The sequence below is a fragment of the Medicago sativa genome, chromosome 6 (assembly GCF_051527215.1).
Source record: "Medicago sativa cultivar Bolivia chromosome 6, Bolivia_mono, whole genome shotgun sequence".
In the NCBI taxonomy this organism is placed as follows: Eukaryota; Viridiplantae; Streptophyta; class Magnoliopsida; order Fabales; family Fabaceae; genus Medicago; species Medicago sativa.
The window spans coordinates 30,698,206-30,770,069 of record NC_140754.1 but is presented as its reverse complement, the minus strand read 5'-3'; the positions used below and the strand labels follow the sequence as shown (position 1 = coordinate 30,770,069).

Sequence of the window (71,864 nt, the reverse complement as noted above, 5' to 3'; positions counted from 1 at the left end):
ATAGAAACAAAAGGGTATTTTAGTAAAATATAAGTGGATGTAGCTTTCTAATTTACACCGTACTGTTTTTATATGGGTGTAAATTAGCAGCCCCCATATGTTGGTTCACCGTCAACCTGATTGACTTGTCCAGTCAACCTTTCTAGAGTGTTTTAGATTTCTAACCTAAGAAGGACTTCATTCACAATAAAATAATTTTTTAATATTTAAATTATTTTATTTTCTCTTTTTTTTATCAATTAATAACATCTTTTGACTTATAATAAAGTCAACATATATATCTATTTATTAATTAATATTATATCTTTAGTTTAATATGATGGTCAACATTGTCCACGTATGCTTATTTTTAGGATAAGGATCAACATTTGTGTATAAATAATATCCTGTGTTTCAACACATTATATGAATAGTTTTTTTTTAATTTGAAAAAAAAAATTTGTTTAGCTAAAATGGAAGGTTCTTTGAAAATGGCAATGAAGTTTGTTGTCTTTTTGCTTGCTCTTGTCATGAGTCTAATGGGAAGTGCATATGCCACAAGACCCGGAGTTAGTGTTGATGATTACGCACCTGTGCCTTCTTGCTACATACTATGCGCTTTTAACAAGCAATGTTGCCCCCCTTCTTTAGTACCCTAAATTTATTTCATCTTTATTTAGGTTACAATAATACTATAAAGCAGGAGAATAACATGTCTCACATGTAATAATTGAATTATATGAATAAATAAAAGATTGTTGTTCTTGTTATCTTCTGTTATTTGAATTTTTATACATGTGTACTTATTACTATGTATGACAGAAGATCTAACAATCCAAGTTTCTCTACCTTGATCAATGGAAAACATTGTGATCAAGTTTAAATATCCTAAGTTGATTGATTAGATACGTTTTAAAAAAATTGTCTTTTTACCAAGGGAGTGCCATGAAGAAGCGAGGAATGATGCTAGTGATGAGGTGAGTGGAATGTATATGTTGTTTTTGGATTTCCAAACTGTTGTATTTGGATTTCCAAATTCTATTATTTACCGAAGTTGTTACTAGGTTGAGTCACGACCAGGTCGCTCTCTTTAAGACGTTTCGTGACACTACCCAAAATTGTGCAAGGTGTCTTCATAGAGACATATGATCGTGCAAATATTATTTGTCACTTTCATTCACTTTGTACTCATTCGATAGCATTAGAATGCCAAATTTTTCATGTCATTCTCCTTAGGAGTTTATTATAGACCTCACAAAGAATTATCTAACTTACATACCTTGTTTTCTTGTCCATGAATCGCAAAACTCTCAGGTTGTTTCATATAGATTTCTTCTTCTAGTTCACCATAAAAAGAGGCAACTTTCACATCCATTTCGAGTACTATCGAGTTCTGAACGGCGGCTAAAGGGACTAGTACTCTTATGGATATGATTTTTGTGACTGGTGAATGAATGTCGAAGAAGTCTATATTTTTCTCTGTCTAAAACCTTTGACTACAAGGAGAGCCTTGTATTCAACCGTACCATCAGGTTTTAGTTCCTTTTTCCAAAATCCAAATACAACCGATTGATTTTGCAACTATGAGACAGGTCAACCAAGTGTCATGTTTTGTTAGACTCTAGAAAATCCATTTCATCGTATATTGCTTCTTGCCAAAATTCAACATCCAATGAAGATATATCTTATTTAAGGCTTAATGAATCTTCTTCCAATGTATAAACCAAGTTCATACTCTTTAGCATTTTTAGCTTTCTTACCTCCTTGAGGTTCTATAACACCTCGTATGATGTTTTCATAACTATTTCTAATTACATGAATGTGATTAGATATAGTGCCCCCACTAGTTCTTAATTTTTAGAAGGGAATTTATTTTGCCCCCACTAGTGCCCCCACTATTCTTTAGGTAAAGGGGTAAACATTTACATAGAAATCAACATCTTTTAAATTCTATTATCACTTTAACATTTAGGTCATAAAACCTATATGTTTCGTTATTTATCGCATACGCGATGAATACACATTCATAGGCTCTACTAGTGAGTTCAACTCTCGGGGTCCAGAATCCAAATATAGTTCAGACAATCCCAAGTTCAAAAAATAAGACAAGTTGGATTGTCTTTTCTTCAAAAATTTCTTAATTAGAATTTTTGTTCTTAGACTTGGGTACTCTATAAATTTCAATTTTCGTTATAAAAATTGAACATTCAAGCATATCAATTTTATTTTCCAAAATTCACAGTCATCAATAAATATGATAAAAACATCATTTTATCATTTCTAATTTATGTGTCATCTGTTGGAACAAAATGTGTTTAACAATGAACCTTAAAGAGTTTTGATGATAACAAGGTATTAAAAATTGTAAATTGGACTAGCTAATATTTGTTCAAGTGTACAGGACCACAGTTAAAAAGTTACATCATTGGTTGGTTCTGAATGAGCAAATAAAGAGCAAAAGGAAATGAAGCTTAGATGATTCTGAAGGCAAAGCGCTCCTGAAGTCAAGCTGCTCCTGAAGAAATACTGCTCCTGAAGAATAGTGTTTCTGAAGACAAGAGGTCCAGAAGCCACATCATCAGAAGCTGAAGAAGCTGCACCATCAGAAGCTGCAAAAGCTGCTTCATCAGAAGCTGCCTCATCAGAAGTCATTTCACCAGAAGCTGAAGATCAACTGGATTTGCAAAACATTCAAAGATTGAAGGATCTACATTGCAAAAGCTGTCTATTGGATTCGAAAACATAGCAGAAAATTAGTGGAACATTGCAACGGTCATTTCAAAGGTGTTTGAAGGCATGTGCTTGTAATTTGGACGAAAGCGTTGACATTGTACTATTGTACGAATTGTACAGCCACGTTCTCCACTACTCTGTTTTGTGTCCACGCTTCAAGACAAGAAAACAGCTCCAGAATACGATCTCGCCTACATATATGTTCCTTTGGATAAGGAATGGATTTCAAATTGGTTCTTCATAGGACAACAACCAAATCAGGCAAAAGATCATTGGTGAAAGATCAAGCTTCAACAACGAGTCTTTGGTGTGCTGGCAATTTCACAACGTCTTTTTCACACCTCTATATAAAGGAGTGAAGACCTAGAAATTTGATAATGCAAGAACGCTAAACGAAAGACTCATAACATTTTTACAAGTGCCAAATCTCTGCTGAAATTGTTCTGCATTCACTTAGAATTTCTGTGTCTAAAAGTCATATCTTAGAAATTCTTAAGTCCATTGAGTCTGTATCTGATTTGTATTGAGAGCACCTCTGATTGTATATCAAGTGTTCAACCTTAAACAATTTTCTGTGTAATTTTGTTTAGTTAGGAAGTCTCTTGCAGTTGTGCTTGAGCAGGAAGTCTCTTGATTGTGTTCTTGAGCAAAGGAAGTCTCTAGCTTGTGTGCTTGAGCAAAGGAAGTCTCTTGCTTGTGTGCTTGAGCATTTGTAATCAGATATTACTCATAATGAAATCTCCTTGGAAGTGCAAGGGGGACTGGACTACTTCCGGATTGTGGAAGGAACCAGTATAATTGCTTTGTGTCATTCTTCTTCTCTCTCTCTCTCTCTGTTTTATTCTACTGCATTTAGATTCTGATTGTCACTTCAGAAGCTGTCTCACTTAGCTTCTAATCAGTGTGTTCAGTTTTTAGGAGAAACGAAGAATTTTTCAAAACACAATTCAACCCCCCTTCTTGTGTTTTTCTCACCTTCAATTGGTATCTAGAGCCTTGGTCTGTTGTGTAACACTTTACCGTGCAACAGTCAAAGATCTGAGAAAAACATGTCTACTCCTCCTCATACTGGTCCTAGTGATACTAGCTATAAAAATGTCTCACATGATTATAGTGATAGTAAGAAAACCAGTGTTGGAAAAGTTCCAAAGTTCAATGGAGATGCTGAAGAGTTCTCTTGGTGGAAGACCAACTTTTACAGTTACATGATGAGCTTAGATGAAGAATTATGGGATATTCTGGAAGATGGTGTTGGTGATTTAGTCCTTGATGAAGAAGGAGCTGCTGTGGATAGAAAGAAACATACTCCAGAACTGAGGAAACTTTACAAGAAGCATCATATTATCAGAGGAGCCCTTGTCACTGCCATACCCAAAGCAGAATACATGAAGATGAGTGACAAATCCACTACTAAAGCTATGTTTGCTTCTCTCTGTTCAAATTATGAAGTGAGCAAGAAGGTCAAAGAAGAAAAGGCTCTCCTGCTCGTACATCAGTATGAGTTATTCAAGATGAAGGATGATGAAACTATTGAGGAGATTTACTCAAGGTTTCAAACCTTAGTTTCTGGGCTACAGATTCTAAAGAAGAGCTATGTTGCTTCTGATCATGTAAGCAAGATACTCAGAAGCTTACCTGCCAGATGGAGACCAAAGGTGACTGCCATTGAGGAAGCTAAAGATTTAAACACTTTAAGTGTCGAAGATCTTGTTAGTTCTCTCAAAGTTCATGAGTTAAGTCTTAATGAACATGAGTCTACTAAGAAGAGTAAATCAATAGCTCTTCCATCCAAAGGCAAGTCATCAAAAGCTCTCAAAGTAGTTGAATCTGAAGAGGAAGAACAGTCAAGTTCAGATTCTGAACCAGATGCTGCTGAAATGGCCATGCTCTCAAACAGACTTCAATATCTGGCCAAGAAGAACAGAAAGTTTCTCTCTAGAAGGGGTAACTCCAGAAGCTCAAAGAAAGAAGATCAGAAGGGATGCTTCAACTGTAAGAAGCCTGGACACTTCATTGTTGAATGCCCTGATCTTCAAAGAGAAAAGTCAAAGGACAAGTCAAAGAGGTCTACATTCAAACCAAGCAAATTCAAGAAGCAGATTAAGCAGAGTTTAATGGCAACCTGGGATGATTTGGGTAGTGAATCTGGATCTGATAAAGAGGAAGCTGATGAAGATGCAAAGGTAGCTGTTGGGTTGGTAGCAACAGCAACTTCAGAAGCTGGATCAGATTCAGACTCAGAAGATGAAAACGAAGTATATTCCAAAATTCCCAGAAATGAACTTGTTGAGTCACTTAAAGAACTTCTTACACATTTTGAAGTAAGAACCAATGAGTTGAAGGATTTAAAAGAAAAATATGCTGATTTGGTACAACAGCAAAAATCAACTCTATTGGATCTGAAAGCTTCTGAACAAGGACTTAGGGGCTTTTACTTCATGTGTAAAACATAGGAAGATCAGCTCAGGTTCTTATGTCAGAAGCTACAAGAAAAGTGTAATGAAAAACCTTTAAGTAACCATGAAATTGCTCTTGAAGATTTCATTATATCTGGCATTGACAGAAGCAGAGTAGCTTCTATGATTTATAGCATTTACAAGAACAATGGCAGAGGAATTGGTTTTCCAGAAGTGAAACTTGAGAAAACCAATCTAGAATCTTGTTGTGAATGCATCAAGGAAGGTCTGAAAACATTCTTTGTACCAGAAGGGGCTGAGTTGGGAACTGCTGTTCAATCAGAAACTGAAGCTTCTAGTTCTAAGGCTAAGATTACTTCAAAGCCAAAGAACTCTAAGTCAAAGGCTATGATCAAATCTGATTCCAAGACTTCAAAGGTCAGGATCCTGAAAAGATCAGAACCTATTCCTCAGAGTCTGGTGAAACCAAAATCTGGGGTTCTGAAGTCTAAGTTTCAGAAGAAGACAGTTACTGCTTCTGAAGTACCAAAACCTAAGGTGATGATTAATCAGAAGCAACCCAACTCACAGCACAAGGTACAAGAAATGAAGAGTAAAGCCTTAAGTACTAACCTTCCAGGACCCATAGAACAATGGGTACCTAAATCTAAAAATGTCAATGATGCAGGTATGTCTAAGAGTTGTGCCAAAGCAAAGATCATGGTACCTAGACAGCGGTTGCTCAAGACACATGACAGGAGACAAGTCCATGTTCCTCAGCCTAACAATGAAAGAGGGAGGAAATGTGAAATTTGGAGGCAACCAGTCAGGCAAGATCATAGGTACAGGAACTATTGGTAATTCCTCTACCTCAATTAATAATGTATGGTTGGTAGATGGTCTTGAACATAACCTTTTGAGCATTAGTCAATTTTGTGATAATGGTTATGATGTGCTTTTTGAAAAACCCAACTGTACAGTAATCAACAAGGAAGACAAATCCATTGTGTTCAAAGGAAAGAGAGTTGACAATGTCTATAAAATCAATTTTTCTGAACTGGCTGATCAGAAGGTGATGTGCCTACTATCAGTGAATGATAAGAAATGGATGTGGCACAGAAGGTTGGGACATGCTAACTGGAGGTTAATCTCTAAGCTTAGTAAGTTACAACTTGTGAAAGGGCTACCAGACATTGACTATCATTCAGATGCACTCTGTGGTGCATGTCAGAGAGGGAAAATTGTGAAATCATCTTTTAAAACCAAAGACATTGTTTCAACCTCAAGACCTTTAGAATTACTCCATATTGATTTATTTGGACCAGTGAGTACTGCATCCTTATATGGAAGTAAATATGGATTAGTCATTGTTGATGATTACAGCAGATGGACTTGGGTGAAATTCATAAAGAGTAAAGATGTTGCGTGTGATGTATTCAGTAGCTTCTGCACTCAAATTCAATCTGAAAAAGAATCAAAAATTTTGAAAGTCAGAAGTGATCATGGTGGAGAATTTGAAAATGAGCCATTTGAAGCTTTTTGTGAAAAACATGGAATTTTCCATGAATTCTCTTCTCCTAGAACACCACAACAAAATGGGGTTGTAGAGAGAAAGAATAGAACTTTACAAGAAATGGCCAGAACCATGATTCATGAAAACAATTTACCAAAACATTTTTGGGCAGAAGCAGTGAATACAGCATGCTATGTTCAAAACAGGATCTATATCAGACCTATTTTGGAGAAAACAGCATATGAACTCTTTAAAGGAAGAAAACCCAATATCTCTTCCTTTCATCAATTTGGATGTACATGTTACATTCTGAACAACAAGCTCTACCTAAAGAAATTTGATGCCAAGGCCCAAAGAGGAATCTTTTTAGGTTACTCTGAAAGGTCAAAGGCATACAGAGTGTATAATTCAGAAACACTCTGTGTTGAAGAATCTATGCACGTTAAATTTGATGACAAGGAGCTTGAAGATAAAACTTCAAAGCAAGGTGAAAGTTTTGCAGAGATACAGGTTCCTGAAGCTACTCCAGAACCTGATCAGATAGCTGAGTCTGAAGATAGTCCAGAAGCTGAACCCACATCAGAAGCGCAAGATGAAACTGCTTCTGATGAAGCACAAGATGGCTCACATCAAGAAGATCCTCCCAGAAACAAATTCAAACACAAGTCTTCACATCCTGAGGAGCTAATCATTGGAAACAAAGATAGTCCAAGAAGAACAAGACCACATTTCAGACAAGAAGAGTCAATGATTGGACTAATCTCAATGATTGAACCTACAACAGTTGATGAAGCACTTTCAGATGATGGATGGATCCTAGCTATGCAAGAAGAGTTGAATCAATTTCAAAGAAATGATGTGTGGGATCTTGTACCCAAACCTCAGCACAAGAACATTATTGGAACAAAATGGGTATTCAGAAACAAGCTGAATGAGCAAGGTGAAGTAACAAGAAACAAAGCCAGGCTTGTTGCACAAGGGTATAGTCAACAAGAAGGCATTGATTACACTGAAACATTTGCTCCAGTTGCAAGATTGGAAGCAATCAGGTTACTTCTTTCCTATGCAGTTAATCATGGCATAATATTATATCAAATGGATGTCAAGAGTGCATTTCTAAATGGTGTCATAGAAGAAGAAGTGTATGTCAAGCAACCTCCTGGATTTGAGGATATTAAATATCCTGACCATGTTTTTAAACTGAAGAAATCACTATATGGCTTGAAACAAGCTCCCAGAGCTTGGTATGATAGACTAAGTAATTTCTTAATCAAGAATGATTTTAAAAGAGGACAGGTTGATACTACACTCTTCAGAAGGACCCTTGGGAAAGATATTCTTGTTGTGCAAATATATGTTGATGATATAATATTTGGTTCTACTAATGCATCTCTTTGCAAGGAATTTTCTGAGTTAATGCAGGATGAATTTGAAATGAGCATGATGGGAGAGTTGAAGTTCTTCCTTGGCATTCAAATCAATCAATGCAAAGATGGAGTCTATGTTCATCAATCAAAGTACACAAAGGAGCTTCTGAAGAAGTTCAAACTTGAAGATTGTAAAGTGATGAACACTCCAATGCACCCTACGTGCACCTTAAGCAAAGAAGATGAAGGAGCTAAAGTGGATCAGAAGCTGTATAGAGGTATGATTGGTTCTTTGTTATACCTCACTGCATCTAGGCCAGATATTTTATTCAGTGTATGCTTGTGTGCAAGATTCCAATCAGATCCTAGAGAATCTCATATGACTGCTGTCAAGAGAATCTTCAGGTATTTGAAAGGAACAACTAATCTTGGACTCCTTTATAGGAAATCCTTAGATTATAAGCTAATTGGATTCTGTGATGCTGATTATGCTGGTGATAGGATTGAAAGAAAGTCAACCAGTGGCAATTGTCAATTTCTGGGTGATAATCTTATATCCTGGGCTAGCAAAAGACAAACAACTATTGCTATGTCTACAGCAGAAGCAGAATACATTTCAGCTGCAAGTTGTTGTACACAACTACTTTGGATGAAACATCAGTTGGAAGATTATCAGATAAATTCTAACAGTATTCCCATTTATTGTGATAATACTGCTGCTATTTGTTTGTCTAAAAATCCAATTTTGCATTCAAGAGCTAAGCACATTGAAATCAAACACCATTTTATCAGAGATTATGTTCAAAAAGGAATTTTAGATATACAATTCATTGATACTGAAAATCAATGGGCTGATATATTTACTAAGCCTTTAACTGTTGAAAGATTTGATTTTATAAAGAAAAATTTGAACATGCATTACGTGTCTGATTAGATGTTTGCTTGCTCCTGAATAGGATTTTAGGTTCTGAAATTAGTTCAGAAGCAGTAGTCCATCAGAAGCTATTTATTGAGGTTCTGAGGAAAACTCGCTTCTGATGACGTCAGCATCTGAAGTCCAGAAGCTGGATTTATTGCTTCTGAATAGTGGAATTAGTGGAAACGTTGGGAATTACTTTTTAAAAGTAACTTCTGGCCCACTAACTTGGTAGTTACTCTGTGAACTTCTTACGTGGCCTGTATGTGTTGGTGTATAACTAAAAAGGGCAATGATGATGTTAGCTTTGAAAGTACTTTTCACGCGCCCCCAATTTTGTCATTAATGTTATGTTTGTTTGTCTCTTTTGAATTGCAATCGTTTTACTTTTAACACTTTGTCAATTCACACACTACTCACTCACAACAAACACATTTGCTCTCAAACTTCTTGCGAAGTAAGCGCATTCTCTCAACCTTAGAACCCTAAAATCTTCATCTTCTTCAAATCTCCGTCAATCATCAAAATGGCATCATCAAGCTCAAAAGTTTCAGAATCTACATCAAACATGCAAAGCGCACCAGAATCTGGGTCAGTCTACAAAGAAAAGACTATGGATATTCCATGGAAATCCTTAATAGTTCAAGTAGAGTCACCGGTGGACTTTGCTTCACTCAAGAAGTACGAAGTGGAAATGGAAGGATTGATAGAAACTCAGAAGCTGTATGAGTATTTCAAGATGCTAAATGGGCCAACGTATGTGAACTTGGTCAAGGACTTTTGGTTAAGAGCTGAAGTGTACAATGAAAAGCCTGCAAAAGTCGTAAGCAAACAAGCTGGGTCAAAGAAAGGGAAAATGACCATGGATATGAATCCTACATCATTTGATAGCTTAGAAATAAGGTCAGAAGTGATGGGCATTCCTATAACCATCACTGAGGACGTTATAGCTAAAGCTTGTAGAATGAAAGCAGAGGGTAGGTTCCAAGAAATAGTCAAGAAGGATGATGTTCTGCTACAAGGTTACTACAACACTCTTCTGGGTGGGAAGAAAGATGCCAAGCCTTCTGAAATGGAGATTCACAACGAGATGTTGGTGAAATTCAGTAACGACTGCTTCTTTCAAAGAGCAGGAGGGTCTGATCAACCTAACAACCAACAGAAGCTAGCAATTTACTTCATGGCTATTCTGGAAAAGATAAACTTCCCAAGATATGTAATGGATCATCTCTGCTGGGCAATAAATGAAAGCACTATCAGAGGAAGGAAGCAAGTTCCTTATGGAAGATTATTGTCTGAGATCTTTCATCAAGGAAGAGTGTTGGATTTCTTGAGAAATACAAGGAGTGCTTCTGATAATTGCTTCGAAGTATCTACTGCAGAGAAGACTATCAGTAGCAAGACATTGCATTCTATGCACATATTCAAGACAGCCCCTAAAGATGAGAAGTGGTTAGAGATGACAACTGCTGAAACTGAGATAATCAGGGACTTTCCTCCCATCTTTAAGGAAAGTGACTCTGATTTCCAAGTTCAATCAGTTGCTAAGTATGTCCTGGAAGAAGATGCAAGCACTCAGGAGGAAGCTGTTCCTGCTATAGTGAAGAAGGTAAAGAGTGCCACTGCATCAGAAGCAACTACTGATAAGGGCAAGCAAAAGAAGGATGTTAAAAGAAAGAGAGGGAAAGCTGAAACAGTTTATCACAAGGAAAAACTGGATGAAGCTTTGGATGAACTAGAAAAAGAGGAAGCTGAGCCCAAGCTGAAGAAGAAAAAGGCTCCTGTTGATATGAAAAGCTCTATGGTTGAGCTGACTCCTGCCAAGGCCAGAATGGCTAAGGAATTTGCTGCTTTTAAGTTAGCAGATTTACAGGAGAAGAAGAGAATTAGGGCTGCTTCTATTCCCGAGAAAAGAAGTAAGGACAAATCAAAGTCCATCATCACAGAAGAGCATCTGAACAAAGCTCTTGATGGGGTAAAGAGAAATGAGCATAAGGAGAAGGCTTCAGGACTGGAGAATTGTGATGAATTCTTCAAGAAGAAGTCTGAAGAAGTCAAGGAAGTGGCTGTTAAAGCTTCAGAAGCTGTTCTGAAAGCACCTAGTGCTACCACTTCTGTAGCTGGCTCTTCAGTCAAGGTATGTCAGATTCCAGTCACCTCTACCCCCATTTCACCCCTTTCACCACAAGCAACTGAGCAAGAAGAAGACACTTCTGTCTTAGACAGTCTTGCTCTTCACTACTCAGGTGAGTTACCTATAGACAAATCTACCTCAGAAAAAGCCTCTGAAACAACTCCAGAAGCAGCTGCTTCTGAAAATGTTGCTTCAGAAAACCCCCATCAACAAACACATGAACTACATAAACCCACAACACCCCCACAATCACCAACAGCTACCATTGACCCCCAACTCAACACTCAAACATCAACTTCACCACAACAACCACCAACAGAAACTGAAACCCAACCAGAGCACATTGAACTCCAACCAACTCCCATGGATGTTGACAACTCTCAAGTCAATGTTCAAGCCTCAACCTCTACCGCACACATTGCTTCTGACCAGCCCTCATCTTCAAACACACAAACACACTTTACCATTCCAGTTCCTAACCCTGTTCAAGACCTGGAAATCAGTGATTCTGATCTTGAAACCCTTGAACAACCACCCACAAACATCCTGGAATCTGGATATATTAATGCTGAGCTTCTCACAATCCTTAGTCAAATGCATAATCTGGTGGATCAAAGGAGGACAATTGATCTCACCAACGCATATGAAGACTCCTGGGCATCTCTTCAGAACCGGGCAGGTGAGCTTATTGAAAACATAAAGGCTAAGTGCATCAGAGTCAAGCAAGCTTCAGTCAGAAGGCTTATGGATAATCTGAAGCAGAATCTCAGAGTAAGAAGTTCTACACTGCTCCTGGCAAACCAGCCTTTCTTCTCAGAAAAGGACTACTTGACCAGAGAAGCAAGGTTGTGTAAGCTTTTGAAGAAACAGATGGCACAGCAGCAGCAAGAGGCTAAGGAAAGGGAACAGGCTCTTCTCCAGAGGCAACAATTTCTTGAAGAACAGTTGCAGAAGAAAATTGAAGAAATGGAGAAGATGAAGAAACAACAACAAACCAATCATTAGTTGCACACCTTAGTGTTATCTTTTGTTTGTTGTGTGTTTTAAATTTTTTTTTAGTCCTTGCTTCTGAAACCATCTTGTTTTATTTTTCTGAATGCTTCTGAATGCTTAAATGATTCTGACTGCTTAGCTGCTTCTGATATTTGGATATTCATGTTCATATACTTTGGTCTGATTTATTTAGTTAATTTCTTAGTATACTCTCTCATGTTTGAGTTTTTCTCAAATCTTTTTGTCTTTTGTGCTTATTTTTTTTAATCTTTTTGATAATGACAAAAGGGGGAGTATATGTGACAAGTATTTAAAGGCTCTGAGCCCCATTAATGGCATTTGAAATTTTTGAAAAACTTCTATCATTTTTCTTTACCTTATTGGTATAAGCTATGAACGAACGAAGAAGTATCAAAATTCAAGTAAAATTAATTGAACCATTCTTCTTATCTATAAGTTAATTCTTTCAATGATTCAATTTTTTAAAGCTCTGATAATTTTTATTGTGCGAAAAATGAATTTAATTAACCTGGATAGAACTTAGGGGGAGCTTACAAACCTCACCTTAAAGACTATCAGACTCAGGGGGAGTTTGAGCTTACAAACCTTAGATTCTGAGCTTACAAACCTCAGAACCCCAAAGTCAACTTGTTAATTAGATTAACAACAATTGATCAATTTTTAAATACTATTGTTTGTCATCATCAAAAAGGGGGAGATTGTTGGAACAAAATGTGTTTAACAATGAACCTTAAAGAGTTTTGATGATAACAAGGTATTAAAAATTGTAAATTGGACTAGCTAATATTTGTTCAAGTGTACAGGACCACAGTTAAAAAGTTACATCATTGGTTGGTTCTGAATGAGCAAATAAAGAGCAAAAGGAAATGAAGCTTAGATGATTCTGAAGGCAAAGCGCTCCTGAAGTCAAGCTGCTCCTGAAGAAATACTGCTCCTGAAGAATAGTGTTTCTGAAGACAAGAGGTCCAGAAGCCACATCATCAGAAGCTGAAGAAGCTGCACCATCAGAAGCTGCAGAAGCTGCTTCATCAGAAGCTGCCTCATCAGAAGTCATTTCACCAGAAGCTGAAGATCAACTGGATTTGCAAAACATTCAAAGATTGAAGGATCTACATTGCAAAAGCTGTCTATTGGATTCGAAAACATAGCAGAAAATTAGTGGAACATTGCAACGGTCATTTCAAAGGTGTTTGAAGGCATGTGCTTGCAATTTGGACGAAAGCGTTGACATTGTACTATTGTACGAATTGTACAGCCACGTTCTCCACTACTCTGTTTTGTGTCCACGCTTCAAGACAAGAAAACAGCTCCAGAATACGGTCTCGCCTGCATATATGTTCCTTTGGATAAGGAATGGATTTCAAATTGGTTCTTCATAGGACAACAACCAAATCAGGCAAAAGATCATTAGTGAAAGATCAAGCTTCAACAACGACTCTTTGGTGTGCTGGCAATTTCACAACGTCTTTTTCACACCTCTATATAAAGGAGTGAAGACCTAGAAATTTGGTAATGCAAGAACGCTAAACGAAAGACTCATAACATTTTTACAAGTGTCAAATCTCTGCTGAAATTGTTCTGCATTCACGTAGAATTTCTGTGTCTAAAAGTCATATCTTAGAAATTCTTAAGTCCATTGAGTCTGTATCTGATTTGTATTGAGAGCACCTCTGATTGTATATCAAGTGTTCAACCTTAAACAATTTTCTGTGTAATTTTGTTTAGTTAGGAAGTCTCTTGCAGTTGTGCTTGAGCAGGAAGTCTCTTGATTGTGTTCTTGAGCAAAGGAAGTCTCTAGCTTGTGTGCTTGAGCAAAGGAAGTCTCTTGCTTGTGTGCTTGAGCATTTGTAATCAGATATTACTCATAGTGAAATCTCCTTGGAAGTGCAAGGGGGACTGGACTACTTCCGGATTGTGGAAGGAACCAGTATAATTGCTTTGTCTCATTCTTCTTCTCTCTCTGTTTTATTCCGCTGCATTTAGATTCTGATTATCACTTCAGAAGCTGTCTCACTTAGCTTCTAATCAGTGTGTTCAGTTTTTAGGAGAAACGAAGAATTTTTCAAAACACAATTCAACCCCCCTTCTTGTGTTTTTCTCACCTTCATCATCAAATTCACACATATCATAATTTATTATGTTTAGAGATTCATATTCTCTAAATTCTGATTTATATGAACTTTTGGTTCATATATCTTGACTGCAATAAATAAAATTGTCTAATCATATAACGTTGGAATTAAGTCCAAGTTACTCACGTTTAAAATTGAACTCTTGTTCGTGATTAATTTTGATATGTCAAATATTAAAATCACACGACTAAAAGAGAAGGATAATTTTAATTTTGAACATCAAAGCGAAGTCTTTTCCTGACAAGAGTGAATGGTACACAAGTATCTCTTTAAGTCTGAGTCAACTCAGTCTTATTCAATAGAAATCTGAAATTCAGATTCTTTCTTATTTTTAGGGTAGATAACTTCTCAATTTTAGCACTCCCTGTCGAACTAAAATCATGCTATTTCCTTTAACCGAATAGCCTGTGCTCAAATTTTAGAATTTGTGCATTTTTTCATATGACTATTCGGAGGAAATTATACCATGCACCCTACACTTAATCCTTTACCCCAACAAATCATTGAAAATGTCAAATTTACCCTTTTCTCATTTAACTTCACCCCACATAACATTTTCCGGAAAAACAAGTTTCCATATTCATTCTTCATCACCAACTCCAAGAGTTTATCTCATACCATCATTCCTCTTCTTCATAGTGTACCCTTTGTTTCCCCTCAACCCAACAACAATATTTTGCTAATAGATTTATAGCGTATACCTTATGTGAAAATCAATCTACTAACTTTCAAATCATTATTGCACTCACTAAATTAACATAACAGATGACTCCAAAAACAAATTAACAGAACAGGCCAATTCCAGGTTTCCGGCACAGTAAGAATTGTGTTTTGCTGGGTTTAATCTATTGCAATTCGTAACTCTTTCGTTGTTCCGTGACTAAAAGACAATTATCGTCACAATCGCAAAGAAAATTGTGGTTGCCGTAAGCAAACTTCGTTGCTGCAAATTCCATTCATAACAGTTGATTGTGTCTCACTTGGTCTAATTGATTGTGTCCAACAATTATGAATGATACCGTTTACATTACTCTTAGAAGGATCTGTTTTTGAGGATGTCAATGATGTGGCTGTCATTGTTGAATACTCTGCATCATGTTTCTCTCTTCAAATTCCAATTCCATCATTTTACTTGTTCCCTTCAATCTCAAAGTCAAATTGTCCGATTTACAAACTAATTTACCGGAAAACTTTTATTTGAGTATTCAATTTAGGAAATCTTTTGCAAGCTGAATTTTGCGTTGGGTGAAATCAGATGACAAAAGGGTAAAATTGGCATTTTTAATGATCTGTAGGGGTAAAGGATTAAATGCTGGGGTGCGAGGTATAATGTCCCTATTCGGAGAGCAATTCACTACGGTAAAAACTGAATCCATCCCAACGAATTGGATCCCAAAAAATCATTAGTACATTACCAACAAATCTTTAATACTAACCTATAAAAGGTTCACATCAAATATTGACTTTTCTATAGCAAGAATGAAGTTATATCCAACATTTGGGTTCATACTTTTATCAAATTGCATAAAAGTTCTTTGACAACGTGAGTCACTTTCTTACTTAATATCAAAGGGAAACAAGCCATGTCGAATGAAATGTAGCGAGCATGACTTTTAATGTTAAGTAAGATCAACATTGCTCTCTGTTTGAATTTTAGTGTTGTAGTTTGAAACAACAAGCACTTCATCGTTTCAGTCGAAATATGTAATTCAATAGCTTGATTTATCCTTAATGTATTTAGGGACAATTGAACCTCAATAAGTAACTTTTTCGGTAGACATAGCATATCGAAACGTCTTAAAATTGTTGTTTTTGGATTTACCGAAGTTGTTACTAGGTTGAGTCACGACCAGGTCGCTCTCTTTAAGACGTTTCGTGACACTACCCAAAATTGTGCAAGATAGACTATCAACCACGCCGCCTCCAGGATAAAACAAGCCCAGCTACAACTGTTCGATTAACTACTGCACTGTAGAAAATCGTTCGAGAATTACACCTTCAAATATGGTACTAAGACCACTCTTTAATACTGAAACCACTTTAATATGGTATTATTACCATTCTATTATGGTGCTAAGACCACTCAAATATGGTGTTTCCACCATTCTAACCCTTAAGCTCTCCAAACTATCAATATGGTACTATGACCACTCAAATATGGTGTTACCACCATTTCTCCTCAAATAGAAAAATATTGTTATAATATTTATATACCGTTAAGATCATTCTTTTTTCCGACGGGACATTATTATTCCAAATAGGGACTATGATCTTAAAAGTACTCTTTATTCCGAAGGGACATATATTACCGAAGGGACTATGAACTTAAGACCATTCTTAATTCCGAAGGGACATTAAACCGAAAAGGGACTATGGTCTTAAGAACACTCTTAATTCCGAAGGGACAGAAAGGAGTAGAAAAAGGAGAATGACTTGTTAAACAAGTCGAAGGAGGGAGAAGAGATGAAAGACTCGTCAACACAAGTCAAAAAGGGAGAAGAGAGAAAGAGTTCCCGACAACTCAATGAAACTCTTTGGTGTGTGGAATGCACTGTGTGAGCTCTCTATTTATAGAGAAAATTCACAACTAATAAGTGAGAAACTTTGGGAACAAGTAATACATTACTTTGTCATTAAGTAATTCACATATTAGATCTAGTACAAAAATATCTCAATTGAGTACCAAAATATATTAGATTTAGTACAAAAATATTTTAGCAAAACTTGGGGACTAAGAAAGCACTTTCTAATAATGATTAAATTAATTATTTAATTTATCATTTCCAAATAATAAAATATATATCAATATATTTTTTCTCTAGTGCTTATGTACCCCCATTAATTAGAGGTACACCCCCACTATATAAACACTACTAATGTGTGTGTTCCATCCGATGTGGGACTTCCACTTTTTTCAATTCACACAACACTAGTTCTACACAACATGGGAATTTGTGTTTAGTCTTTTTTACTCAATTTCCACACATGTTCCAACAGTATATTAGGGTTTGGAGAAATTATGGTGTCTTCAGAGCTTATTCTTTATCTTTTTCTTTATGAGCATTCATTATTGCTTTTTGTAAAAGCAAGCGGCTTTGCATTTTCTCGATTGAATGAGTAGTGACATCATTAGATTCTTCTATGGAGCACACTGCATAGTTGAATCTTGATGTCAGGGGTTTGAGAATCATTGTTTCTTTCTTTCTTCATGAGCAGGCATCTTGTTTGCAATTGTAAGAGTTGTTGCAAAGTAATCATTCACAGATTCACCTTCTTTCATAGCAAGAGCCTCAATTTTAGACCGCAATGCTTGATGCTTTTTTTTTTTCATGGAATCCGAGATATCTTTTGAAGTATTGTGCATAGGACTCGTTTCCTAAATTGATCTATCAATTAATCGGAAAACATAATTCTTTGCCTTGAGATCTTTAATCTTTCTATCTTCTACCGTTTGAGTTGTTCATGAGTTGTATTTGCTGGTGCCATAGTGATTCCATTCTCTACCAATCCCCAAGACTCCTTTGGTCCTAGTTGTTAAGAGTCCCACATCGGATAGGTGATGGCATGACAATGTGTTTATAAGTGGGGGCAATCCTCACCTCACAAGCCGGTTTTGTGGGGTTGTGTTAGGCCCAACCATGATCTCTAAGACTAGTAAAAGTAAATTATCCATGAGCTCTGTCTAGTTGAGCTCTGTCTAGTTATTATAAAACCCATAACCCATAAAACCCATAACCCATAAGACATAAAACTTGGGAAATAAAACCCATAACCCATAAAACTTGGGAATTACAAGGACGTGAAAGGACGAAAGGACAATAATCCTTGTAGAAATCAATAATCTGGGAATTACAAGGACGTGAAAGACGTGAAAGGACAATAATCCTTGTAGAAATCAATAATCTTGTAGAAATCCCTTGTAGAAATCAATAATCTTGTAGAAATCATAAGATAGATTATCTTAAACTTGGGAATTACAAGGACGTGAAAGACGTGAAATCATATGATAGATTATCTTAAACTTGGGAATTACAAGGACGTGAAAGACGTGAAAGGACAATAATAAGATAGATTATCTTTTGTAGAAATCAATAATCTGGGAATTACAAGGACGTGAAAGACGTGAAAGGACAATAATCCTTGTAGAAATCAATAATCTTGTAGAAATCCCTTGTAGAAATCAATAATCTTGTAGAAATCATAAGATAGATTATCTTAAACTTGGGAATTACAAGGACGTGAAAGACGTGAAAGGTTGTAGAAATCATAAGATAGATTATCTTAAACTTGGGAATTACAAGGACGTGAAAGGACAATAATAAGATAGATTATCTTAAACTTGGGAATTACAAGGACGTGAAAGACATGAAAGGACAATAATCCTTGTAGAAATCAATAATCTTGTAGAAATCATAAGATAGATTAAAGAAGGATCTTGATGAATATCTTTGCAAATTTGCAATGAAAAAATGGTTGTAACTTACTTCCCTCAAAAACAACATTTTGTAAAAAAAATTAATGTTTTTTGCTAAATACTTCTCTGTTTATTGATTCTGATATCAAAAAGCTTTGTGCCTTTACTGGAAGTGAATTTTTCGGTTTTAAAGGAAGATGAGTTTGTGGATGAAATTGGTGATGAATTTCAAGTGTGGGGAGTTGATAAACCACTTAATTGTATAATTTATATTAGAATTTTGTGTATAGTTAATAATATTTTATGTTATTATTAATTAGATATTTATCTATTTTTCCTTCTTTTATATGGATGAGAAAGTAGAGAAACAAAATAAAAGAGACAGATACTACCCACACCCCAAATAATCCTAGTTACACCTCAAAATTACTAATATATCTTCTAAGTAAAATAAAAATTTCAATTCAATTCAAAACCCACAAAACACAGTTCATGTATATTCTCTTCAAATGACAAGTTCACGTATTCCCTCAAACCCAGAAAAAAGCACGCACACACACACACCTTCATCTCCTTCATTCCACTCGGGTATCATCTTCAAGAGCAGCCAATTACGCCAATCGCTCGTGTGTCTTCTCCATTAGGGTTTGTAAGTTTCAATTCTTCATCTCTTTCAGCATGTATGCATGTATTCGGTCTCCTAATTGCATTATTTTTAGCAATTTATCATTTTCTTAATTGGACCGTGTTGATTCTATGTTCTATTTGAATAAGAGAGTTATGATTTTTTTGTTGTTGTTTGCAATTGCGATTGGTATTTTCTGGTTGGTGGTTAGCGTGAATTCATTTCACGTATCCTACACAAACTCAGAATTTACGTACCAGTAACTGAATTGAATCATTCAAAACTAAATCTTTGGAACTAACAAACATTTGCAATAATTCTTAAAACACTGAAAGGAAACTTGACACAACATTGACTCCGATTATAATTTGAGAAAATTACATAAGTGAATGAGACTGAGTTTTGAATTAGTCAATTTAGTCCTGCAATTTTCCGTAAAGGTGAAGGATTAGTGCAATCGATGATTTTCAATTTCACTAATCATTTTAAAAGTTAAGGATCAAGTTTGTTTTATCTTGGTTTTTCGGGTGTCAAACATTGATTACGTTTGAACCTTTTGAACCTTTGATATCTCATTTTTTCTTGGGAAGGGAAAAAATAAGCAAAACCCTTGAGAATCGAGGTCCGGGAGTTGTTTTCGCTACGGGAAGGTGTTAGGCACCCATAACGACTATAGTATCCTATAGGAACCGTCTTTACTTTCTACGTGCGCGCTTTATTTTTAAATGCTATTTGAAGAATGATATTTACACCTAAGAGTTTACTAAGTCAAGAATTGGAGGGAGAAGAAGGCGTTTGAATTTTTATTTTATTTGAATTGAAGGAATATTGGTTCCTTGCCTACGTACCCTTTTAAGGGATCAAATCCATCTTAGTTCTCTTCCAAAAATGTTTTTTGTTTTTGTTGGTTGATTTTAAGTTTGAAAATGGAATTTTGAAGAATGAGAGGGAGAGGCCTCAAGGGCATAAGATTGTGAAAAATATGCGGTGGAATTAGTTATTTTGCAAAAGGAGTCTAAGTATGGTTAAAATTCATTAGGATTTTGTTTAAGAAAATAAAGGGAAAATCAATGGGATTTTGATCCCAAAGTTTATTTAGAAAATGATTTGAGTGACGTTGTTCATATTTTTTGGAAAAGGGAACTTTTCTAAGTATCGCGATTCCTAAGCATACATCTAAAGCATACATTCCCTAAGCATACATCTAAAGTAACCATGTGATATGTGTGCATGTGTCGGTGCTTGTGTCGGTGTACATCATTAGAGTCCATTGTCCTTTACATCATTGGCCTAAATACATGCTATGGTCTTGCAAGAATTCAAAAGCATAACGAAAATTACAAAATTCCTAGGTCTTTACATTCTAACTTTTGCATGAATTTTAAAGTGTAAGAAAATAAAGACTAAGAATATAAGATGGAGGATGAGATGCTTTATGGAATGCATGAAACATGAAGTAAAGTGGTTAGTAGCACAAGACATCATAGAATGGAAATTATAAGCAAAACAACCACTAAGAACTTGACAAAAAGTGATAAGATCCTCATATCAAAACAAGTGTATGACCCTAAACCCTAAACCCTAAACCCTAAACCCTAAAAAGTAGCAAAATATGCCTAAAGTTCATCATAATATCAAAACAAGTGTATGACCTATAATCCTCATATCATGACAATTTTCTAAAGGGCTTATTACAACAAATAAGGTGACAGTTATAGGAACACATTCAAGTCAAGAATTACGATATATTTTTAGACATATTTGGCACCTTTCTTTCACAAACAATTATTTATGGGACTTATGGAACAAGAAACTAACACCATACATCATAAACAGTACCAAACACACTAAACTAAAGACAAACACATCACAAAATTGATTCATCAAGTATCAATCATCATGAGACAAAATATAGGAATCAACTTATACAAAAAACCTCACAAATATTGACAAAAGGCCCCAAAAAATCACGAACAAATTCACCTATGTTTCTATCCATTTTTATATGTCAAAAATACCATAAAAGACAAGTATTAAACATCAAACATAATTGCAAGAAAGTTCACAAGATTTTTAGAGATTTTTGACAAGATTTTTAACAAGAAAAATAAAAAAGATGAATTAACAAAGGACAAAACATTTCCTCATATATTTTCATCAAAATTAATATGTACAACACATCAAAATTCATTGAAAATAACAAGAAAATATTGAACACAATTTTTAGGAATTTTTAAAAGGGTTTTTTGACAAGACAGAGGTACAATTATCAAGAACCAATGTCCAAATAGCAAAGAATGAAGCAAAAACGAAATCAGGACAGGGACAGGCCCAAGCCCAAACACATTGATGGACCTGGATCATCCAAATGCCTCAGAGGCGTTGGATTGATCCAACTCCATCAAAGCCTAGATCTGAAGGCTAAGAATGAAGTAAGGCTAAACCAGGAACGAACCGGACCGGTTCAAGTGCCTATAAAAGCACAAGGACACCGGTCTAGTTCATTTCCTCTCTTCTTTCTCTCTCTTCATTGTTGTTCTAGTGAGAGAAGCTCTCACTTCTCTCTAGAACTTCATCTCCTTCCTTATGCTTTCTGGAAAAGACGAAGAACACCGATGAAGATTCCGGCGACGGTTAAGTTTCCGGTGACGGAACCACCGCGTCGGAATCCCAATCTTGACTATTTTTGAAAGCTTTTTACACTGGTGTGTTCGTATTTTCTTCCTGAGTTTGAAAACCTAACTAGTTCTTCCTAACATTCACTGGATCTGTATAGATCTACATCCAAACTTTACGATTTCAGAGTTTTCGAATCTTTTCAGAATTTATTGAAACGGAACCCTAATCTAACCTATTTTCTACACTGATTACGAATGCGGACTCTAATTTGCGAAATAAACGGTGCAATGTTGTAGATCTACATTTTGAAGTTTCGGTTTCAACGTTTTTTAATCCTTTCAAAGTTTTATGAGAGAACAAGTCCAAAAACTTGTTAACCTACTTCAATCCACCGTTTATTTGTGCTTACGAACTTTCGTTGAGCTTTTGCGATGAAAACGAAGGAGTTTCTTGTGGTTACCTGAATTGAAATGGAGATTCGAACAAAGATCCTCAAGAAAGCTTTCTGGTAAGTTGAAACCGAAAATAAATCGGTATTCTTCTCTCTTTCTTCTTCACTGGTTTGGAACTGGCTTCGATTCTCTCTTCTTCTCACTTCTCTCACTGTGATCGTACGGACTCTTTGAATTCGTGCTTGAATTGCAGTTTCTAAAGTTCGATGATGATGATTCAGTGGTGAATCTCTGAGAACTGCGAAGAAATTGCTTCAATTTAGCTTGATTTTTGGTTCTGGAAAATTAGGGTTTCGTTGAATTCTTCATTGTTCTTGATGAACCTGAAAACGGTTATGATTTTGATCTTTGATGAGATGAGAGAGGATCAATTTGTTGTTTGTGATGATTTGGCACTTGATCATTGGAATTGTTGACACTGTGTCGTATTTATAGCTGACAAGTGTGATGCCTTAACCAGTGAGTTTGTGACACCTGTCCCTGGATTTTGAGTAATTCGGCCTTGCTGAGTTCTTAGGCTTGAGGGCCTTTGTACAATTCCTGAGACTTTGGGACCAATCTACAATTCAAAAAAAGGACTAGACTGCAATTTTTTTAAAGACTAAGGGACTAAAATTTAAATTGAAAAAAAAAAGGGTTTTATGGACTGAAATGAAAGAAAGGAAAAAAGGACTAAAAATGCAAACTTTAAAGATTTTAAGGACTGAAATGAAAAAAAAGGACCAAAGTGCAAATTGTAAAGACTTTAAGGACTTAAAATGCAATTAAAAATAAAATTGGGTAAAAAATGTAATTTGAAAACAACGTAAAGTGGAACCAATAAAAAACACCAAAAGGACTAAAATGAACCAACTACATAAATGAGGTACTTCAAAGTAACCTCTCTCTGTCAAAATTTTATGTGAAATGACCAAAATGCCCCTAGGGATTAAAATGACTCAAAGTGACTCAAATGCAATTTTTGAAATGGATTTTGACATGGAATTAAACAAAAACTTATTCAAACCAATTGAAAGGATTCAGGGACAATTTTTCAAAGATTGAAAAGAAATTTTAACATAGGAAATGACTAAAATGCCCACTAGGAGCTAAACTGACTCAAAATGGCTTCAAATGTGATTTTTGAAATGGATTTTAACATGGAATTGAAACAAGGACTTATACAAACCAATTGAAAAGACTCAAACAATTTTCAAGAACTAAAATGAATTTGAATGCAGGAAATGACTAAAATACCCTTCTTCATGAATTTTTGCAAATAACATTGAAATAAGATGCAGAGAAAGATGCAATTGATCAGAGACAAATTCAAATGACTTGAAATGCAAGAAAAACATTTGGATGGTTTTAAATGAAAGAAATCATAGACAAATATACAGTTGAAAAGATTTTTAAAGCTAAATTGGGAGATAAAGCAGGGTAGAATATCAGTGTAAAACAATAGCAAATTGGCAATCTTTCAAGAGTAATAGACACATATCAAAGATAGAAAAACATTTTGAGCAAGTATTTTTAGGTCCAAAATTAGGGTATAACAAAGTTGAGTGAACTACAATTTAGTCTCCTATGGAATTGGTAATTTTCTTTTTATTCGAACATCAGTCAAGTATTATATTTTTTATTTCTTCTATCTAGTGAGTAAATAAATATAAAGTCTTGTCTTGGAGGTGATATTTAACTCGCTTAAAGATTCCAGCGTGTCATATTTATGAGTGGTGCTGGAATCTGAAAGAATGCCTTCTGAGATAGTGCTTTGTGTGTGGGGATTTTTTTTCTAGCACTGGTGGTGGCTTTCCCTTGAGGTACCATGGTTGGTTTCTAGTCTTTTTCTAGTTGTTTGTATAGGCTCTTATGTTATTGTTGTTCCAGGTTTTTTCAGTCTGTTGTCATGCTGTTGTTCCTGGTTTTCCTTCTGCTTTCATGCCTAGCTGGCTTTCCTATTTTGGCATTTGTGGTGGCTGTAACACCCTAAACTCTCAAAGCGATAAATTACGCTAATGATACGACATATCAAGAATCTAGATGTTACTTCTTCAATAAATCATCAAGCATACATAAATAACAATTTCCTCAAAACATCGCAGCGGAATAAAACATCACAACATCGACATTTAAATAGTTCGTCTCAACAATCATCCAAAATAAAACAAGTCACCAAGTAACAATGTCATCATACAACTCATATCATCATCAATACATAGTCTTAAAATCTCCAACAAAAGGTTCATCTGCAACCACATTGGCTTTACCTGGATGATAATTCAAACTGAAATCATAATCCTTCAACTCCTTTTGATCAAATAAATATTTCAGACTTTTATGATCAGTAAACACTTCAAATCTGGAACCGTACAAATAGTGTCTCCAAATTTTCAACACAAAAACCACAGCAGCTAACTCCAGATCATGCGTAGGATAATTCTTCTCATGAATTCTCAACTGTCTAGAAGCATAAGCCACTACTTTACCATCTTGCATCAGCACACCACCCAAGCCCAACTTGGATGCGTCACAATATACAACAAAAGGTTCATCTGACTTTGGTAAAATCAAAATTGGAGATGTCGTCAACCGTTGCTTCAGTTCATTGAAACTACTCTCACACTGAGCATCCCACACAAACGCTTTACCTTTACAGGTCAACTGAGTCAATGGAAGTGCCAACTTCGAAAACCCTTCAATAAATCTACAATAATAACCAGCCAAACCCAAGAAACTTCTAATCTCGGTAACCGACTTAGGAGTCTCCCATTGCGATACCGCATCAACCTTCGACGGATCTACATCAATTCCACTACCAGAAATAATATGGCCAAGAAAACTTACTTCACTTAACCAAAATTCGCATTTGGATAACTTAGCATACATCTTCTTTTCTTTCAACACCTGTAGCACAATCTTCAACTGTTCTGCATGCTCTTCTTCAGTCTTTGAATAAATCAAGATATCATCAATAAACACAACAACAAACTTATCCAGAAAAGCATGAAAAATTCTGTTCATATATTCCATGAACACACCAGGTGCATTAGTAACACCGAAAGGCATCACCTTATATTCATAGTGTCAATATCGCGTCCTAAACGTTGTCTTCTGCATATCTTCATCCTTCACCTTGATCTGATGGTAACCTGACCTTAAGTCAATCTTGCTAAACACGCGAGCACCCACTAATTGATCCATCAAGTCGTCAATTCTCGGAAGTGGATACCTATTCTTTATCGTCACTTTATTCAACTAACGATAATCTATACATAATCTCATGCTACCATCCTTCTTCTTTACCAACAACACCGACGCTCCCCAAGGTGAAACACTCGGTCTTACAAACTACTTATCAAGCAAGTCTTCTAACTGCTTCTTCAACTCTGCCAACTTCGAAGCTGACATACGGTAAGGAGCCATCGACACAGGCTTCATACCCGGCAGAAGATCAATTGAAAATTCAGCCTCCCTCTCTGGTGGCACATCTGGAATCTCATCAGGAAAAACTTCAGGAAATTCATTCACAACGGGAAATCTATCAATTACCGACTGATTTTCCACAGACAAATAGGCCATTAAAGAAAACATCAAGTCTCCATCATGTTCTAACTGCTTCACCTGCTTGGTAGATAAAAATTCTACTCCACTCTCTTCTTCAGCAGAAGAAAAGTACACCGTCTTTCTAAAACAATTAATATGCACATGGTTGTATTCCAACCAGTTCATACCAAGAATCACATCCATACCCGTCAACGGCAAACATACAAGATCAACTTCAAAATCCCTACCATACATGGATATAGGACAACTCCGACAAACAAGAGAAGTGGTTACTGAACCCTTAGCTGGAGTTTCAAGAACCATTTCCCCAGGCATACTTGACATAACTAAACCCAACTTATTTGCACAATCAACAGCAATGAAACAATGTGTAGCACCAATATCAATAATAGCAATTAAAGGAGTACCATTAAAAAAACAAGTACCTCTGATAAGTCGATCCTCATTAATCGTTTGTGCACCGGTCAATGCAAACACCTTTCCACTTGACTGAGCCTTCTTAGGCTTCTTGCACTGAGAACTAAGATGACCCTCTTCATCACCATTGAAGCAAACGATGTCACCACGCTTGCACTCAGCTATTGTATGACCCTTCTTGCCACAACGGAAACACTTCTTCTCATCTCGTTGATTACATGCATTACTCTTGTCGCCTTTCTCACCACACTTGTAGCAAACTATCTCAGCATGACCATCTCTTCCTCTAGGCCTCCTCTCATCATGCATCCTATGTTTGCCCTTGTCAGCAGGGGCACTGTAAGGCTTCGGACGACTCTGCTGTCCCTTACCTCTACGGTCACTCATCACCTTGTAATGAGCTTTCGTATTCTCCTCGTATATTCTGCAGCTGCTCACCAATTCATAAAAGTTTCTTATCTTCTGGTAACCAATGGCCCGCTTTATATCAGCACGCAGACCATTCTCGAACTTAATACACATCGAAAACTCAGCATTCTCCGCGGTGTAATGTGGATAGAACTTAGCAAGCTCCACAAATTTCGCAGCATACTCCGTCACCGACATATCTCCCTGCTTCAATTCAAGGAACTCAATCTCCTTCTTACCTCGGACATCCTCCGAAAAATACCTACTCAGGAATTCTCTCGTGAACACAACCCACGTTACCTCAGCACCTTCTTGCTCTAGGATAGGAAGCTCACCTACCCACCAGTCATCTGCCTCCTCAGCCAACATATGGGTACCGAAGCGTACCTTCTGAGCCTCGCTGCATTGCATGACTCGAAAAATTCTCTCAATCTCCTTGAGCCATTGTTAAGCTCCATCGGGGTCATACCTTCCTTTAAAGGTTGGTGGATGGTTCCTCAAGAACGTTTCCAACAATCTTACTACGTCACTCGCACCAGCCCCAGCATTATTCTGTTGCTGTCCCACCACTTGGGCCATTGCTTGCAAAGCAGCAGCTAGAGCAGCGTCATTCCTTCCAGCCATCTCAAAGTTCTACATAACAACAAAAATCAGCACAACTAAGACAATACAAATTGTCAAACAACTCTACATGGCTCGACACGACTATACTAATTGGCCGGACGGACCGACTTGCTCTGATACCAATTGTAACACCCCGTTCTCCCAACAGTCGTAATATTAATTATAATAATCAGAGTAAATCACACAACGGGGAGTCACACTGCTTTTCAAAAATTCATAAATAGAAAATAACTATTTATTTAAACCAACATTTAAAATATCTTAAAAACTGCAGCGGAATAATTCTTTCAAAAATATAATTCAACCGAATCCAACATCAATGAAATTCTTGGCACAAAGGCCTCAACATAATAAACATTATTCTCAACAATGATAAACTCCAACAACAAAGTCTTTTCAAAACATGATACATAAAAGAATGAAAGAAACATTCGCGACGATCCCCATCCTAATATGTACCAGAGCCCTAGACACAAGAGCCAACCAACCTACAAGCCTTCATTATCTGCAAGTTACCCATACGAAGGGCAACATTTTCAAGCAGAAGGGGTGAGAAACACATTCAATAATAGTAATATATAATCCATCAAATTAATGAAAAAACAGCATATCACAGCAGGCATCATTAAGAATGTATATAAACGTATACATATAGGACGACATAATCATCTTCAACAACAATAAACAACAACAGCAACAACTTCGATATCAACAACGACACCGACAACTCGACAATGCGACAACGACAACAACAACTCGACAATGCAATAACGACAACAACTAATGCATCATGCATGTGGTAGCAATCTACGCGCGTTGAATACTAAGCATTCCGGGGAATAAGCCCCCAATAGTTTGGATGGTTAAAGCATCCCAGGGCATAAGCCCCCAACAGATGAATGATAAACATTCCAGGGCATAAGCCCCCAACAGAACATGAGTATGCATATGGACTCGACTTGTGTATATCAACATACAACTTCAACAACGACTACAACAACAACATATGTGCCTACAACAATTATGACACACTCCCTAACTTCGACATTAGACGATACAACGTCAACAACGGAAATCAACAACATAGCATATATATAAATCAATTACATTCATCTCAAAGTCCAAAACATCCTTCAAAATCAATTAAGTTTTGATCAATAAGACATAAGCCAAATACCCATAAAACACTTCAACTAAATCCCTAACACTTAAGTTTGAAGTTGGGAAACCAACCATAAGTTTTTGGACTAACTTGGGATTAGTTATGCCAAGTTTTCTTAAAGTTTTCTGAAGACCCACCTGGACTATATTTATCATAACTCAAAATCTACACATCTTTTCCACTCCAAACCAAGGCCATTATAAAGCTGACTTAATTATCTACAAATTTCATGTTTACACCGAAAGCTAATTCAACACGGAAACAGGTGAAAAAGACACAAGAACGCCAAAATCGAAGTTCTGACAGCACGCAACGAAAGCACAACAAGCAGACACCCATGAGGGGCTGCCTTGCTGCGCCCAAGCGTGGAAAACTGCGCACAGGCGTGGAAAGGCAGCAGCCAGGGACCTGCGATGCAGCTCTGTGCAGTCCCATTTTTCCCGGTTTTACCGTTTCGTCCGTAAAAACCTAACCGTTACCCCGAATCTGATTCCGTTTTCGCCTACGCGTTCTATTCGACAAATCCTATTATATTTTACTGAAAAAAAATCATATTTTCAAATCTCCAAAACAGCTTATCCCAGAATCACTTATTTCTCAAAATCTCAATTTTCATCAACCAAATTTCTGATCACCCAAACCCCCAAATGATTTGCAACAATGTTTATAGGTTCTATGGGAAACATAGCAGTCAAAACAACATAGAAAACATGCATTCTCAACATAATTCATTTCATTATAGCAACCTAGCATAACTTTTTAACCCTAAAATCAAGAACACAACAATTCATCAAATTTCAGAATTATACATATTATTAGTGAAAGGAATCCCACCCTTACCTTAATACAGCAAAATCTACAGCAAAAGAAATGGATTCCCTCTTCTCTTAGCCTCTTCTAGGTTTCTCCCTCCTTCTCTCAAAAGCTCAGTTTCTAAAAGTCTGTACGTACCAGTGTTTTTCTGACTTTTTCTATCTTTTACTCTAAAACATAACTCCCTTCTTTTCTCACATTATTACTATTTAATTTCCATTAACCAAAATAAATATTATTCCTTCCTTAACTCTATTTCTCCTATTATTTTATATGACAAACCAATTATTTATTTAAATAAAACACAACACATCATATACCAAATAATTCATATAAAACACTCAAACATCCACTAAAAATAAATAGAATAAAAATGGGGTGTTACAAGTGTAGATTAGATGGAGGAGAGTCAGGTCAAAAGAGGTAGAGGAAGACCTAAAAAAAACTATAAGAGAAATAATTAAAAAGGATTTAAAGGTCAGTGAGTTAGATCCATATACGATTTATGATATAACACTATGACGTAATTCAATCCATGTAGCCAACCCCGCTTAATAGGATAAGACTTGGTTGTTGTTGTTATATTTTAGTGGTGTCCTTTCTTTTTTGTGATTTCTACATGTGATTTTATTTGTACTCAGAAGTTTCTATTTTTACTCATATAATAATACAAGCACTTATTTTTGTTGGTAATTTTTAAGGACCCCACGAACCTATAAATCTTGTGATTTTTCAACACATATATAACCTTTCATATATTTTTTTTTGAGTAAATTTATAACCTTTCTTATTAAATTTTTTTGGTAAATAGAGAAAGAAAAAAAAACCAAAAAACTAGACTACGGCCTTAACAACTGCACTCTAGATGCATCAGCGAGAAGTAAAGCTTCCAAGCCCGGTAGGGGGGTCTCCAAGCTGCACCATGAAGAATTGTGATTTGCACCATGCTTAGCTAAAAAGTCTGCACACACATTTGCCTCTCGAAGGGTGTGGGTAAGATGCACATTCCAAGGGAGATTAAGGAGATCATTGATATTTCTAATGATAGTTGCATAAATATGTCATTCATTGGGAAGAGCTTGAATTAATTTTATAGCATGCAGGTTTCTTATTAAATTAAATAGTTTTTTTTTTTAGGGAAAATTAAATAGTACTTAAATTAAATAGTACTTAAATTTAACACAATTACGTTCTATCACAAAAAATTGGGGTTAGGACCCTCTCCATTTGATAAAATAAATGGAAGTACACAATTTGGAGAGAGAAAGACACATAAAATAGATAGTAGGTCCTACCACTAAGTGGGTCTCACCATCATTAATTATTTTTTACTTTTTTCAATTTTTTTTGAGTCTATATCTCTCCAATTGAAGAAATGGAGAGGATACAAAATGGAGAAGATCTTGACTCAAAAAATTGAGCGCAACATGCGACCCCATGTTCATGCACAAGTATCCTGCTAGTTGATCTTTAAAATCTTTAAAAACACAAATAAATACTTACAAGTTCAGATTGTTAGGAAGGAAAATATAATAAACGGTGCACACGCTGTTCAAATAGTTTAAAGGGTCCTGTTAACCGGTGCCTCCGAGGCACTGGTTAAGGAATCCAAAAAAGGAATTTTTAAATGAAAAACAACATTTTTTTGACTTTTGAGGAATTGATTACACAGTTTCCGATACAAAAACTACTATATTTACTTCCTTATCCAGTGCCCCGGGGGCACTGGTTAACATTTCCCTAGTTTAAAATATGGTTGAGAGAGTGACGTAGACACTTGATGAGGAGTATCCGAATTTGCTCATAATACATGACTCTTTTGTTTACCCATAAATTCATTTGCACCATTATTACAAGCATCAACATAATAAACATTTTGTTTTAGATCTAAATAATAAACTTTAGTACATTAGTAAAATGATTAAAATTGATGAAATGTTTTTTTTTTTTGACAAGAAAATTGATGAAATGTTGATAAACTATTTTAAATTATAAACTAAAATATATTTATGTTCATAGTCAAAGGTTAAGTCTCCTAAAATAAAATAAAATATTGTCATGATTCATATGAATTTTAAATTAAGAAAAATATATATATTATTTGATTATAACCTCTAGAAAAATTATTTGATTATAAATTCATATAAGTGTGCTTATGGTCAAATATATAGATAGATATCTTAATTCAGTCAAAAGGAATCGTAGACATTAGAAGGGTAGTCCCTTAATCAAAGGATATCACATTATTTAATAATTAATAATTAAGTTTTTTGACCAATTTACTCAATATCAATATGCTAGTTTTTATTTTATTTTTTGAGGGGGTCAACGTGGTAGTTTTTGAGTCAAGTTTTTTACACAAGAACTAAAAAAATAAAATTTGACACATGGTATTATCAATATTTAAACTAACTATATATAGATCCCATTATTGATATATTGACATAGAAAATCAATTTGAGGTACCCATAGTCAACAATCACATTAAAAAAATGAAATCCACTACATTGTTCATCATTTGCTTGTGCTTCATATCTTATGCTGTTAATCCAGCATCATGTCTCAACTTGTATGAAATTGTATGCAGTGAGACTGGGCCAGATTCCCATGCTTGCTTGGATCTTTTGAAAGGTAACCACAAAATTGTATCAGCTACAAACTATCATGACCTCTCCACGTTTATCTTGGATATGGCAATATTTCAGGCCCTATCATTTCAAAAAGATATTGAAGATGTGGCAAATCATTTTACCAATGACAAAGCTCTTAGACAATGTGCAGATGAATTCTACATTAAGATTATTACATTCTTCAAGACAGCATTGCGTGAGTTGGAAAAGAATCCTCAAAATTCAAAAAATGATGTAAAATCTGCTGGTGATGGAGCTGAGAATTGTGAGAAAGCTATTCGAAATGAAAGGGAGGCTATCCATGCTCAAAATAATCAGATGTTTTTACTTAGTGAAATTGCTTTTTTCTCTATAAATCATCTTACCTAGAGTGGAGGCTTATGATATCAACAACCATAGGAAATCGTTGCCCTAATAATTTATGATTTCCGATGTAAGCAAATAAAATAGTCATGTAAGATGTCGTTCAATACCTTAATGTTATAATTATCATTACAATTGTTGAAAATATATTTACAATTCACTTTTTTTTTAATAGACTAAAATGAATTTTATTACGACACCAAAAAAGTCTTTTAGAACAAGATGTGTCTAAGAAGATTTATAAAAGTTACAATGATACCATGGTAACAAAAAAGAAAAGAACAAAACAACCAGTCACAAAGTTAAGTTACAACCGTTAGACAAGAAAGAGGAGTAAGCCTCCAATAATTGTAGTCAAATTCAAACAAGGGAGATGTCGATTTAAACCACTAGTATACATGAAGCATAACCTTTTTTCCTAAAGAACGAACATCTTCCTCCTTGTGCTGAAATATGTGTTTATTTCTCTCTTTTCAAATTACCCACACGACTGAAAGCCAAACAATATTAAAAGCCTTTCGAAACTGATTTTAGAAGCCACCTAAACCCGCAATCTGAATATGATGATCCAATACATTCCTTTGCGACACCGTAGAAAAACCTAACCAGCAATAAACTGCATTCCAAAATTTACCGCAAAAATCACACTTAACAAAAAGATGATCTTTGTCATCAATCAAACCTCAACCTCCCGTACAATTTTGGCCGTTAGGAAAAAACAGTCTCCTCCGAATTAATTTATTTTTAGTGAAACAACTTTCAACCATAACAGATGATTATTCACAAAAGAGCTATTATCATATGATTTCAGACCAACGTCATTGGTCAATCTGTGGAAAAAGGAGAGGAAGGTTAAGGGGGAGGGAATTTTGGTTTGGGCAAAGGTGGAGGGGGTAGGTGCGTTGTAAGGAGGTTTGGTGCTTGGGGTGGGTGAGCCATATGTTTTGACTGAGGATATTCGTAAAGTAACGTCGAAAGCTATAATGTTTTTGTCTTTATTGTAGATGTTGATCGAGCTAGTAGAGGATTAACGACTAAAATTAGAAATTGCCATTGTGTACCTATGATACAACAGATGTTTGTGGATCCTGGTCTTTCGGATTTTTCATATCATCTCTTTGGGAGGAGATAATGTATTTTTGTATCCTAAGGGTGAAGTGGACGAGAAGACTGTTTTTAATGAAGCGTCTGAATTTTTTGGTGATTTTTTTTATGATTTTCTACCATGGTCGAAGGATTCCATTATTCATTATGAATGAGGTGCGTGTGTGAGATCTATTATGGTATTCCTTTTCAAGAATGGAATAGTGTTTTTTTCGTAGAACTTCCGTCTTTACAATGCATGTTGCTCAAAATTGATGAGCCGAATTTTGATAAAGAAAGGTTACGTAATGCTCGGTTGTTGATTACTACTCCTATTATTAGAAAACTGAATGTGACTGAGGAGTTTTGGATTGATGGTAAGAAGTAACATATTCATACCATTAAGGATTTTGAGTATGGTATCATATGCGTGTCTGGTGGAGTATGAGGACGGTATTAAGCATGTGTGCTCGGAACTGATTTGTATGAATGATGATGTACCTCTTGTGGAAGAAAGAGGCACAATTAGTCTCTGAAGGCGGAGTGCCAAAGAAGGGGACTGGGGAGAGCACTAGTCATTCTAATTATGTGAGTTATACAACAAAAAACGCTTTGTTTGAAAGTTCTAATGGAGTGGATAAAGCCATCAGCCGAGATATGGGTTCTAAGGAGTCCACACAAATGAAACGAAGAGTGGTACCTTCTGTGATTGATTTGAAAAGGGTGGCTAGGTTATCTAAAAGAGATAGGAATGCGATGACCCATTCTCTAAAATGCAATAAGAAAGCTAAGGAGAATATTAAATGTTCAAAGGAATCTAAATGTAATAAGGAAGGTATTTCTTTATCATCATGGCCTGGTTCATCTGCGTCTAAGATGGATTGCAAAAATTGGCGCGCTTTTCATGGTAATAAAAAGGAGGTAGAGTCATATGTTAGAGAGGTTCTTGAAATTATTAGGGTTCAGTGCAAGAATAGTTTACAATCTTTATCTAGAGGAAGTAGTGGAGTGGGAAAGTTTCTACAAGGAGGGCGTTGGTGAAGGGGATGATGAGGAAGGTGAGGGTGGAGGGAGTTGGATTTTCGGGTGGGTGTTTAGTGGGGTATGTGGATGTTTTGTGGTTTTCATGAAGAGTCTTTCCTATGATGTGTGAGTTCTTTGGGGTCCGGAGAAGAAAAATGAGGTCCAGAGGGTGGTGAGGGAGCTAAGACCGGTAGTGATTTGTAATCAAGAGTCTAAGTTGGAGGTTGTGGATGAGTTTGTTAGTAGGTCTTTGTGGGGGTAAGAGGAAGTGGGTTTCTCTTCTAAGAATTGTTTAGTGGTTAAAGCGAGTTTCATTAAGATCGGGTTAGATTTCTCAATTGCCAACGTTTATGCTCCTTGAGATAATGGGGGTAGACAATTACTTTTGGAAATGTTGGGTGAAATGCTTAACAATGATCAGGAGGTTGCTTGGCGTATTCTGGGTGATTTTAACGTTATTCGGTCTACTAAGGAAAAGAGAATTAACATGGTCAGGGAACAAAATGAGGACTTTTCTCAGTTCAATCAATATATCAATGGTAATTTCCTTATTAATTTTCCATTATTTTGTCGTAATTACACCTGGTATCAAGGGGATGAAGTATCTATGAGCAGGTTGGATAAGTTTTTGTTATCTAAATTTTCATGCTCCTCTTGGCAGAATTGCATCCAAGTGGATCTCCCTAGATGCTTATTTGATCACTGTCCAATTTTGTTAACTATAGAGGAAGAAGATTGGGGTCCTCGACGGCAAAGGATGCTGAAAGTTTGGACGGATTTACCAAGGTATAAGGAGTTTGTTAAGGAGAAATGGTTGTCTTATCAGGTTCATGTTTAGAGTGAGTATGTGTTGAAAGAGAAGCTAAAATTGTTGAAGGGGAGATCAAAGATATATGGCATCAAAGATATATGGCGTCTTTGGATGTTAAAGGGGAGGTTGAAGGTCTAGAGGAGGAAGTGATTGAAAAGATTCATCTTTTATTAACGGATGTTGTTGCTTTATCTAACCTTCATTCTACTATTCAGTGGCATAATTCAAGAATTAATTGGTCGAATGCGGGTGATGCGAATTCAAAAAAAAATTCATTGAGTGATGGCTTCAAGGAGAAGGTTGAATGTTATTATTTTGATTAATGATAATGGTGTGCAGATTGAGGGTGTGGATGGTCTCAGAAATGCAATTTTCCAGCATTTCCAGAGTCATTTCAAGGGTGCGGCTGTCTCTAGACCAAGGTTAGGGAACTTGGTGTTTAAATATATTTATGATGAGGATGGGTCTGATCACATTAAGCCATTCTTGTTAGAAGAGATTAAAGAGGTGGTGTGGGACTGTGATAGCTTCAAGAATCCTGAACCAGATAGTATCAATATGGGATTCTTTACAAAAAAGGGAGGTATTAAATGTGGAGATGCTAAAATTTCTTGTTGAATTTCATCCAAATGGCAAGTTATCTCAAGGTATTAATAGTATTTTCATAGCTTTGATACCTAAAATTGAGAACCCTCAGAGATTGACTGATTTTCATCCCATATCGTTGATTGGTAGTTTATGTAAAATTATGTCGAAGGTGATGGCAAATAGATTGAGAAATTTGGTATAAAATGTTGTCGAAGGTAATGGCATTCTTAAGGTGGATTTTGATAAATCTTATGACTAGGTTGATTAAAGGTACTTGGGAGAGCTTTGGTTATAATGAATTTTCCTCTATTATGGTGTATGTGAATTTGAGAATGTGTTACAACAACTTTAGCGCGAGTTCTGGTGAATGGGAGCTCAGTTGATATGTTTAAGTTGGAAAGAGGTTTTCGACAAGGTGACCTTTCTCCTTTTTAGTTTTTATTGGTGGTTGAAGGGCTTAATGTAATTATGAAGGCTTTGGTTGAGAATAGTATATTCATTGGTTATGGTGTTGGGGTGCAACCTAGTGTATCAATAAATCATTTACAATTTGTCGATGATACATTGTTGGTCAGAGTGAAAAGTTGGGTGAGTATTCGAACTTTTAAGACAGTTTTAATTATGTTTGAGGAGATTTCCGGCTTAAAAATCAAATTCCAAAAAAGTATGTTGTTCATTGTTAATGTTTCACATTTGTGGTTACATGAGGTGGTTATGGTTATGAATTGTAAACATGGGCTTATTATGTTTGTGTATTTGGGGTTGCCCATCGATGGGGACCCAAGGAAGCTTAATATATGCTATCCCTTGATTGATCGTATTTGTAGTCGACTGTCTGGTTGGAGGAGTAACCATATGTCTTCGGGGGACAGATGATTCTCCTTAAGTATGTACTATCTTCCATACCAGTTTATTTCCTTTTCTTCTTTAAAGCTTCTTCAAATATCATTTCTTCTCTTTAATCTAATTTTAGTAACTTTTTATTTATTTTGAGAATCATACGAAATTGTTTTGATTAAAATGGCATATTTTATGTTTACAGATAGAGAATGGAGGATTGAGGGGTTAGAAGGTCGAGGGAGTTTAATTTATCTTTATTATGTAATTATGAGTGGAGGGAGTATGAGGAGAGGAAGATTTTATCATATAAGGTGTTGAGTGCGAGGTTTAGAGTGGAGGGTGGAAGGTTATGTTTTGGAGGAGGGGGGATCAGTGTGGTTGCAAAACTTTAATCACATTACAACAGGGAGAGATATGGTCTAGGAGAGTTGGGAGATGGGAGGTCGACGTTGTTCTGGAGAGATGTGGCTTGATGGCCTCTCTTTAGATGTTTGTTTTACCAAACTCTTTGATTTGGTTGTTAACAAATTAGCTACCATGGTGGAGATGTTTGTGTTGGGATGGGGAGTGGATAGGGATGCGTGAAATCAGAGAATGAGGTTCTTTGTGTGGGAGGAGATTTTGGTGAGGGAGTGTGTGAATTGTTTATTTAACGTTGTTTTGCAAGGTGAGATGGTGGACCGGCGGGTTTGGAAACTTCATTCCTCCTAACAATACACAGTTACAAGATGTATCTCATGATCAGAGCAATCATTTTTTATGGCTTAAAGCGATTTCTCTCAAAGTCAACATTTTTGTATGGCAGCTATTTCTAAATAGACTTGCAACTAAAGACAATTTAATTAGGCGTCACATTTTGATGGATACATATGTTTCTTGTTCGGCTGGGTGTGATTATGTGAAAGATCGGGATCACTTATTTTTCAATGCAATTTTCACGGATGAACTAAGGGGATTATTCAATTCAGTTTGGTGCGCTAGGGGGAACTTCCAAAAACTCCCGTACAACCTTTAATATTGTTTGGATATATTGTTGTGCTCTTCACTATTTGGAAGGATCACAATGACATGATATTTATTATAAGACATCTCATCTTGTCGCCTTATCGGAAAAGGTAAAAATTCAGGCTTTCTAGTGGTTAAAACTGCACTCTATTTTGTTTAATTTTGACTACCATACTTGGAGGTTGAATCCTTTGTCATATTTGATGGTGGTTTCTAAATTTTGCTTTGGCTACTTGTTGTAGCATAATGTGTATTTCGTAAACTCTTCTACTTTTAAGTTTTCTCTGGTACACCTTGTACTAGAGGGCTTACATTTGGTTTTTAGCATATTTCTTTCAATGAAAAAATTAAAACCCACTTAGGTTCGTTGCTGGTATTGGTTTGGGACCTGGGAGTGTACTCCTCCTTATGGTCAATTTGGGTAGACTAATTTAGCTTATTCACAAAAAAATTACAAAATTAAAATTAAACCTCTTCACAAAAAAATTACAAAATTATGCCTCAATTTAGAGAGCTCAAGCAAAAGTGAAATTTATACACCAACAAAATTACTAAACAAAAGGTGGGTAGTCTCACTGTATTTACTGCGCTAACGCGGGTAAATTATAAGCGATATTTTTTTATAAAATTTTAATTAAAATTATATGCGTAGATATTTATAACTTTTAAATAGTAACAACTTATATTTTATCTTTGACCAATATATAACAACTATAATAAAAAAATATTATCTCCCTGAAAAAAAAAATCTTATCATTTTAAATAATACCTGCAAGAAAAACACCAAACTGAGACGGAATTTCGTGACAGAATTATTTTCTGTCCCAAAATAATTAAATTAGGACGGAATTAGCAACGCTATTTTGCACAAATATTTTATTAAATAAATCTTTATTTTATTGGGACGGAATTGAAATTATTTCTCCAATTTGAGACGGATTGTCGTTTCTGTCGCAAAATTGGGACGGAATTTTTATTTCCGTCACATATTTTAGTCAAAATTTATATTTTAGTTCAAAATTTTGTGAAAAATGAGGGCGGGAATTTTGGCGCCAACATTGTGACAGAAATATGTAATCTCTTTATCGGTCGCAACTTGATATATTATATATTTATTTATTTAACTTTTTATATCATTTGTTATCTATCTAATAGATACTATACTCTAAAAAAAATCATAGTTATAAATACATTAAAAAAATTAAATTATATTTTGTAATATATTTCTTGCAGTGCCAAATTTGTTTAAAAGTATAAATTGAATAATAAAAAATCCAACAAAAAAAAAATTATGTTTTTCTTTATATATTATTGTTTTAGATATATATTTCTTTTCGAACATTGTTGAAGTGCATTGTCGCGTCATTTTTCGGAGATCAAGGCTATTTGATTAGCTTTTTGACTCACTAAATTTATTTCACGACTGAACATTTTTATTTTTAAGAAAAGGGGAAAAAAAGTTTAAACACCCCACATTTTGAAAAGATTTAGGGTTCGGGGGTTAGTTACATAAAGGGAAGGTATTAGCACCCTTTATGTCCGTAGTACTCTACGGGAACCTCTTAATTTCATTTAATTAATGTGCTATAACTTGCTTATTTTTTCGAAGAAAAAAGAATTTGAAATGATTAATAAAGGAGGACCTAATTATCTACATTTTATTGATTTGGAAGGACAAAGTCCTCTGCCTACGTACCCGTGAGGGATCAAAACCTCGTAGTTCGGGGTAGAAATTGACGTTTGATTGGTTGAGTGTTTTTTAGTGTTTTGAAAAAGGTTTTAAAATGGAAGAAGCCAAAGTGGCAAATGATGTTTGTTTGTGTTTTTTAATATTGAAAGAAAATGGACTCAAAATAAGTTAAATTGATTGATATTTGATTAAGAAAATAAAATAAAAAAGGACGTCACTTGATTTAAGATCAATGTTTATTTAAGAAAATATTTTTGTGATTTTTGAACTATTTGCATGTTTTTGTTGTTTTTGAATAATTGGAAAAAAGTTAAACTAACGGAGCAGAAAATAAAACGCGTAGGGACCTTATGGCGGCGTTGGACCACCACAAAGACCATTTACCTAAACTAGAAGAGAGATAAAGGCATACACACACGCACACACACATGCACCTGAGCTATTACAAAAAAAACCTATTATACATGCTATGGTCTGCGATGGAAATAAATAAATTACATCAATGCCTAATTTACATTCTAAATTATGTGCAAGAAGCGGAGATAGATAAATTACATTAAAGCCTACTTACATTCTAATAATTTGAAAATGCTTGATAAAAATAAAATGTGACAAATAGAAATAAAATAACTAAAAATGCAGCAAAATTAAAATACAATAATGAAAAAATGCATGAGAGAATTAAACAAATAAAAAATGAATGTAGGGTCACCGGTTCTCTTTATGATGGAATCTTGATTTGGAGAGCAGCCAAGGCAACACTACTAAAGAGAGCAGCACGGCAGTAGCAATTCAAAGTAGTTGGAAGAGCCACGCTGCAAAAAAAAATGACTATACATAGAATACGACACAAGTTTGCTAAATTGAAAATCAATAATAATAATAACAGCCAATGAAATTATGTAACAGGGCAACAAGCAACCAATTAACAAGATTACTAAAGTAGAATTAATGGTGCATAACAGAAACTGGACATGAATAAGTAGTATGTAAAGACGTGGCAATAGTGTTCTCAAACAATTAAAATTGAATGTAGATATACCTAGTGTAAAGACACGCAGCTATAGAGAAATAAAACAAGTGCAGCACCAACATAGAATAACCAGTATAAACGTGCAGCAATGGTGAAATTGAATTGAAATCGGTACCAACACACAAAAGCACATCACTACAATATGAATTGAATGGTACTTTATATTGTTGGATACTTTGAAGCCACGCTACAGTAAGCAATTACAATGAATTGGAACAGCAACAAGTGAAAGAAAAAAAATAAAAAAATAAAAGGAACAGCAACGTGGACATAACATAAATAGCAATTCTCAAATATAATAAACTTGCGCACAGTTAGGTAATGAATTGGAATAGAAACACGTCAAAAAAAAAAAAAAAAAATTTAAATTTAGAATTGAAATACGGCAATAGCAGAACATGTAGGTGAAACCACACCACAATTCACATGAGTAAACAGAAATGATTGAGAAAACTAGAAATCGCAATTCAACAATACTTTTCAAAACTCTAATCTAAATTACGGCTGTTAGGTTTTGAAACTATAATATTGTGTGGTGGCTAGGGTCTTTTGTCGGCAGGTTCTTTGGAATCTTTTTCCCCCAACTTGTGTGCTGCAGGTTCAACTTATAGTGAAGGATTTGAGGTTAGGGTTTGTTAAAAAACAGCAGAAAGTTTGTGGCTTGAGGAGGAAGAAGAGCAAAGTCTGTTGCTGGATTGGGATGTAAACTTGTACTGGATATGTGATGTGAACAGGCTGTCTTTGGATTTGAACCTGGACTGTTTTCTGATGATGAACAAACCGTGATTCTTTGGATTGGGATGAAAAGGAGCGTTTGACAATTTTTTTTGATTTTATAGGATAATAACAAAATAAAATAATAGTAGAAATAATGAAAAATGAAAATGAATGACAAACTAAATGAATAAAACTTTCAGATCCTTAAAGAAGAGTAATTAATAGAAACAAAATAAAATAGAAAATAAGGACAAAAGAACTAGTGACTAAAATAAAACATAAAAAACGAACAACTAACAAAAAGAAAAATTGATTAAAAATAAAAGATGGAAATTAAGAATTAAAGATAAAACTTAAAGAGAGAAGAAGGCCCGACCCGGAACAAAAAAAATGAGGCATTTTAAAATACCTCTCTGCCGAATTTTTAACTGAAAAGTCAAAGACTGATCAGGGTCAGATGACACGTGTCGGTGTATGAATGTAGGACCCTTAGGTCAAAAATTGGGGTATGACAGATGCCCCTATTTAAGTTTCTTCGTCCGGAGATTTGAAGATGGAATCTTTAATTCGATCGGAGCGAAGAGACTTAAATACAAAGTACACCAATTTTGGACCTAAGATGCTATGAATGCTCGTGAAATGCTTGTATGAATGCAGAACGACAAAGTTGACTTGACTGAGACGAGAAACAACGACATGATACCCAAATTCGTTGAAGAATGGGATCCGACTCCGTTAGGGGGAATGTAGTTTCACTGGGGAAAGATTGTCTATTACCGTATTGATAACTGACATGAAGACAAATGAAAGGAAACAAAATCTTGAACAGACACTTGGAATTTTGAAATGTATCTGTAAATTGATGGTTTGTAGAAACTGACATTTGAAGTTAAATTTGATTGGTGACACCTCTTGAACAGATATACTAGGGATGACACTTTTTGAAATTGAAATTGAAATTGATTAGTGACATCACTAGAACAGCTACGCTGGGGACGACACCATTGAAATTGACTTGATTAGTGGCATCACTGGAACAGCTAACGCTGGGGATGACACTTTTTGAAATTGATATTGATTAGTGACATCACTAGAACAGCTATGCTGGGGACGACACCATTGAAATTGACTTGATTAGTGACATCACTGGAACAGCTAACGCTGGGGATAACACCATTTGAAATTGAAATTGATATTGATTAGTGACATCACTAGAACAGATAAACTGGGGATGACACTTTCGAGATTCCGTAATCTGATAAACCGGGGAAAGACATATTTGATATTCCGTAATCCGACAATGCGGGGACTTGATATTCCGTAATCCGACAAAGCGGGGAATGATACGTTCGAGAAAATAAAATGTGATTTCAAACTGTTCATTGGTTGGAACTGACTGTTAGAAACATGATGAAAGATAAACTCAAGCAGTCCGTTGTTTTGGACTGGCAGCTTGAAATAAGACAAAAAGGTAGACTCAAGCGGTCCGTTGTTCAGGACTGGCAGCTTGAAACAAGATAAACTCAAGCGGTCCATTGTTTGGGACTGGCAGCTTGAAACACGATAAACTCAAGCGGTCCGTTGTTTGGGACTGGCAGCTTGAAACAAGATAAACTCAAGCGGTCCGTTGTTTGGGACTGGCAGCTTGAAACAAAATAAGAGGCTTGCGAGAATCCACTCGGCTTTTGCGAGAATCCACCCGGCTTTTGCGAGAATCCACTCGGCTTTTGATAAAAATTTGCCAGAATCCACTGGGCTTTTGCGAGAATCCACTCGGCTTTTGCGAGAATCCACTCGGCTTTAGATAAAAGTTTGCCAGAATCCACTGGGCTTTTGCGAGAATCCACTCAGCTTTTGCGAGAATCCACTCGGCGTTTAAGTTTGCCAGAATCCACTGGGCTTTTGCGAGAATCCACTCGGCTAGATAAGAGGTTTGCGAGAATCCACTCGACTTTTGCGAGAATCCACTCGGCTTTGCAAAAATTTGCGAGAATCCACTCGGCTTTTGCGAGAATCCACTCGGCTTGGTAAGAGGTTTGCGAGAATCCACTGGGCTTTTGCGAGAATCCACTCGGCTTTGCAAACATTTGCGAGAATCCACTCGGCTTTTGCGTGAATCCACTCGGCTTGGTAAAAGTTTGCCAGAATCCACTGGGCTTTTGCGAGAATCCACTCGGCTTTTGCGAGAATCCACTCGGCTTTTGATAAAAGTTTGCCAGAATCCACTGGGCTTTTGCGAGAATCCACTCGGCTTTTGTGAGAATCCACTAGGCTTTTGATAAAAGTTTGCCAGAATCCACTGGGCTTTTGCGAGAATCCACTCGGCTTTTGATAAACATATGCAAGAATCCACTCGGCTTTTAAAAAAAGTTGGCCAGAATCCACTGGGCTTTGTAAGATTTCGCCGGAATCCACCGGGCTTATAATGAGTGACATCTCTGGACCAGACACACTGGGGATGACACTTTTGATGATGAAAAGGTAGATGTCAGATGTTCAGGTGTAGAAACTTGCTGCTTGACGCAATGATAAGTAAAGACCGAACTGAGGGACACGACCAAAACAAGAATTTGGTGACTAATGCGATCATGTGTGAATGATACTGTGTATATGTTGTGTATGCGTGAGTGTATGAATGTGTGGAAGTATTAATCTATGAATGTATGATTGTATGGATGTATGAATGTAACTCGTATGATTGTATGAACTGTATATGACAGGCGACTCGATGAAACGAGACAAGACAGGTAAGATGGGAGGCAGACTGACATCGCAGTACAAACACTCGGCAAACTTCCTTGGAGATGATATTATTGTGAACAAATCGAGCCATTGATGGTGTAAAACCTGGCACAAGGTAGCAACTGACGCCTCTTGGGGATAAAGCCCATTGTTGACCAAAAGTCTGGAAGAAGTCGCCATTTGTAAACCGGCGCAGAGTGTACTTTCATCCGCATGCTTCAACAGTCATCATTTTTTATATTTTTCTTTGAAAATCCCTAACTTTTGCCTGGACCGCCCTTTCGGGTTTTCAGTCCACCGGGAGTATATTCCTTTTTTGTGCCCCTAATTTTTGCCTGGACTGCCCTTTCGGGTTTTCAGTCCACCGGGACGCTCTCTATTGCCTAAGCCGCCTTTTCAGGTTTTTCGACTTAGCGAGCATTGATTTTTTGTATCATTTTTTGTATATATTTTTTTTTACTGTGAAAGCATCTTGCTTGAAGCAGAGGTCCCCTCCATTGTGTTTAGACATGTTTCTCTTCCGGAATGTAACCGTTCTCGAGGCGGATGCTGATGTACGCTTCGACTACTCACAAGTTCAAAGAGAGTGCGTTTGTTGTTCATACTTTTCAAAAGATGTAAAAAAAAGTTTTTGTATTCTGAAATTTTTTGCTTCAAGTATTGCCATCAAAAATAGAAGAAATTTTGCAATTAGAATAAATGAGAGTTCCAAATAAATGGGCACAGGCTCGAATTTGATGAATTGAGTGGTGGCCTACCAATGGCATGGCTCCACGGATCTTTGAAAAATTTGGAAAATGGTAAATATATGGGAAGGTACATTGAACACATATAACTGTTATACTCCCTGACAAATTTGTATGCCCCAGTTCCGAGTCTTTGGTTTGCAGATGCTTCGAATCAGAGGTTCTTTGATAGCAGGTATGCCCCAAGTGGATTGTGCCTGACCAGATGCAGTTACTTTGTCATGATCCTTAACTTTTGCATAGATCACCCTTTTCGGGTTTTCAATCTATCAGGATAATCATCATCACTTTTTTCTTTTTTCTTTTTTTTGTCTCTAATTTTTGCCTGGACCGCCCTTTCAGGTTTTCAGTCCACCGAGACGCTCATTTTTGCCTAAGCCGCTTTTTAAGATTTGCGACTTACCGAGCTTTTATTTTTGACAGAGTATTTCTTGACTGCACCGTCATTCATAGGATGAGTTTGTCACCATCCATAGTTGTAAGAGTCATTGCTCACAAGTCTTCATAATTAGGCGTCCACTTGCCCCTTGGAGTCTGATTGGAAGGTAGTACAAAGTTCCATTCTTGAAATTCATGGGGACGAACCTTTTTGTTAGAAGCTTGTTTCAAACCTCTTTTGATATATTTGTACAAGGTCGTCATGCGTTTAAATTTGATCAAGCTTGGACTTTAGCAGAACTCCTATTGATGGGACTTTGACCTCCACGGGAAGCACGACCTCCATGTTGTATATTGAGGAAGGAGGGGGTTTTCCCCTGTTGAAATGTGCACTGAAGTACGATATCTGAGCAAAGCGAATGGTAGCACCTCAAGCCAGTTTTCGTCAATGAATGCCATCTTCTGGACAATCTTCTTGATATTTTGTTTGCAGCTTCGATGGCTAAGATGCCCCAGTATGTGAGAGTTCTCGTCGGGAGTCTCTTCATTTTCCTTCTTCAGCTTCGGACACAGGGAACTCACAGTTGGAAGAGAGTACATGATTAATGTGTTCAACGGGTTTATTAATGCATGATTTGATTATTAATTTTGACAAGTATAAGTTATGATTATGCAGATATTTGAGAATGATTTTATTTTTTGGTTTTTTGTATTACCATTTTTTCCAGAAAAAGCACAAAATAAAAACAAAGTCGGGATCAAAACGACTTTTTTTATTAATGATGACAATGCAAGAAGCAAAATGCCCTACACAAGTTCACTTTCGTCTCGGGCGGAACGAAAGGATTTTTTTGAAAAGCAGTAAACAATAAACACATCATTTAAACAAATCGAGTAGCGGAAGAAAACATCAACATCGACTCAATTGCAGCTACTCCCTCTTTGTGTTGCAACATTAGACACCATGATCTAGTGGTAGATTGGCTTGCACATTTGGAGTCAAGACTTAGAAAGTCAGGCGATTGGTTCGGATCAAATTCTGGACTTCTTTCTTCAGTGCATTACAATGTTCAATATCATGGCCAGGTGCCCCTTGATGGAAGTTACAGAAAAGGTCAGGTCTATACCATGCTGGCAATCTTGTTGGTACCGGAGGAGGCGACTTGGTCTGGACTAGATTCTTTTCGAGCAACTGTGGAAGCAAAACTGCATATTTCATGGGAATCGGGGCAAATTGCGCCTTTGAGGCCTGTTGTCGAGGCTGCTGTAGCTGCTGAGGATATTGTGGCTGAGGGTGTTCTTTCACCATACTAACCTCCTGCTCTTTATTTTTCGAACTACTAGCGGGAACACTTTCTTTGACCAATCGTCCTTCTCGGACTCCTTCTTCCAACTGTACACCTATAGTAACCATCTCAGCAAAGTCCTTGGGCGTACTTCCGACCATATTCACGTAATAGAACTGATTGAGAGTCTTTAAGAAAAGTTTGGTCATCTCCTTCCCTTCCACACGTGGGCTGACTTGGGCAGCGACATTTCTCCATCGCTGAGCATATTCCTTGAATGTTTCTTTGTCTCCCTGAGTCATAGCCTGAAGATCGCTTCGGTCTGGGGCCATATCCACATTGTAACTGTATTGTTCTACAAAAGCATCACACAGATCACGGAAAGTTCAGATCTTTGTTTTGTCTAGATTCATGTACCACTTTGAGGCAGGACTAGCCAAACTTTCTTGAAAGAAATAGATAAGGACTTTGTCGTCCTTGGCATATGCAGACATTCTTCTCACATACATTGTTAGATGTTCCTCAGGATAGGAGTTCCCTTTATACTTCTCGAAATCTGGGACCTTGAACTTGTGGGGTATCTGGATGTTTGGCACCAAACAGAGATCGTAAGCAGTCTTCCCAAACACTTTCTTCCCATGAAGGGCTCTCATATCTCGCTGAATTTCGTCATATTTCTCTTGTAGGTCATCCACCCTGTCATAGGCCCCCACACCCCCAGAATGGAAGATGGGTTCCTCTTGTTGTGGGATGGTATAAACGGCGGGTGCTGAGTAGGTCACGACAGCTGGAGGAACTGTCGTAACTTGCTGAGGAACATGAGTTGCACGTTGAAAAGTAGGCATCTGAGCTTCACAAGCAATGGGACGGAGTATTTCGCCAGCAGTAAGAGGCGGGAACCAAGGTACGGAACGTTGCGGTGTAGAGTACTCTGGAGTATCGGCACAAAACGTCCATTCGGGGCCAGTAGAAACAATTTTGGCTTGAGTCCTGATAAGAGGAGGAGGAGGTGTTCGTGCTTGAGCAACCGTCAGTGTCTTCATCAATTCAGTCATTTCGTCCATCTTAGTCTGCATGGCTGCTATTTCCTCCCGGAGCAATTGATTTTCTTGCTCGAGAAAATCCATCTTCTCTTTATGATTGCTCGAGTGTTGTAAATGCTAGTTGGTTTCGGACGAGGATGCCATGACACTTTTGAGGTGGGTTGACCTTTCATGGAGAAGGAAAACTTGTGAGACTCGGAATTGAGACTATGAAATGCAAAATAATGCAAGGTGCTTATGCAAAAATAGACACATTTTTTGAAGGACTTGTCAAAGTAATTGTAAACATCATAAGGAATATTGTTTCATTTGATAATTTGAAATGTTAAAAACGGTTCCTTTAAGAACAAAAGCAAAGCCAAAGACAAAGTCCCCAACAAAGCTAAGGTCTAGTTTAAGACTTTTGAAACTGTATTCCTTGGTGTCCCTCTTTATAAGGTCTACTCCTCCGATGTTTACAAGAACTTATCTAGGTTCTTCGATATTTTGATGCGAAAAAGTTTTTATGAAGATATGCATGTATGCATGAATATGCTAAAGAACATGATGAGGTTCAGGATATACAATGTTGGAGCTTAGGGATAACAACACCATTTGGTAAGGACTAAGGTTTCCATTTGCACATGTAACAAGAGTTCTATCAAGGTTCCCAAAGTTTTCAACCACGTCCGAATATTTGTTAGGCGACGAGAGCACTCTCGTTCCAACAATATTCAACGGTTAGTCTCATTTGGGTGTAGTATCGCGTGACGACCAATACGAGAGTACTCTCGACTAGCCACCGCACTACGTCCTAAAAGGCCAAGATGGGTTAAAGGTGACTAAAGGTCCTCAACTTCGACGGTCACTTGAAAGTAACATGCCATACGCGAGTACTCACGACAACAAAAATATACCTCCAAGATCCCTCCATTGAGTGGGTTATCACATGTACCAATACCGAAGAGTACTCTTGGCATGGAAACTATGATTATACCCGGTCCTATCTTAATTTCCCTCAAGTCCGGGTGTAGGACTTATCTCACCACTCACGTTAAAAGAAAGAAGAAAGAAGAAGGGGAGAATATACATACACGTATTTCCATCTTTTATTATTATTATATATATATATATATATATATATATATATTTTTAAGCAAGTTATAGCACAAAAATTAAATAAGACCAAGTTAGGCTCAACCCTCTTAAGGGGGCCCCCAGCGGAGTCGCCATTTCTGTCGCGTCATTTTTCGGAGATCAAGGCTATTTGATTAGCTTTTTGACTCACTAAATTTATTTCACGACTGAACATTTTTATTTTTAAGAAAAGGGGAAAAAAAGTTTAAACACCCCACATTTTGAAAAGATTTAGGGTTCGGGGGTTAGTTACATAAAGGGAAGGTATTAGCACCCTTTATGTCCGTAGTACTCTACGGGAACCTCTTGATTTCATTTAATTAATGTGCTATAACTTGCTTATTTTTTCGAAGAAAAAAGAATTTGAAATGATTAATAAAGGAGGACCTAATTATCTACATTTTATTGATTTGGAAGGACAAAGTCCTCTGCCTACGTACCCGTGAGGGATCAAAACCTCGTAGTTCGGGGTAGAAATTGACGTTTGATTGGTTGAGTGTTTTTTAGTGTTTTGAAAAAGGTTTTAAAATGGAAGAAGCCAAAGTGGCAAATGATGTTTGTTTGTGTTTTTTAATATTGAAAGAAAATGGACTCAAAATAAGTTAAATTGATTGATATTTGATTAAGAAAATAAAATAAAAAAGGACGTCACTTGATTTAAGATCAATGTTTATTTAAGAAAATATTTTTGTGATTTTTGAACTATTTGCATGTTTTTGTTGTTTTTGAATAATTGGAAAAAAGTTAAACTAACGGAGCAGAAAATAAAACGCGTAGGGACCTTATGGCGGCGTTGGACCACCACAAAGACCATTTACCTAAACTAGAAGAGAGATAAAGGCACACACACGCACATACACATGCACCTGAGCTATTACAAAAAAAACCTATTATACATGCTATGGTCTGCGATGGAAATAAATAAATTACATCAATGCCTAATTTACATTCTAAATTATGTGCAAGAAGCGGAGATAGATAAATTACATTAAAGCCTACTTACATTCTAATAATTTGAAAATGCTTGATAAAAATAAAATGTGACAAATAGAAATAAAATAACTAAAAATGCAGCAAAATTAAAATACAATAATGAAAAAATGCATGAGAGAATTAAACAAATAAAAAATGAATGTAGGGTCACCGGTTCTCTTTATGATGGAATCTTGATTTGGAGAGCAGCCAAGGCAACACTACTAAAGAGAGCAGCACGGCAGTAGCAATTCAAAGTAGTTGGAAGAGCCACGCTGCAAAAAAAAATGACTATACATAGAATACGACACAAGTTTGCTAAATTGAAAATCAATAATAATAATAACAGCCAATGAAATTATGTAACAGGGCAACAAGCAACCAATTAACAAGATTACTAAAGTAGAATTAATGGTGCATAACAGAAACTGGACATGAATAAGTAGTATGTAAAGACGTGGCAATAGTGTTCTCAAACAATTAAAATTGAATGTAGATATACCTAGTGTAAAGACACGCAGCTATAGAGAAATAAAACAAGTGCAGCACCAACATAGAATAACCAGTATAAACGTGCAGCAATGGTGAAATTGAATTGAAATCGGTACCAACACACAAAAGCACATCACTACAATATGAATTGAATGGTACTTTATATTGTTGGATACTTTGAAGCCACGCTACAGTAAGCAATTACAATGAATTGGAACAGCAACAAGTGAAAGAAAAAAAATAAAAAAATAAAAGGAACAGCAACGTGGACATAACATAAATAGCAATTCTCAAATATAATAAACTTGCGCACAGTTAGGTAATGAATTGGAATAGAAACACGTCAAAAAAAAAAAAAAAAAATTTAAATTTAGAATTGAAATACGGCAATAGCAGAACATGTAGGTGAAACCACACCACAATTCACATGAGTAAACAGAAATGATTGAGAAAACTAGAAATCGCAATTCAACAATACTTTTCAAAACTCTAATCTAAATTACGGCTGTTAGGTTTTGAAACTATAATATTGTGTGGTGGCTAGGGTCTTTTGTCGGCAGGTTCTTTGGAATCTTTTTCCCCCAACTTGTGTGCTGCAGGTTCAACTTATAGTGAAGGATTTGAGGTTAGGGTTTGTTAAAAAACAGCAGAAAGTTTGTGGCTTGAGGAGGAAGAAGAGCAAAGTCTGTTGCTGGATTGGGATGTAAACTTGTACTGGATATGTGATGTGAACAGGCTGTCTTTGGATTTGAACCTGGACTGTTTTCTGATGATGAACAAACCGTGATTCTTTGGATTGGGATGAAAAGGAGCGTTTGACAATTTTTTTTGATTTTATAGGATAATAACAAAATAAAATAATAGTAGAAATAATGAAAAATGAAAATGAATGACAAACTAAATGAATAAAACTTTCAGATCCTTAAAGAAGAGTAATTAATAGAAACAAAATAAAATAGAAAATAAGGACAAAAGAACTAGTGACTAAAATAAAACATAAAAAACGAACAACTAACAAAAAGAAAAATTGATTAAAAATAAAAGATGGAAATTAAGAATTAAAGATAAAACTTAAAGAGAGAAGAAGGCCCGACCCGGAACAAAAAAAATGAGGCATTTTAAAATACCTCTCTGCCGAATTTTTAACTGAAAAGTCAAAGACTGATCAGGGTCAGATGACACGTGTCGGTGTATGAATGTAGGACCCTTAGGTCAAAAATTGGGGTATGACATGCATCATACTCTTGGACTTTGTTTTTCTTAGGATGTTCTTAGACATGAAGAACAAGTATATGTGGAGGGAAATCCTATTTAATTGCATAGGACCATTCAGCCATCAGAGAGGATCGGAGTCGTCCAAATATCATTGATGATCATAAAATTGTGATAACACATACACCCGATTAAAAAAAATGATGAAAACAAGGTACCAATTGAGTCCTTCAAAAAAAAAAAGGTACCAATTGAGTTTTTACTTTTTATTTTTATTGTGAAGAGGTACCAATTGGGTTTGTTTGGATATGTATCATTCAATTGTCATGTCTTATTTTTATATTAATTTATTTTATAATAAATTCAAATGTTAAACATATTGTTTATTTCTTTCTTGCTCTTGTTAACCAGTGCCCTAAGGGCAATGATTGAGGATTCCCTTAAAAGAAATTTTATCTTAGAAATACAAATCTTTACCTTTTTTTAACAATAATTACCCCACTTTTCGATAAAAACTTGCTTATTTTTGTACTTTAACCAATGTTCTAAGGGCAATGGTTAACATTCTTTCTTTATTAGTCAAGTGGTATAGTAGTTAGAAATTCACCTTTTTTAAACAATGAAGGAGAGAGTCCAGAGTTCAAATCCTATCTCCGCATGTAATATACAATGTTCATATCAACTGAGTTAAACTTCTCATGAACAACATTAATTTTTTATTTATTTATGGAGTACTGATATCCATCTAAATTACAAGTATCTAAAAAGTTACCTTAAAAAATTCTTGAACACTAATCTACTATTACTACTTCAGATGCTCTTTATAAAAAGAAGAGAAAAACACGAACGGTGCATTTTGAATGAATCCTCTAAAAAGCAAACACACAAAACATAACACAACGCAGAAAAAACTAAGAAATGGAGAAAGAAATAAAAAACCAAATACCTCACTGTTTAATCATTCCATATCCAACACAAGGTCACATAAACCCAATACTTCAATTCTCAAAACGTTTAGTCCAAAAAGGACTAAAAGTCACACTAGTAAACACCATATCATCTTCCAAAACCATCACAACCATAAACCTAAACCACTCCATCGAATTCGAAACCATCTCAGATGGTTTCGACGATGGTGGTCTAACCTCTGCAAAAAACATCGAGACTTATATCGAAACCTTTCGTCGAACTGGATCAAAATCTCTAACTCAACTTCTTCACAGGTTAACAGCATCAAACAACCCTATAGATTGTGTTATTCATGATGCTTTCTTGCCTTGGGTTGTTGATGTAGCTAAGGAATTTGTCCTACCTGTTGCTGTTTTTTTTAACTCAAGCTTGTTCTGTTAATAGTATAAATTTTCATGCTTTTAAGGGATGGTTGGATTTACCTTTGTTGGAGAAAGAAATTGTGTTACCTGGATTGCCTAAGCTTGAAGCTGCTGATTTGCCTTCTTTTTTGTATAAATATGGAACTCATCCTGGTTACTTTGATATTTTGACTAACCAATTTTCAATGATTGATAAAGCTGATTGGGTTCTTGCTAATACTTTTTATGAATTGGAGCCAGAGGTATGTCACTCATACAATGTTTAATTATTATTTTAATTTTTTTTTTTTGTCTTTAACTGATCATTGTAGAGGAAAGAGATTCTGTTAATTTTGAGTTCAGTTGCAACATAAATAAAACTTGACTAAATAATACCAACCACGTGTGAGTCTAGCGGAAGAGATTAGACTCCTATAGTATGACAAACCAAAGTTTGAATGTTCGTCGTAGAGGTGCCCACTTTTAGTATCCAAATAATGCCTCAAATATGATAAACTCCGGAAGAGTGAACCTATGGTTAACAAAATTTTGGGATTAAACTCTTGTATTGACTAAAATGCATTAATCATTGTGTCAAACCATTTGGTTACACAACATTTTTATTATAGAGGTTGTTGACCTTCTACATAGAATTCAAAGGTCATGGATAACAATGTCATGTCTTTTAGGTCCATGAATGTTGTGTTTACGAAGATTGATTTCGCCATACAAACAGGACAAGTGACGCATCTTGTTGTCCACTTGTCTTCTGTTCATGTGTAATAATTAATCCTTGATATATAATATCATTCAATTTTACGAATTCTTAATTGTCATATAATGTTGTGCTATACAAAAAAAAAAAAAAAATTATTTTAGATATGTCGCAATGTAACAATGTTTTAAAAATCAAATTGAACATCAGTTCGGCTAGACCACTAGTTCATGATTCAACGACTTTAAACTGGAACAAAACCAAGATTGATATTCTCAAATAATCAAACCATAGACAGTTCTGATTTCACAGTTTAGCCGGTTGAGCCATCCTTTTTGATCTGGCTTTTAAAACACTGTAATTTTCGACATCATCTAAAATTGCTATTAAACGAGGCACCAATCGCTGTACCCGATACATAAAAATATTTGATGTCAAACTCTAAATTTTGATAACATAGTATTTTCATTTAAAAAAAAATATGCCCTTAATTTTAGTTGAATGTTTTTATTAGTATATTTGTTTAGATATTGATGATTGAAATGTGAATTAGTTTTGATTTATAGGTTGTAGATTGGCTGAGGAAGATTTGGCCATTAAAGACAATAGGACCATGTGTTCCATCCATGTTTTTAGACAAACGAATCCAAGATGACAAAGACTATGGTATTAACATCTTTAATCCAAATTCCGAATCTTGCATCAAATGGTTGAATAATAAACCAAAAGGTTCAGTCGTGTATGTATCGTTCGGAAGCAGGTCAAGTCTTAGTGAAGACCAAACTGAGGAAATAGCTTATGGTTTGAAAAACTGTGGCAGATATTTCACATGGGTTGTTAGAGAATCTGAAAAAAGTAAAATTCCAAAGGGATTTGTGGAAACATTAGAGAAAGGTTTAATAGTGACATGGTGTCAACAATTAGATGTGTTGGCACATGAAGCTGTTGGTTGTTTTGTGACACATTGTGGTTGGAATTCAACATTGGAAGCTTTGAGTTTAGGAGTACCGATGATTGCGATGCCAATTTGGACCGATCAAATAACAAATGCAAAGTTTATTGTTGATGTATGGAAAATTGGTGTTAAAGGTATTGGTGATGAGAAAGGGGTGGTTAGAAGAGAAACTATTGATGATTGTATAAGGGAAATAATGGAGACCGAAAAGGGAAATGAATTGACAAAGAATGCTATGAAATGGAAGAATGTGTCGAAGAATTCAGTTGATGAGGGTGGAAGTTCTGATAAGAATATTGTTGAGTTTGTGAATGAATTGAGTCTCAGAAGGAGGAAGTTCTAGTAAAAATAGTGTACATGTTTCGTCAAATTATGATATGTTGTGTCATATATAAGATCGACACTTTAGATGGAAGGAGCGTTCGATGTCTGACACGACACCTATACTTGTAGTTACACTTGGCTATTCCATTTTCTGAAGTTGCTATTAGTGTCAGTGTGTTAGTGTTAGTATTATGTCTGATGTCCGTGTTTATATCGGTGCTTTAGGCTATGTCTGTAACGAATAAATGTTGCTGGCAATGTTTGTTAACATGAAACAAAGGTTGTAACTTGAAGTGTTGTGAAAACTGCATGATTTTAGGTCGCATAAAAACAGATTGACTTTTATCGTAACAATTTTTAAAGTCACATATATACATGGTTCTAATCTGTTGACAGTTTTACACTGATAGTGCAATATACTTAAACTCTCTAAATTTGAGCTCACTTTTATGATTAAAGCCTAATGCAGATGACTATATGTTTATTTACTCAAGTTACATTATAATGAAAGTCAATGTTAATGCCAAGCTAGAATTAATTTCTCCTAATGAAAGCTTCAATTTAGAATACATTTTGAAAATAGGACTGTTAAACTATGTCAAAATCAATAATATAGTATTTGATTCGAGGTGGAAAGCAATCTAAAGCTCTCAAGTCGATCAAAGTTGTAAAGCGACGTAAGACCGAATGCATATTTTGCTTTCGAGGTTGAAATCCTCATATATAGTGAAAACGTTAAGGTGACTTGGCGGGAAGACTTGTTACAGGTATTTACAGAACACTTGGATCTCAAGTGCAGAGCTAGGCTTGCACTTCAGCATCATAAATGCAGCGAAAATTCAAGCAACATCAATTTTCTGTTGTTTCTAATCACAGGTTCTGAAAAAACAATAATTTTAGCTTTATGTAAATTGCATGGATAACAATCATGTTGGACTATAATCAGATTATGGAACTTGTCTGGCAAGGAACTAATGTTGCTACTACAGAAAAAGCACACAGTGCAACTAAGTCTTTAGGTAGTGGACATTATTGTCAAACTCAAGATCTTACCTAACATGGGAAAGGGTTGAAAAATCATGACACAAATATCTTGGCACTGGTTGTAAAATCCTACCAAATGAAAATGACCACATTATACTTATTATATCAAATGCACAAAAGAAGCACAACTCAAATAATACACCATATAAAAGAAAGAAAAAAGAAAAGTAGAAATAAACAATTTATTAAAAGATACATCAATAATTCAGAAGCTAATAATAACTCTTAGCTCAACATTGAGCCAAAGCAGCCACAAATTCTGCAATATTTTGATCAGATCTTCCACCCTCATCAACAGAATTCTTAGCCAAATTCTTCCATTTCAAAGCATTTTTCTTTATTTCATTTCCTTTTTCAGTCTCAATTATTTCCTTTATACAATTCTTAATTGTTTCACTTCTAACAATCTCTTTCTCATCAGCAACAGCTCTAACACCCATTTTCCAGACATCAGCAATAAGTTTTGCATTTGTAACTTGATCGATCCAAAGCGGCATTGCAATCAATGGAACACCGATACTCAAAGCTTCCAACGTCGAGTTCCAACCACAATGTGTCACAAAACAACCTAAAGCTTCATGTGTTAACACTTCTAATTGTGGACACCATGTCACTATTAAACCATTCTTCAATGTTCCTTCAAACCCTTTTGGAAGCTTAACTTGTTCAGATTCTCTAACAACCCATAAGAAATATTTTTCACTATCGTTTAATCCCAAAGCTAGTTCTTCTATTTGCTCTTCACTAAGACGAGAATTGCTCCCAAATGAGACATACACAACTGACATTTTTGGTTTCTCATTCAGCCATTTGATGCTAGATTCTGTATTTGGATCTGAAATACTAACACCATATTCTTTGTCATCTTTGATTCTTTTATCCAAATACGAAGATGGCACTGATGGTCCGATTGTCTTTAATGGCCAAATCTTAGCCAACCAATCCACCACCTAAATCAAATTAATTTAAGATTTAATTCATAATCAATAAAAATAGAAGACTATCAAGGACTTAAAACCCGTCTGCGGTGGTTAGAAATCAAAGGGTGTCATTGTTCCAAACCAATTTTATAGAGTGTTGATACTTATGAAAAGTAATATAGGATACTCAAGCCTATCTGTGAAGCACGGATACTTGAAATTTCAAACCATGTTGTCGTGGATACAAATCGATATGCAGAATCGTGTCCGTGCTTCATAGTCAGTGACTAACTTTTCTCAACTATTTATCAACAACCACTAACAAACTTCTAAGGGAGTTGTAATTAACTCACTAATCAATCATCTAATACTATATTTCTGTTAGTGGCCGCTGTGCGATTAGATTTGAAGCCACGTCAGTAGCAATTCTCCGCAACATTTAAGATCTTATCGCAAAATAAAACCTTGCCAAAATCACATCCCATTAGATAAGCAAAACTAGACAAATCGAAGTATAGAATGACATTTCGGTTATTTGATTTAAGTGACATACCTCTTGTTCAAGTTCATAAAATGTGTTTGCAAGAATCCAATCTGCTTTACCGATGTTAGAAAATTGATTCACAACTACGTCAAACACGATTGGATAGGATCCATATTTATATAAGAGAGAAGGCAAATCCCCTTGAGCAAGTTTAGACAATCCAGGTAACAAATACTCAGATTGTGAAAGTGGCAATTCAATCAACTTTTGATGAGTATGAAAGTATATGCTATTAACAGAACAAGATTGAGTGAAAAAAGGAACACCAAGTAGCCCGAAATTCTTGGCAACATCAAGAACCCAAGGACAAATTGCATCAAAGATGACACAATTTGGTGGGTTTTTTGAGCTCGAAAGCTTATGAAGAAGCGTAGAAAGTGTTTGTGATCCAACTCTCCAGAAGGTCTCTATGTAAACTTCAGAGCTCTTTGCCGATTCATACCCTCCATCGTCATAGCCATCTGAAATGCTCTCAACTTCGATATTTGAAGAAAGATTTTTGTTTTTGATAGTCTTCCAATATGAATAAACAGTTATCAGTGTAACCTTTACTCCTTTCCCTATCAAACGCTTTGAGAATTGAATCATAGGATTCATATGTCCTTGTGCTGGATAAGGTAAGATCAGACAGTGAGCTACATGGTTTTTCCTCTCCTTTTCCATCTCTCTCTCTTCTTTTCTTCTTGTTCCTAACAAAATACATTTATGTACTTTAGTTAAAAATACATATTCGGACACAAAACAAACATTTGTGCTTGGACATAGTGCCCTTGTTTGGTAAAAAATAGCAGATAGTTGATAAGCTTGCTTATAGCGGATGATTTTTAAGCAAGCTTATAGCTGATATCAGATAAGCTACCTGATTGAACTTGTAATGTTTGGTAAAATTGGTGGTTGAAGTAGTTTATAAATATGAAATAACATAAAAAAAATGTATATTTAGTTAATATTTATTTTTTTAAGTAATATTACAAAGGTAAAATTGAGATAAATGTTAAAAGTTCGATATCGGACAAATATGGCCTAAATATTTGTTTATAAGTGGGAGCAATCCTCACCTCACAAGTCTGTTTTGTGGGGTGTTAGGCACAACCATGATTTCCAAGATGGTGTCAGAGCTTGTTGAATTCAAGGGTCACCTACCTATCCACGCACCAAGCCCAAAAAGAGTCCTGGCGTGAGGGGAGTGAATTGGGAAAAACCTAAGTCCACCATCAGATACAAGGGCCACCTACCTATCCACGCAACAAGCCCAAAAAGAGTGCTAGCGTGAGGGAGTGTATTAGGAAAAACCCAAATCCCACGTCGGATAGTTAAATGAAGATAAGTTATAAGTTACTTGAATTAGTTTTATCAAAAATCACTATAAGCTCATTATATTACAATTTTCCCTGCTGAAATTCTTAAGCAGAAATGAATATTATCACCATGTCAAATTTAATATAAGAAACTAAAACCACCACATAATATAAACACAAATATATTACTAATAATCTCAATTGCACAATCAATCAATCAATTTATCACAATTAGAGTCATCATGGCCGTCTTAAACGATTCGAAGGCCCTGTTTTAAATTTATAAATTGGCCGTCAATAAAACAAACACTAAAAACATAATTTTAAAAAAGGACTAAAAAAACAAACACTAAAGACATAATTAAAAAAAGAGACTAAAATCACTAAAAAACAAACACTAAAAACATAATTTAAAAAAAAATGACAAAAATAAAAAAAAAAATTGCCACCAGCACCTTGTACCCAGGACCAGGCACATACAAACACTAATCCAGACCGCTAGACCATTGCAAAATTTCTGAATGAGATTCATTACCTTGCTGTTGCTGAGTTTCAGTTATGTTCACTGCATATGCATAAATTGATTCCCTATGTTTGAAGCTGCTGACTTGTTTGTATAAATTTGAAACTTATCAAAAAAACTTTGGGACATTCTTTGAAATCAATTTTTAATCATTGATATAGCAGATTGGGTTTTTGCCGATCCATTCTATGAATCCGAGCCATAGGTAAGTCACTTTATACAATATTTTAATTTTTTATTTTTTTTTGTCTTAATTCATAGGTAAGTAAAACTTACTAAAGATTGGAGTAAGTCTTGCATAGTCACAAGATGGAAACCGATCCCACACAGTTACTGTGTCATGCAATAACTACTATCGACCGTCCAATTTAAAACGAGTGGCTAAGATGAAACTATGTGGAAAAAAAACCATACAAATCTGAACCATTAGATCACTTTTGTATGGCCGAGATTGACCAATGCATGAAATTGCGTAAATCAGTTACATCAGGCGATCCAAGTCCTATTTTTTCTTGTGTGCTCAAATGATTATTATTTGAGGTTGTGACGAACCATGTATTTCTCTTGAAGATTGTTACGATCAGAGATTAAATTTGTGTATTACTAAACAATATGTAACCCTAATGGTAAAATTATAGTTTGATCTTTTTCTCATGTCAATTTTGCCTTTTTGGTGCATCCGCATGTAGATTTTTAAGATTCAAATCTATCGTTTTATTTTTTGATGAACACTTCTAGTCTTTAAATCTATGGTATTTCACCTGAGTTTGCATATGAATAATAGATTTTAAGCTTGAAAATCCATATACAAATATACGAAAAAGGGCAAAATTGTAGTAATTAAGGATTAAACTGTATCTAGAATTAAATTAAGGACTAATTTTTCCAGTAAGTAATTAAGGATTAGTTTATTAGCTTAATTTAAATATTAATTTTATTTTATGTCATGGACCAGTAATGGCATGGTGTCCACAACTAGTAGTGTTGGCACATGAAGCTGTTGGATGTCTTGTAGTTGGAATTCATCATTGGAAGCTGAGTTTAGGAGTTCCAATGATTGTTATGCCTATTTGAACGAGAAATGATATTTGTACAACCATTTTCTTACAACTTTTTGATAATTTTCTCTTTCATACTCACATTATATTCTTATTCCCTCTCTTCCTTTTTCTCTCTCTATTGTTTTGGACCATTGAAAAGAGAGAAAATGAAAGTTGTCATCAAAGTTGTCCCAAATGGTTGTACATATATCACTACTCTATTTGAACAGATCAAATTACAAATGCAAAGTTTGTTGTTGATGTATGGAAAGTTGGAGTCAAAGGTATTTAGTGATGAGAAAGGGGTTGTTAGAAACTATTGAAGATTGTAGTGTTTTGCTTCAAATTTATGGTCTGCTATATCATACTCCCTCCGTCCCTATATGTAAGCACCCTTTGTCTCTAATAAAAGGGTGCTTAGATATAGGGACGAAGGGAGTATATAACACCAACATTTAAGTGGAAATGTGTGTCTCAGTGCACGACACGCAATCAATACATGCAATTACATTTAATGGTTCCTTTTCATTAAGTTATTACTATTGTTGATGTGTCAGTGCTAATATCATATCTGTTGTCTATCTATATATCCATGCTTCATAGTATATCTAGCTTTTTACGAATAAAAGAATCATAATATAATAAGCTCAATTGACATCATTAATATGTAGTTTGGCTGCATAACAATTATATTTAACTAATAAGATTATTGAACTTGTTTGGCAAGGAATCAATGTTGCTACTACTGAAAAACACAAGGATTGTAAGACAAATCATTCAACCCTACCAAATGACAATCTTATACTTATTTTATTCACATGCATAAACTTAAGAAAAAAGTGAAATGAAAGGATTTATTAAAATATACACCAATAATTCAGAAGCCATAAACTAGGAATCATCACACACCAATTTTATCAATTTTAATAGTATATCTCAACATTGAGCCAAAGCAGCCACAAATTCTTCAATATTTTGATCAGATCTTCCACCCTCATCAACTGAACTCTTAGCCAAATTCTTCCATTTCAAAGCATTTTTCTTAATTTCATTTCCTTTTTCAGTCTCAATTATTTCCTTAATACAATTCTTAACTGTTTCACTTCTAACAATCTCTTTCTCATCAGCAACAGCTCTAACTCCCACTTTCCACACATCTGCAATAAGCTTTGCATTCGTAACTTGATCGGTCCAAAGCGGCATTGCAATCAATGGAACACCAATGCTCAAAGCTTCCAACGTCGAGTTCCAACCACAATGTGTCACAAAACACCCCACAGCTTCATGTGTCAACACTTCTAATTGTGGACACCATGTCACTATTAAACCATTCTTCGATGTTTCTTCAAACCCTTTTGGAAGCTTAACTTGTTCAGATTCTCTAACAACCCATAAGAAATATTTTTCACTATCGTTTAATCCCAAAGCTAGTTCTTCAATTTGCTCTTCACTTAGACGACCATTGCTCCCAAATGAGACGTACACAACTGACCGTTTTGGTTTCTCATTCAGCCATTTGATGCAAGATTCTGTATTTGGATCTGAAATGCTAACTCCATATTCTTTGTCATCTTTGATTCTTTTATCCAATAACAAAGATGGCACTGATGGTCCGATCGTCTTTAATGGCCAAATCTTACTCAACCAATCCACCACCTAAATCAAATTCAGTTAAGATTTAATTCATGAATCATAATCAATAAAAATAGAAGCTACCGAGGACTTAAAAACCGTCTGCGGTGGTCAGAAATCAAAGCGTGTCATTGTTCCAAACCAAATTCCCCAGAAAAGTGTGTCGATACTTATGATGCTTGATATAAAAGAAACATATTGAATTGATTGAGAAAGATTATGAAAAGGATTATATGATACTCTATATATAGAACTCGTGCAGCTTGTAATCTGTGAAGCACGGATACTTGAAATTTCAAACCTTATTGTCCTGGAACATAACGACAAGCTGTTTCGTGTCCGTGCTTCATATTCAGTGGCTAAATTTTCTCAACGAAAAAAAAAAATACCTAAGGAAGTTGAACTTATGGAGGATTTATTTCATACCTATTTATTAACAACCACTAACAAACTCCTAATACTATATTTCTGTTAGTTGCTGCTGTATGATTACATTTAAGATCTTATCACAAAATAAAACCTTGCCAAAATTACATTCTATTAGATGAGCAAAACTAGACAAATAAAAGTATAGAATGACATTTCAGTTATTTGATTTAAGCGACATACCTCTGGTTCGAGTTCGTAGAATGTGTTTGCAAAAATCCAATCTGCTTTACCAATGTTGGAAAATTGATTTACAACTACGTCAAACACGATTGGATAGGATCCATGTTTATACAAGAAAGAAGGTAAATCCCCTGGAGCAAGTTTTGGCAATCCAGGTAACAAATACTCTGATTGTGAAAGTGGCAATTCAATCAACTTCTGATGAGTATGAAAGTATATACTATTAACAGAACAAGATTGAGTGAAAAATGGAACACCAAGTAGCCCAAAATTCTTGGCAACATCAAGAACCCAAGGACAAAATGCATCAAAGATGACGCAATTTGGAGGGTTTTTTGAGCTTGAAAGTTTATGAAGAAGCTCAGAAAGTGTTTGTGATCCAACTCTCCAAAAGGTTTCTTTGTAAACTTTGAAGCTCTCTGCCGATTCATACCCTCCATCGTCATAGCCATCTGAGATGCTCTCAACTTCAATATTTGAAGAAAGATTTTTGTTTTTGATAGTCTTCCAATATGAATAAACAGTTATCAGTGTAACTTTTACTTCTTTCTCTATCAAACGCTTTGAGAATTGAATCATAGGATTCATATGTCCTTGTGCTGGATAAGGTAAGATCAGACAGTGAGCTACATGGTTTTTCGTCTCCTTTTCCATATCTCTTTCTCTCTCTCTTCTTTTCTTCTTGTTCCTAACAAAATACATCTATGTACTTTAGTTACATATACATATACGTACACAAAACAAACAATTGCGCTTGGACATAGTGTCTTTGTTCGGTAAAAAATAGCAGATAGTTGATAAGGTAACTTATAGTGGATGACTTATTAGTTAGTTATAGCTGATACCAGATAAGTTAGCTGATTGAATTTCTGGTAGTTGGTAAAATTAATGGTTGAAGTAGTTTATAAAAAAGAATGTATATTTAATTAATACTTATTTTTTCAAGTAATATAACAGAGGTAAAATTGAGATAAATGTTAAAAAATCTCACATTAGACAAAATATGACTTAAAAATTTGCTTATAAGTGGACACAATCTTCACTTCACAAGCCAGTTTTGTGTGGTTAAGTTAAGTCCAACCACGATTTTCAAGATGGTATCAGAGTTTGTCGAATTCAAGGACTACCTATCTATCCATGCACCAAGCCCAAAAAGAGTGTTAGTCGTGAGGGGGATTATGATAACTATGATAACTTAGCTTATCAAAATTCGCTATAAGCACATGATATTACAATTTTCTAGAGCAAAAACCACCACATATTACAAACACAAATATATTACTAATAATCTCAATTGCACAATCAATCAATCAATTTATCACAAGTCATACTCAATTCACAAAACTGTATAATGTTGATTACAAAATTTCTTAGTGAGATTCATTACCTTGCTGTTGCTGAGTTTCTGTTATGTTCACTGCATATTCATAAATTGATTTCCTAAGCTTGAAGCTGCGGACTTGTCATCTTGTTTGTATAAATTTGAAACTATTCAAAAATACTTTGAAATTCTTTGAAATCAATTTTTAACGATTGATACAGCAGATTGGGTTTTTGCCAATATATTCTATGAATCCGAGCCATAGGTAAGTCACTTTATACAATATTTTAATTTTTTATTTTTTTTTGTCTTAATTCATAGGTAAGTAAAACTTACTAAAGATTGGAGTAAGTCTTGCATAGTCACAAGATGGAAACCGATCCCACACAGTTACTGTGTCATGCAATAACTACTATCGACCGTCCAATTTAAAACGAGTGGCTAAGATGAAACTATGTGGAAAAAAAACCATACAAATCTGAACCATTAGATCACTTTTGTATGGCCGAGATTGACCAATGCATGAAATTGCGTAAATTAGTTACACCAGGCGATCCAAGTCCTATTTTTTCTTGTGTGCTCAAATGATTATTACTTGAGGTTGTGACGAACCATGTATTTCTCCTGAAGATTGTTACGATCAGAGATCAAGTTTATGTATTACTAAACAATATGTAACACTAATGGTAAAATTATAGTTTGATCTTTTTCACATGTCAATTTTGCCTTTTTGGTGCATCCGCATGTAGATTTTTAAGATTCAAATCTATCGTTTTATTTTTTGATGAACACTTCTAGTCTTTAAATCTATGGTATTTCACCTGAGTTTGCATATGAATAATAGATTTTAAGCTTGAAAATCCATATACAAATATACGAAAAAGGGCAAAATTGTAGTAATTAAGGATTAAACTGTATCTAGAATTAAATTAAGGACTAATTTTTCCAGTAAGTAATTAAGGATTAGTTTATTAGCTTAATTTAAATATTAATTTTATTTTATGTCATGGACCAGTAATGGCATGGTGTCCACAACTAGTAGTGGCACATGAAGCTGTTGGATGTCTTGTAGTTGGAATTCATCATTGGAAGCTGAGTTTAGGAGTTCCAATGATTGTTATGCCTATTTGAACGAGAAATGATATTTGTACAACCATTTTCTTATAACTTTTTGATAACTTTCTCTTTCATACTCACATTATATTCTCTTTCATACTCACATTATATTCTTATTCCCTCTCTTCCTTTTTCTCTCTCTATTGTTTTGGACCATTGAAAAGAGAGAAAATGAAAGTTGTCATCAAAGTTGTCCCAAATGGTTGTACATATATCACTACTCTATTTGAACAGATCAAATTACAAATGCAAAGTTTGTTGTTGATGTATGGAAAGTTGGAGTCAAAGGTATTTAGTGATGAGAAAGGGGTTGTTAGAAACTATTGAAGATTGTAGTGTTTTGCTTCAAATTTATGGTCTGCTATATCTATATCATACTCCCTCCGTCCCTATATGTAAGCACCCTTTGTCTCTAATAAAAGGGTGCTTAGATATAGGGACGAAGGGAGTATATAACACCAACATTTCAGTGGAAATGTGTGTCTCAGTGCACGACACGCAATCAATACATGCAATTACATTTAATGGTTCCTTTTCATTAAGTTATTACTATTGTTGATGTGTCAGTGCTAATATCATATCTGTTGTCTATCTATATATCCATGCTTCATAGTATATCTAGCTTTTTACGAATAAAAGAATCATAATATAATAAGCTCAATTGACATCATTAATATGTAGTTTGGCTGCATAACAATTATATTTAACTAATAAGATTATTGAATTTGTTTGGCAAGGAACCAATGTTGCTACTAATGAAAAACACAAGGATTGTAAGACAAATCATTCAACCCTACCAAATGACAATCTTATACTTATTTTATTCACATGCATAAACTTAAGAAAAAAGTGAAATGAAAGGATTTATTAAAAGATACACCAATAATTCAGAAGCCATAAACTAGGAATCATCACACACCAATTTTATCAATTTTAATAGTACATCTCAACATTGTGCCAAAGCAGCCACAAATTCTTTAATATTTTGATCAGATCTTCCACCCTCATCAACAGAACTCTTAGCCAAATTCTTCCATTTCAAAGCATTTTTCTTAATTTCACTTCCTTTCTCGGTATCAATTATTTCCTTTATACATTTCTTAATTGTTTCACTTCTAACAATCTCTTTCTCATCAGCAACAGCTCTTACTCCCATTTTCCACACATCAGCAATAAGCTTTGCATTCGTAACTTGATCGGTCCAAAGCGGCATTGCAATCAATGGAACACCGATGCTCAAAGCTTCCAACGTCGAGTTCCAACCACAATGTGTAACAAAACAACCTAAAGCTTCATGTGTTAACACTAGTAGTTGTGGACACCATGTTACTATTAAACCTTTCTTTGATGATTCCACAAACCCTTTTGGAAGCTTACTTTGATCACATTCTCTAACAACCCATAAGAAATAACTTTCACTATCTTTTAATCCTAAAGCTAGTTCTTGTGTTTGCTCTTCATTGAGACCAGCCATGCTACCAAATGAAGCATACACAACTGAACCTTTAGGTTTATCATTTAGCCATTTGATGCAAAATTCTGTATTGGGATCTGAAAGGCTAACACCATATTCTTTGTCATCTTTGAGTCTTTTGTCCAATAACATAGAAGGCACTGATGGTCCTATTGTCTTTAATGGCCATATCTTCACTAACCAATCAACCACCTAAATTAAAGTAAGATTGAAATCATCAACAGAAAATAAAGACAATAGGACCAGTTGCAATTTGATTGTGATCCTCAACCACCTAAAACATTGTTACTGTTACATTCTAATAGGTAATAACTAGTGAACATGTCCCTTTCAAAAAAAAAAAAAAAAAAACAAGTGAACATGTGTGTTTAGTTTTGCGGTTACAATAACTGATTTTGTACAAGTTCACTTAGTATAATTGAGTTTTACTAAACATGAGTTGACTGTAAAGTTGTTTATGTTTGGATACAAGGTTATCAAAATCGGGACTTTACTTCAAGTCCAAAGGGAGTAGCAAAATCGAGACTCGTAAAATCGCAATCAAAATCGAAGGATTTTACTCAAGGACTTTTGTAGAATCGATATAGGATAGCAAAGTCGGGACTCGTAAAATCGCAATCAAAATCGAGGATTCTACCAAAACAAAAATAATGCTAAATATATGTTATAAATTGCATATAGTCATAAATGACTCAAGTTCAAAGTACACAAAATACATATACATAAATGACTCAAAGCATAGGTGCAAATATTTTTTAGTAGTCTTAATAATGGTAAATAACCTAGACAAAATACTTAAAGGAAAATCCTAAATGCCTCACAAAATACTTGATCACAAGTGAGCAAGGCTATTAAGTTTCAAGGCAAAGACTAGAGGCCTAACAAAATATTTAATGGCAAAGCTTATATGTAATCATAAGTCACGAATAAATCGCCAATTATATGAACAATCCCGTGTAACTATTGAGGAAGTGTGGGGGAAGTGAAAAAATAAAATTTTTGGCCTTTTGGGTATTTATAGAACCGGGTCATGGGTTCAAATCGGGTCAATTTACGAACCAAGTCAAAAATTGACCCTTATAAAAAAATGAACAAAATCCAGCGATTTTGAACGGATTTCACGATTTTGTGCGATTTTGATAGGATTTTGCCTGTTTTTGGACTTTGCTATGGATTTGAGTCGTTGAAGCTACGCAAAGTCGCAAAAACCAGGATTTTGGGACTTAAGTCGCGTTTTTGATAACAATGTTTGGATACATTTACGTAAAAGTGACCTGAACAAAAATTTAAGTGTGGAAATCGTATTTGGAGCTTGAAGCTACAAATTCTAACTTCAGGTTAGATTGAATTGCGAAGGACAAGTCTATTCTACCTGAGAACATCTAAACATGTCAAAAACAACTCTACACCTCCCTAATCAATTTTGTCTCGTTCAATATTGAAATCAATCGTACGCGTAAAAGTGAATTTAATTATAAATTTAAGGCTAAAAGTCAATTGTAGAGACAAAACTTCAAATTCTAATGTGACGTTAGAATCATCTCAGGAGGACAAGTAAATTATGCAAGAGAAAATCCAAACATATCAAAATAAATTTTACACCTCAAGAAATAGTTTTGCCTTTCCAAAAGTGGAACCAAACATACACAAAATCAAAGTAATAAATGAAAATTTTAATATGTTTATCTGACTTACCTCCGGTTCGAGTTCATAAATCGAGTTTGCAAGAATCCAATCAGCTTTACCAATATTAGCAAATTGGTTGACAACTATGTCAAAGTAACCAGGATAAGAACCATATTTATACAAGAAAGAAGGTAAATCCCCTGGAGCAAGTTTAGGCAATCCAGGCAACAAATACTCAGATTGTGTAAGTGGCAACTCAATCAACTTCTCATGAGCATGATAGTATACACTATTAACAGAACAAGATTGAGTAAAAAAAGCAACACCAACTAGTCCAAAACTCTTTCCAACATCAAGAACCCAAGGTAAAAATGCATCAAAGATAACACAATTTGGAGGGTTTTCTGAGGTAGAAAGTTTATGAAGAAGCTCAGAAAGTGTTTGTGATCCAACTCTCCAAAAGGTTTCTTTGTAATCTTCTAAGCTTTCTGCTGCTAAAAGGCCTCCTTCGTCGAAGCCGTCAGAGATGCTTTCAACTTCAATAGAAGTGAGGTTTTTGTTGCTGATTGCTTTCCAAAAAGATGTAACTGTTATTAGTGTTATCTTTACTCCTTTCTGTATTAAACGTTTTGAGAATTGAATCATAGGGTTCATGTGGCCTTGTGCTGGATAAGGTAGGATTAGACAGTGAGCTACATGGTTTTTCTTTTCACTTTCCATCTTACTCTCTTTATCTCTCTCTGGTTTTTCTTTTGGTTACAAATGAATTTATATACACTCACTCACACACAAAAAACAAGTACTCCCTCCGTTTCATAATGAGTGTCGCTTTAGCCAAAAAAATTTGTTTCAAAATGAGTGTCGCTTTCAGTTTCCAATGCAATAATAACTTTTTCTTTTCAATTCTACCCTCCAATTAATACTCTGCACACTACTTCCAAAGTATTACTTTTAAAACTAACCAATAGTTAATAAGGATAATTTGGTAAAATAACCATTCTCTTTCTCTTAATCATTGCATTTCTTAACATGTGTGTAAACACCTAAAACGACACTCATTTTGAAACGGAGGGAGTAATAGAACTTCAAGTTATATAATATCCAAACATGAATTTAAATTTAAATTGCATTTAAAAGTTCTACATTTAACGAGATAATGTTTGAACACGTGTTTATAAATGAAAAAGTCATCACCTGATAAATGGATGAGTTACACCTAATATATAAAAGGGTTAATATGTTTTTACCCCTGTAATTTGGGCGAGTTTCGGTTTATCCCTTGTAAAAAAAAATTTAGATTTCAATCCTGTAATTTGAAGATTCTTTCGTTTTAAACCCTGAGACCATCTGACTGTGCAAACATGATGACGAGGCACGCTGAGTCAGCATTTTTGGATGATGTGGCGCGCTGACTGTATAATTTATTTTTTTTAATTTTTTAATTTTCATTTATATTAATTTAAAATAAAAAACTGAAAATTAATTTTAAAATTAGAAAAAAATTCAGATTATATTTTTTAAAATTGAAAAAATCAGAAAAAAATAATTTAAAAATTCGAAAAATCAGAAACAAATTCAGATTTATTTTCAAAAAAAAAAAAGAAATCTAAAATTAAGATTTTGAAAATTAAAATAAAATCAATTATATTTTCAGATTATATAATTTTCAAAATTTTATTTTCATATTTTAATCTGAATTATAAAAAATTTATATTCAGATTTTTTTAAGAAAAAAATTCCAGAATTTTTATTTTTGGTAGAAAAAATTTTAAAAAACATTTTTATTTCAAAAAAAATCTGAACACTTTTTTTAATTTCAAATTTTTTTCTAAATTTTTTTTTTATTTTTAAAAATTCCAGAATTTTTTATCTTTTTTCGAAAATATATTGTTTTTTACGAGTTTTTAATTTTCGAAAATTAATTTTCTGATTTTTTAATTATTTTTTATTTTAAAATTAATATAATTTCATTTATATTATTTTTTATTTTAAAAAAAAGGCAAAATGCCACGTTTGCCCATAAAAAAAATAAAAAACAAAATTAATTATACAGTCAGCGTGCCATATAATCATATATGCACAGTCAGCATGTCACGTCAGCATTTTGTCCAGTCAGATAGTCTCGGGGTCTAAAATGAAATAATCTTAAATTACATGGTTGAAATCTAAACTTTTTTTTACAGGGGGTAAAGACATATTAACCCTATATAAAAATTTATCATGGTATTAGAGTCTATTCGCACTTTATTCAGTCACTTGCTATGAGGTCGGAACTGCGGTAATAAAAGCCGAATTTTTCGTGTGTTAGTTTTAATGTCAAGCCTCAAAGGTTGGTCTGGTGGTATAGGTTGGATCCTAAGAGTATGATTCTCTCTAACTTTTAGAATTAAATCTTTAAGTGACATCTTGTGTTGGCCAGTACATACATGATTTCCTCTACCTTCAATTGAAATCCTATGAGTTGGTGATGAGGTTGGTCTCTCGATTAGTTAGTGGTCAGTTAGGTCGGATATCAAGTTAAAAAAGAAATTGCCAATGTCTTTATAAGTGACTTCAGTCTAAACTTTACAAGTCAGTTTTTATAGAGTTGGGTTAATCTCAGCCCAAAAAATTTAGATACAAATGAATATATGTTCAGATTTGGATTCTAGTAAGCAGCCGAAAAATTAAATTTTTTAATGTCAAATCTAAATCCTCTCATATGCTCCTTTTAACTTTAATTTATGAAAACTTAAGTAGTGTTATTTTAGAACACAAATAGTGTACCTTACAAAATACTTTCGTCGTGACCCTTTTAAAAAAAGAAATATTTTCTTAATGGTGAAAATGACAAGTAACCTAAGCAATTATTTCATCAAAAATATTTCCAAATTATTTTTCAAAATTGAGGATCACGACAAAATAATCAAAAATTATAGAATATACTAATTAAATTCATTTTGCTAACACTCTTAACTATATCTTTCTTATCAAAACAAAGTAATGTTATTTTTCCTTAAGAAAAAGTAATGTTATTTTCCTCCAAAAGAAAGTGAAATTATTTAAGAACACAAATTGTGAACCTTACAAAATACTTTCGTGTGTCCCTTTAAAAAATGGTTAATGATAACATGTACCCCAATGACATATGTTAAGGAATTTAAAATAGAAATAATTGTCTTAAAAGTTGTGCATTTAACTTTATTCAACTTTTTAAAGTCAAAATTTCGTTCTTTTTTATGAAAAACTTCTAATTTTAGATTCATTAACTTGTGCCTTTAGGGCACAAGATAACAAGACCTTTCAAAAATAAGTACTCCCTCCGGTCACTATTATAAGCAAAAGTTCACTTTTTAGATTCATTCAATAAATAATGTATGTAGTCTATATATAGACCACATACATCATTTATTGAATGAACCTAAAAAGTCAATTTTTGCTTATAATAATGACCCGAGGAAGTATTTTCTTAACTGTGAAAGTGACGAGTAACGTAAGCAATTATATCATCAAAGATATTTCATAATTATTTTGTCCAAGGATCACGACAAGGCTTGTCGGGATTTTTAGTTTTTTTATTTAAACTTGCGTTCCACGAGAAAAGAAGTGTTGTCCAAGTTAAAAATCGGTTGAAGAGGTAGGCTAAAAAAAATTCAGACTGTGATTCTCTAATTCCTTTAAGACATTATGTTGAAAGAGGAATGCTTGAGTGTGTTGAGGCATATGAAGCCCAAATACTTCAAAATGGACGACGTACCGTATCCCTTACGTATCCTGCACCGATACCTGTCCGATACTTTCCGATACATATCGGGAGAGTATCAGATGATTAAATTATATTTTTTTTAAATAATTATTCGATACGTTTCTGATACGCCCCGGATACGCGAATGATACGTCTGTGTGTACACCCACACCACAAAAATTAGTTTTATCTTCCCCTTGAGACAATTAATGTTAACTAAAATAACTTAACTCTTTAGTACTGATGTGTTCTTTTTTTGGATATAGTGCTTTTTTATTTTTTATCGATATAGTATAGCACTAACAATGTTCCTTTTGGATATAGTATAACACTAATGGTGCTCTTTTGGGATATACTGTGTATGTAATTGACTAATCATCACTCTCTTAATCGTCAATATTACTTACTTCATCCGTCCCTATATGTAAGCACTTTTTTATTAGAGGCAAAGGGTAAGGACGGAGGGAGTATAATACAAATCTATGACTGGTTTCTTGTGTTTGTTAATATATTTGCAAATTAAAAAAATGATTATAATTATATTGTACATTTAATTATATAATTTTTTTATTAACGTATCACTGCCGTATCGTATCTTGATTTTTGAAATTTTTCCGTATCGGTGCCGTATCGTATCTTGTATACGGGCTTCATA

At 35.0% G+C, this 71,864-nt stretch overlaps 6 protein-coding genes and 1 pseudogene across 10 annotated transcripts; 2 read left to right on the top strand and 5 right to left on the bottom strand.

The window, feature by feature from the left end:
- Positions 1-24,484: 24,484 nt before the first annotated feature.
- On the bottom strand, positions 24,485-27,289 carry LOC146914478 (uncharacterized). Its single transcript, XM_085721076.1, has 4 exons — positions 27,135-27,289; positions 26,266-27,065; positions 26,008-26,166; positions 24,485-24,543 (listed from the first exon to the last, which is right to left on the bottom strand). The coding sequence occupies exons 1-4, from the start codon at positions 27,287-27,289 to the stop codon at positions 24,485-24,487; spliced, it is 1,173 nt and encodes a 390-aa protein (XP_085577202.1).
- Positions 27,290-31,756: 4,467 nt separating this feature from the next.
- LOC146914477 (uncharacterized) lies at positions 31,757-32,263 on the top strand. Its single transcript, XM_085721075.1, has one exon. It carries the CDS (start codon positions 31,757-31,759, stop codon positions 32,261-32,263), a length of 507 nt encoding a protein of 168 aa, XP_085577201.1.
- Positions 32,264-45,919: 13,656 nt separating this feature from the next.
- Positions 45,920-47,326, bottom strand: LOC146914476 (uncharacterized). Its single transcript, XM_085721074.1, has 2 exons — positions 46,642-47,326; positions 45,920-46,554 (listed from the first exon to the last, which is right to left on the bottom strand). Exons 1-2 carry the CDS (start codon positions 47,324-47,326, stop codon positions 45,920-45,922), a joined length of 1,320 nt encoding a protein of 439 aa, XP_085577200.1.
- Positions 47,327-51,887: 4,561 nt separating this feature from the next.
- Positions 51,888-54,739, top strand: LOC146914475 (UDP-glycosyltransferase 74G1-like; annotated as a pseudogene). The gene is made up of 2 exons (XR_015014218.1): positions 51,888-52,607; positions 53,626-54,739. The product of XR_015014218.1 is annotated as a UDP-glycosyltransferase 74G1-like (transcript).
- A 668-nt stretch (positions 54,740-55,407) lies between these two features.
- On the bottom strand, positions 55,408-58,857 carry LOC146914474 (UDP-glycosyltransferase 74G1-like). 3 transcript variants are annotated; one of them, XM_085717340.1, is made up of 4 exons: positions 58,680-58,855; positions 57,905-58,081; positions 56,856-57,535; positions 55,408-56,332 (listed from the first exon to the last, which is right to left on the bottom strand). In XM_085717340.1, exons 3-4 carry the CDS (start codon positions 57,507-57,509, stop codon positions 55,613-55,615), a joined length of 1,374 nt encoding a protein of 457 aa, XP_085573466.1. In that variant the 5' UTR covers positions 57,510-57,535; positions 57,905-58,081; positions 58,680-58,855; the 3' UTR covers positions 55,408-55,612. The 3 variants fall into 3 exon arrangements, with proteins under 3 accessions (XP_085573466.1, XP_085573467.1, XP_085573465.1); XM_085717341.1 differs by having other exon boundaries at positions 57,905-57,989; XM_085717339.1 differs by lacking the exon at positions 57,905-58,081 and having other exon boundaries at positions 58,680-58,857.
- Positions 58,858-60,468: 1,611 nt separating this feature from the next.
- Positions 60,469-63,548, bottom strand: LOC146914473 (mogroside I-E synthase-like). Of its 2 annotated transcripts, XM_085717338.1 has the most exons (3): positions 63,336-63,548; positions 61,949-62,636; positions 60,469-61,363 (listed from the first exon to the last, which is right to left on the bottom strand). In XM_085717338.1, exons 2-3 carry the CDS (start codon positions 62,600-62,602, stop codon positions 60,644-60,646), a joined length of 1,374 nt encoding a protein of 457 aa, XP_085573464.1. In that variant the 5' UTR covers positions 62,603-62,636; positions 63,336-63,548; the 3' UTR covers positions 60,469-60,643. The 2 variants fall into 2 exon arrangements, with proteins under 2 accessions (XP_085573464.1, XP_085573463.1); XM_085717337.1 differs by lacking the exon at positions 63,336-63,548 and having other exon boundaries at positions 61,949-62,665.
- A 1,623-nt stretch (positions 63,549-65,171) lies between these two features.
- LOC146914472 (UDP-glycosyltransferase 74G1-like) lies at positions 65,172-68,227 on the bottom strand. Its single transcript, XM_085717336.1, has 2 exons — positions 67,555-68,227; positions 65,172-66,051 (listed from the first exon to the last, which is right to left on the bottom strand). Exons 1-2 carry the CDS (start codon positions 68,203-68,205, stop codon positions 65,332-65,334), a joined length of 1,371 nt encoding a protein of 456 aa, XP_085573462.1. The 5' UTR covers positions 68,206-68,227; the 3' UTR covers positions 65,172-65,331.
- Positions 68,228-71,864: the final 3,637 nt, after the last annotated feature.

What these genes read in the sequence shown, in the direction of transcription:
- LOC146914474 (XM_085717339.1), bottom strand. Translation starts at nt 57,509, where the DNA reads ATGGAAAAGGAGAGGAAAAACCATGTAGCTCACTGTCTGATCTTACCT. An exon ending in TTTATGAACTTGAACAAGAG is followed by an intron (nt 56,333 to 56,855) that starts GTATGTCACTTA and finishes AATTTGATTTAG; the next exon opens with GTGGTGGATTGGTTGGCTAA.
- LOC146914478 (XM_085721076.1), bottom strand. Translation starts at nt 27,289, where the DNA reads ATGGCTGGAAGGAATGACGCTGCTCTAGCTGCTGCTTTGCAAGCAATG. An exon ending in TGAGGATCGACTTATCAGAG is followed by an intron (nt 26,167 to 26,265) that starts GTACTTGTTTTT and finishes AGTTGGGTTTAG; the next exon opens with TTATGTCAAGTATGCCTGGG. An exon ending in GGGTATGGATGTGATTCTTG is followed by an intron (nt 24,544 to 26,007) that starts GTATGAACTGGT and finishes ATTATCATCCAG; the next exon opens with GTAAAGCCAATGTGGTTGCA.
- LOC146914476 (XM_085721074.1), bottom strand. Translation starts at nt 47,326, where the DNA reads ATGGATTTTCTCGAGCAAGAAAATCAATTGCTCCGGGAGGAAATAGCA. An exon ending in TATCTATTTCTTTCAAGAAA is followed by an intron (nt 46,555 to 46,641) that starts GTTTGGCTAGTC and finishes ATGCTTTTGTAG; the next exon opens with AACAATACAGTTACAATGTG.
- LOC146914472 (XM_085717336.1), bottom strand. Translation starts at nt 68,205, where the DNA reads ATGGAAAGTGAAAAGAAAAACCATGTAGCTCACTGTCTAATCCTACCT. An exon ending in TTTATGAACTCGAACCGGAG is followed by an intron (nt 66,052 to 67,554) that starts GTAAGTCAGATA and finishes ACTTTAATTTAG; the next exon opens with GTGGTTGATTGGTTAGTGAA.
- LOC146914473 (XM_085717337.1), bottom strand. Translation starts at nt 62,650, where the DNA reads ATGTATTTTGTTAGGAACAAGAAGAAAAGAAGAGAGAGAGAAAGAGAT. An exon ending in TCTACGAACTCGAACCAGAG is followed by an intron (nt 61,364 to 61,948) that starts GTATGTCGCTTA and finishes AATTTGATTTAG; the next exon opens with GTGGTGGATTGGTTGAGTAA.
- LOC146914477 (XM_085721075.1), top strand. Translation starts at nt 31,757, where the DNA reads ATGAAATCCACTACATTGTTCATCATTTGCTTGTGCTTCATATCTTAT.